The sequence below is a fragment of the Cucumis melo genome, chromosome 3, assembly GCF_025177605.1.
Source record: "Cucumis melo cultivar AY chromosome 3, USDA_Cmelo_AY_1.0, whole genome shotgun sequence".
NCBI lineage: Eukaryota > Viridiplantae > Streptophyta > Magnoliopsida > Cucurbitales > Cucurbitaceae > Cucumis > Cucumis melo.
Window position 1 is genome coordinate 14,243,741 of NC_066859.1, and position 72,089 is coordinate 14,315,829.

General features: G+C 34.2%; 1 long non-coding RNA gene across 1 annotated transcript; it reads left to right on the forward strand.

Annotated features, from left to right (window-relative positions):
• The first annotated feature begins 11,057 nt into the window (after window positions 1-11,057).
• Window positions 11,058-12,062, forward strand: LOC127148555 (uncharacterized). The gene is made up of 2 exons (XR_007819637.1): window positions 11,058-11,260; window positions 11,391-12,062. It is a non-coding gene; the product is annotated as an uncharacterized LOC127148555 (long non-coding RNA).
• Window positions 12,063-72,089: the final 60,027 nt, after the last annotated feature.

A 72,089-nucleotide genomic window follows, 5' to 3' on the forward strand; every position in this document is an offset into this window, starting at 1 on the left:
TCATTATTACGTAAGTACACACGTGTTCTAGAAACTATAAAACTTCCATCTAAGAAGAACTAAACATAATTAGTTGTTATGATTTTGATTTAAAGTAAATATGATATAAGCCAACTAATTACCTGAAGTGTCTCTTGTGGAAGATCCCACGCTAGAGGATCAACAATACTAAATTCATCCTCTGCCTCCTGGTTATCATCCAAGGAACCAACCATATTAAGCACTCACCTACAAAAAAAAATTAACAAAAAAAAAAAAATCAAGATATGCCCACATAAGATAGAAACTCAATTTCATCAAATTACTTAGCCATCATCTGAAATTGACTAATCAGATAGTTCATCAGATCTCGAGCTAATGTCAGGAGATGACAGTGTATCTTCTAATTCATCGTTTATGAATCCAGCATCGTCATCTTAGGACTGTAATTGTTGTTCCACGAGGGTAGGTTTAATGTGATTTCTACAGAATGTGGTATCATCAATTGATTCATTGACTTAAATTCCACTAACTTCTAACACATCAAGTTGGTCATTCCCAATATCATCAACTTCTGGCACATCCCACAAGCATTTATTTTGAGCTATTTGAACAACTTTATAGTTTATACCATATTTAAGGTCATTGAAGTAAAAAACTTGTTGCGTTTGATTGGCAAGAATAAAAAGACCATTGACATACCAATAATGAGATGTATTAATTGATGTGAACTCTAAATCTATGTGCGATCTTTTTTTTTTCTAGGGTCGGTGTCAAACCATCTACACTTAAACATCATAACACGTCTCCATCTTACATATTGAAAGTCTAACAACTCGTCTAAGACACCACAGAAATTATAGTGATCACCTTCACTTTCTCGAGGCATAAATATTCCACTATTTTGGGTTGTTCGACGTTATGTACTATGAAACCGTACCCCATTAACTATACACCCACTATAAGAGCACACCTTAGAATTAGGTCCAATTGCTAGTGAATAAATATCATCTGCCACATTTTCTCTTTGAACCTATATTATTACATTAGAAGATTATATATAAATATATACATAAAGATACGTGTGTGTGTGTTTAATTTGGATTTGAGAGAGAGTTGTATATACTACATACCTAAGATTTGAACCAATCAGGAAGTCGTTGTTTATACATTTGTTTAAGATCAAAAGAGTTTTGTGCTTCTTGAAAAATTTGTCTTAAATGTTTTCTACGATATGTTCTAGTTGTGGACAATTGTTCAATATATACCAGTGTGCAATTCTCTTCTCATCTATTGATAAAGTCCTTAAAGTTGATGCCCCTATCGGTCGTGTATTTTGTGTGAACACTTCAAATTCACCGCAAACATCATTATCTTGGATTCTATCATCATTTCGTTCATCTCGGTTGAATCTCATTTCAATTTTACATAGGTACATTGCACACAAATTAAGTGATTCATTCATTACAAATGCTTCGCAATAGAACCCTCAACACGTGCTTTGTTGTGTACATATTGCTTTAAGGTCCGTAAACTCCTTTCAATGGGGTACATCCAACTATAACTCACTGGACCAACCACTTTTAGTTCCTAAGGCAAGTAACTGATAAATGCACCATTCCATTAAAGAATGCTGGTGGAAATATTTTTTCCAATTTATAAAGTATGATTACAATACCTGCTTGTAACCTATCCAAGTCACTTATGCGTATTATTTTCGCACATAATAACAAAAGAACTTACATAACTCAACAATAGCAGTTACCATATCCTTTTGTAAGTATGCTCGAATGTCGATAGGAAGAAGTCTTTGAAGTAAAACATGAGAATCATGAGTTTTTAACCCCCATATTTCTCCATCTTTCTCATTCACACAACGAGATACATTTGATACAAATCCATTAGAAAATTTTATTGATTTCAAGAACTTACAGAACTCAACCCTTTCATGAGTCGTTAGTGTATACGCAGCATGTGGCTTTACAAACTTAGACCCTTCATGTCACAAATGTAAATCTTTATGTATCTTTAAATCTAGTAAATCTAATAGTGCATTGATGGTGTCTTTTGTTTTTCCATCAATACTTAACAATGTGTCTATCAAGTTGTCACGAACGCTTTTTTTTTTAATATGCATCACGTCCAATTTATGTCTCAACAACAATTGTGACCAATATAAAAGTTGGAAGAAGATGCTTTTTTTTGGTCCAATTTAGATCACGTTTCCTTTTCTTATCTTGTTTCATTGAATGTTTGTTAAGCAAGGGAAGATTTATTGTACTTAACTGTTCTAACATCTCTTCTCCATTCATTGTAATTGGAGAAGGTCTATGTTCAACCTTTCCATTGTGTTGCGTACTTCTACCCAACTGTGATTTTCAGGCAGATAACGTTGATGGCCTAAAGAAATCTTTCCTCTAATCCCAAACGATGATGTATCCTCCTTACAAATGGGACATGCTCAATAACCCTTAGCACTCCACCCAGATAAATCACCATATGTTGAAAAGTCATTAATAGTCCATAACAAACTTGCATGTAGTTGAAAGTACTCACCACTAACACTATCATAAGTACGAATACCATAATTTCACAATTCTTTCAACTTATCCACCAATGGTTGCAAGTAAATGTCAATTTCCTTTCCTAGAGATTTGGGACTTGGTATAAGCAAAAACATGAAGAAATTTGTTTCTTACATGCATTTCCATGATGACAAATTTGGAATTAACATAACAGGCCATATGGTGTAAGAACACTCAAGTTTGCAAATGGATTAAAACCATATGAAGCTAATCCTAAATGAACATTTCGTGAATCTGAAGCAAACTAAGGAAATTGACGATAAAAATGTTTCCATCCTTTTCTAGAAGCTAGATGTCGTAATGTATCATTTGTTACAACATGCTTTTCTTTGTGCCACCTCATTTCAGATGCAACATGCCTCGATACAAACAATTGTTTCAATCTTGGAATCAATGGAAAGTGACGTAAGACTTTATGTGGGATCTTCTTATCTTTTCCATCGTTAATTTTATACCGAGACTCATTGATTGGACATTGTTGATAGTTAGAAAATTTCCTCCAATATAATATGCAATCATACTTGCACGCATGAATTAGGTTATAGCCTAACCCTAAGTTACGTAACTTTTTATCAGCTTCGTAATATGAACTAGGTATAGATGCATCCGTTGGAAATGCGTTCTTTAACAGTTCAAGTAGCATATCAAATGACTTGTTACTCCAACCATTTAGAACTTGAATATGCATCAATCTTACTAAAAAGTTTAATGAAGAGTACTTTGTACGACCTAAGTACAATTGATTGCATGCTTTACCTAATAAATCCTCAAATAAATTCGAATTATCACTGTCATGGACATTAATGGGTATGTCACTCTCGATATCTTCTTCATTCAACTCTTATTCAAAACTTTGAACTTGTAAATTATTTAGAATATTCAACATCTCGTTTTCATTAGTTGGCATATCAGTAAACTCTTCAGGATTTAATCCTTAACCACATATTGAATGAGTTATTCGATGATTCCACTTATCGCCGACGATAACACAATTCACTGACATATACCACTTCTATCGACGAAATTTATGGGCGTCGACATGTTTATCGTCAGTAAAGGTAAAATTTCTTGTAGTGCAATAAGGTAACACCTAGCTCACTTGAGTTAGTGGGATTATCCAACAAAATGTTGGATTTTCCTACTAACTTTGGTCAAAGGGAAAAATGATCATTTACTTAAAAGTCAAACTTTGACTTTGACCTTTGACTTTTTCAAACCAAAAGTCAACATTTTAAATTTTTGTCATTTTATCCGTCTTGACTAATTTCTCTATTATGAGCATGAATTTGCATTTATTTTCTCAAAATTCAAATCACATTTGAATATAGCCTAGTCAAAGTTTGACTTTTTAGAGTCAAAAGTCAACCATTTGACTTTTTACAACTTTGACAATTTCCATCAATTTCGAGCTTCAAATATGAATCGACATTCATATTTTTAACATTCAAATCTCATTTAAACATAAAGCTCTATATCTAATCTAATAATCCACAAGTATATCACATATACTTGTCAATTTCTCTCTCCTCATTTATAGGTCCATTAGATCTCTTGCTAGCTCATGGGCCCCAACGATCCGAGATTAATTGGTTACACTCTTTTTAGATCGAGCTAATCAACATGTCACACCCCGTCCCATTGATGTACTTGCTTAGTATGCGAGACGCGACATGATTTGAACATTCTTGATGCGTTTAAACGCCAAAGACACTTAGTTTTGAGGTTCTTAAGCTTTGCTTAATCGCCTACTTTTTTCTTTCATAACTATAGTCATTATTTTAAGTGATAAAACAACTTAACAAAGTGGAATATGATAAACATTTACTTTTATTAATCTTGAAACAAGCGTTCTACAACTCTTTATATAAATTTCATAAGTACAACACTTAAGTTTAATCTAAATGCCTTGACAGTTTCTTCTTGCCTAGCAAGCTCTTTCACCTTTCCCCCACTTGGCCTTAGCACCTGGAACCTGGAAGGTAAAACTTTAAAACATAAGTCTAAAATACTCGATGTGGTTTTATGAAATCCTTTTCTCGAAATACCTTTTGTAAACATTATTTCATCAAACATCAAAATTGCATAAATTCACCTTTTTATATAAAAACACATAATTTCACATAACAAATCATATATGTTTAACATTTAACATAAACACACATTAGTCAATTATCATTTCTTTTGCCAAGAATCCCGAATCATTCTCCATACTAAGTCTCATTACTTTGCGTTTAGACTACTGTAACAATAACATCTGAGAATATTCTAATTCAATCTTGTTACTTAGGCTGCTAAAAACAATGAAGTCCTTTTCTATATTGGTCAACTTCATCCCAACATGTAGTCATTTTTTACATGGCTGCCTTTACTTCTTATGTGCACTTAAGAGTTAGCTCATTAGTAGGAAGATAACTAATGGTTTGAACATTCATTCATAAATATTAAAAGTCTCAATAAACATACTTTGAAACACTGCATAAGCTTTTGAAATAAATACCTTTTTAGAAATCATTTGAATTGAAATCATTAACTCAAATCAGTAAGAATTAAGGAAATCTTTTAACATAAACATTTTAAAGAGAACACTCACAATACTCAGTAACTTAAATTCGAAATGCTTATCTTCTTCCTCTTCTTGCGTAGACACTTGGGCATCACTTCAACCCTTAAGTTTTTTGTCAAATTTTGCAGAGTAACAATGCTCCAATATTTGGTTGAAGGCCCCTACTTATACTACTTCCTAAACAAGCTTAGTCCCCTTTAAACTCTTGTCAGCTCGTTAGCTCCTACTCTTAGTGGTGCACGTGTAGGATTAAGGTTTAACTCAATCATGCTTAACTTAAACTCTACACGTGGCCCATTAAGCAAACTTTAGGAAATTTCTGGGAAGTTTCCTTACTTCTTCTCGCCAAATATTTCTTCTCGCATAGAACCTTAACCACATAGTTACACTTAAACTTCAAAAGTCTTGTCGCTCAAACCTTCTCGGGGGCTAACCAACCTCTTCTCATGTAGTCTACCCAAAACACTTATTTCAGGACACTTAGTCAAATTTTACTTCTTATCTTAACTACGGGTCTTAACTACGAGTCTCACACAACATTTGTTAACTAATGAAGCATTTCACTAAAGTCTCATAGTTGCACTCCCCTCATTATAGGTATATTTGTATCCATCTGATATAACCATGATGAGTAAGTTAGTCCTTTACAGGTTGTTTTACCCCGAGACTACATGTTGCTCCTTAACTCTATCTGATCCACTTTTGAACAATTGGTTTAAGGTCCAATTTATAAACCAAATCCTTCTTGGGCCCATAAAAGGGTGGGGTCCTTTGTTCAAGACTTGAATTCAGTCCTTAAGGGAACAACTTATCTACTAACCTTAAAGCGGATAGGAGTGAATTTTGTCTTGCACCCTATATCTCTAACTATTTTCATGGTTTTACCCTTAAAATGAGAAGCTTATTAGGCCAGGGATAATGAGCTATCCTCACCTATGCAAATCTGAAGATAATCTCTTGTGAACAAGAGTTCATAGTTAGGTCAAGATTAAAATTAAGTTACCTAGGTCATCAACAATTGAAATAGTCTGTTTTAAATCGTAAATGACATCATAACATAAAATTGGTTATTTCATGGTTTTGTCTTATGTAAACTCTTTACATGGGATGTCCCTACTTTCATGTCTCTACATGAACGATTCAGGATCACATCATTTATACTAACTACAAAGCGGGCCGCATCCATAGTGTCCTCAGAATAAAGTGTCCAACCTTTGTTCATATACTATAGATCGTTCAGGGTATATACTCAAACTTGATCTATTTTTATGTATGCACATAAAATTCAAGTTTACTCAATATAGCCTTGAGACCTTAGTTTATTGGATTCAAGATTATAATATTTAATTTTACTAACAAAATCTCACTAAAAGCTCCATTGTGTACAATATGATTTTGAATTCCAAATTACGAGTTCTAGAACATAAATTCCAACACTAAGTTTGATTGTCAATGAAATATCTTTAAAAGTTTATTGAGGTGAACATTGAAATGTAGGGATGATGACGACGTGATATGCACAAGTACTGTACACATCTAATTATAATATAACTATAACGATCAACGTTGAGTGTTGCCTTTTGAGAATTGAGTTAATAATTCTTTTAGTTGCTTAGAGATCATTCCAATTTTACTTAGGAGACCAAACTGTAATAAAAATAAATGATCGTACTCCTAACAAAGCAAATAAAGTGATAAAGTAGGAGAAATTCAAACACAATATGTTATAGGGTATCAATTTCATCAATGGATCTAATAGACTCAATCATTTAGTTTTTGAACTAATTAACACAATACCTAGATTTTGACATGTTTACAGATGATATAGCAATTAATTTGCAAGGCGTAGTGCAAGAATACCCTATCACAAAGTAGTAATATAAGAGTATTCCATGTATTGTTTCACACGAAACTATTGTACCATTCAATTCTTTAAAAACAGTAATTTAAATGCAAACTATGGGTAGACTTGTAGAAACAGACGAATTTGAAGTGTGCTGGTTAATAATAGAGATAAACAATGGATGAAAGCATGGATTAAGGTCAAGTTTCAACCCACAAACAATCAACCTTATGTTATACGTGCAGTTACATCAGAATTCCATAAAAAATCTATGAAGAAAACAACTTCTATTTTTCATGGTTTTACAAGTTCTTTTTGAAATGATTATAAAAGAAATATTGTCTTGGATTGATTGATTCTTTTCTTAATAGATGTTAATATTTATATAAATACAATGAGATAAATATAGTAGAAAATAATGACAATTAATTTACAATTAAGGGCTTAAATTATGGAGAAGATTTGGGAGATTTTGATTTTCTTCCTAATATCCCCCTCAAATAAATGATTCAGATTGAGTCAGTAGTTTGTTGCGAAGATGAAAAAAATGTTGGAGACAGTAGTGGCTTTGTGAGTATACCAGCAAGTTGTTTGTCAGAAGAGATGTGATGAACAGAGATGTCTTTGCGAAGAACTTTTTCCTGAACAAAATGATAATTAATCTTAATGTGTTTTGTTCTTGCATGGAAAACAGAATTATGTGCTAGAGAGACAACAGAAGCATTATCACACCATAGCATTGGTGTGGTTTTGAGAGGAACATGAAGATCATAGAGAAGTTGTCATATCCAGTAAACATAGGTAGTAGTAGTGGCGTGAGAACGATATTCTACTTCTGTAGAAGAACGGGAGACTGTAGGTTGCTTCTTCGAAGACTAGAAGATTGGATTAGAGTCGAGGAAGGCAATGAATCCTGAGGTGGAGCGTCTACCACAAGTATCACCTGTCCAATTAGAGTCACAAAAGGTTTAAAGAGAGAACGAACCTTTGCGAAAATTTATTCCAAGGGTTGGAGTACCACATAAATAGTGGAGGATACGTTTGACTGCCGAGAAGTGAATGACAGTTGGTTTGTGCATGAATTGGTTGACACAATTTATGGAGAATGCAATATCAGGACAAGTAAATGTAGGATATTGTAAAGAATCAATTAGTTTGCGGTTTAAAGATGGATCTTTAAAAGGTGGTATAGTGGTGTAAAGGTTAAGAGAAGTAGACATTGGTGTGGTAAAGGATTTTGCAGAGATCATTCTTGATGTGTGAAGAAGATCATTGAGATATTTGGCTTGACTTACAAATATGCCATTAGGGGAGGAATGTATTTCAAGACCAAGAAAGTAATTTAAGGGACCAAGATTAGATATTTTGAATTCAAGTGCCATTGATTTTTGAGAAGAGAGATATAGGAAGAGTCGGGGCCAGTGACAATGATGTCATCTACATACAAGAGTAAGTAAGTGAGAGAAGATCCAAATGATAGAATGAATAAGGAAGGATCAGTGTTAGAGGCAACAAAACCTATTGTAAACAAATAAGAGGTAAAGTGTTCAAACCAAACATGAGAGGCTTGTTTGAGGCCATAAAGGCTCTTGTGTAGAAATACATGGTTTGGGCATGTTTTGTTTTAGAAACCAGTAGGTTGAGACATGTATACTATTTCTTGAAGAACGCCATGAAAAAAAGCATTTTTGACATCTAACTGTGTCAAGGACTAATTGTATTGAGCGACAAGAGCAAGAAGAATACGTATAGGAGGTTTCTTGATAACAGGATTAAAAGTTTCATCAAAATCAAAACCTTGTACCTGATGATAACCTTTAGCATCTAAGCGTGCTTTGTGACGAGCAACTGAGCCATCAGGATTATATTTTGTACGAAAAACCCATTTACAGCCAACAATATTCATGGATGGATATCGAGATACTAAGAATCAAGTACCTTATGCTTGAAGAGCATTGAATTTCTCATACATTGCATTTCGCCATTTAGGATACTTGGAGGCTTTAGTGTAGGACGTGGGAGTTGGAAGAGTTGTTGTGATATGGAAAGCCTTTGGTTTAAAAATTCCTAATTTGGCCTGAGTTTGTATGACATGAGTGTTACGAGGAGTAGGTAGAGCTGGTGTGTTGATGGTGGAAGCATCTATCTCATTTCAAGTATCAACAATAAAAAGTAAGCAAGTATTGTCAACAGTGGGAGGGTTAAGAGTGGGAGATTGTATTGAGACAATGTTTGAAGATTTATGATGTGGAAGGTTCAGTAAGGTGAGTAGTAAGCTGGGATAAAAAATGGATTGAGTTTTGGATGGAGAAGAAGGAGAGGATTAGGCAAAGGAAAAAATTGTTTCATGAATGATAACATGTCGTGAAATAATATTTTGTTTGGTTAATGGATTATAACAAATATAGCCTTTAAAATTGTGAGGATAGCCTAAAAATATTTGTTGTGTGGCTTTTGGTTCAAGTTTGTATTTGATGTAGGTTTTAGAAGATGATAACATGCACACCCAAAAACTTTTAAATGATGCAAATTAGAAGTATTACCAAAAAAAACTTTTCAAATGGTGACAAAACGTGAAGAGAGAGCGAGGGCATTCGATTAATAAGAAAAACAACAGTGGAAAAGGCATAAGGCCAAAATTCAAGAGGAGAAGAGGAATGAAAAATTAAAGACATTGTAGTTTCAACAATGGGACGATGTTTATGTTCTGCAATGTCATTTTGTTTAGGAGTATAAGGACATGATTTTTGGTGAGAAATACCTTTGATTTCAAAAAAGGATTGCAAAGAGTTGTTGCAGAATTCGCCACCACCATCAAATCGAAAAACTTTCATTTTTTGAGATAGTTGATTTTCAATAAAAGGAACAAATTCTTGAACAATAGAAGGAACATCTGATTTATAAGCAATAGGAAAGAGCCAAGTAAATTTGCTAAAATTGTCAATAAAGCTGACATAAAATTGACTTCCATGTGAAGAGATTATTGGTGAAGGCCCCCATACATCACTGTGAACAAGTGCAAGTGGTGTAAGAGAAGTAGATAAAGACATAGGAAAAGGTAAGTTTTTCATTTTGGCTTTTAGACAACTAGTGCAATTGCAAGTAGAAAGAGAAGAAGACATAGATAGACCAATGCGAGATAGAATTAAAATGAGAATCTTTGGAGCAAGATGACCCAAACGAAAATGCCATAATGATGAATTCTTCTGTTTTGCATGAAAATTTAAAATTTTTGAATGCATGGTAGATGTGGATAGAGTAGAAATACTAGGAATAGGGTAGAGACTGTTGATGCTTTCACCAGTATACAGAGTTCGATCGGTGACTTTGTCATGAATGAGGAATCAGCCAGCATAAAAAATGAAAATACAATTATTATCAAGACAAAATTTATGAACAGATAAGAGATTTGCAGCAAGTTGTAGAGAATGGAGTATTTTGGAAAGATTAAAGGTATGAGAAGGAGTTGAGAGTTTACAATTGCCAGTATTTTGAATATTTAAAGGTTGGACATTTCCTATGACAATTTTCTCACCATTATAATTGTTGGATAAGTTGAGATTTGCCAACTCATTCGTCATATGAACGTTACATCCATTGTCAGATAACAAACAATTATTAGTATTTTTAGAAGATTGAGAATTCATAGAGTTTACCGCCATTGTCGCAAATTGAGAAGGTGGATATCGACCTTGATAGGAGAAATTCATGTGTAGTAGTCAAGAGCACCATGTCCTTGTTTTTAGCATATTTGATAAAATATGTGTCCACCTCCATAATTATTTTCATGGCCAAAATTAGGCCCATTATTGAGAGCCAGCCCAATAAGCCCATGATGAGAGTTGTCCTTGTTATTGGTTGGAATGAAATTAAAGGCTTGGCAAGGTGAGCTGAAGAAATTATTATTGGACCATTGATGATGGAAAGAATTGTTGGGTTGTGAGATAAAATTTGTGCCACTTGAACTACACCATTCATAAATGGAATTAGATCCGTAAGTAGCACCCGACCTATTGCCCGAGGACCCACGAAAAACAAGAGTTATTTTGGGAGTAAAAAGTAGGGTTTTCAGTGTCACCATTTCTTCTTCCTCTTCCACGGTTTTCATGAGATGAAAGAAAGTGCTGTGTGACTGCCATGAAGGTAGGGATTGCTTCAATGCCGAATGATTTTGCAATGGTGGATTCTTTTGAGATGAGTAATGTGTAAAGTTCTTTAAGGAAAATGGTGCAACTTCGAGTTCTAATTGATGTGCGAAAGGCATTGAAAGCTGCAGAAAGACCATTTAAGGTATGAACTAAGATTTCATCTTCTTCTAGAGAAACAGAGGCGATGACAAGCTTATCAACAAAGACTTTTATTCGAAAAGTGTATTGCTCAATAGTTTCATACGAATTTTTCTTTATTGTGTAAAGTGCAGATCTGAGGTCTAGAATGTTAACTATGGTATTAGAAGAATATCTCTTTCCTAGAGAAAACTATAATGATTTGGAGGAGGTTGAGCCAACGACATGAACAAAGGAAGAGGGTGATAAAGTAGTGTTTATGAGGGTGATGAGGACTTGGTCACGGGAGAGCCATTGAAGATACTCAAGATTGATTTCAGGGGTAATTCTAACAGCCGTAGAAAATAAGAATTTTAAAGGACAAGGAAGGGAATCGTCAATGTGGTCGAAAAAAGAATGGGCTTTGAGGATGGAAGAAACTTGGTATTTTCATAGGACATAGTTTGTGGAGTCCAGACAAAGGGGTACGAGGTTGCAAATATTGGATAGTAAGAAGAGGGTGGAAGTAGGAACATGTTGATTTTGTGGTGATATCTCTGTGGAAATGGTAGGCGTTTTAGTGGAGATGGGTTCATTTTGAGAGCTGGAGGTGGCCATTGAAGAGGTATGAAAAATTTTAGTTTGAGAAAAGCTGTGATACCACAAAAAGATTGTAAAAGAAATTGTATTGAATTGCTTGATTCTTTTAATTGATAGATTTTAATATTTATACAAATACAATGAGATAAATATGGTAGAAAATAATGACAATTAATTACAATTAATTTACAATCAAGGGCTTAAATTATGGAAGGAGATTTGGGGAATTTTGATTTATTTCCTAATACTTTTAGAACACTAAGCAACTAGTCCTACACCTTTATTGCTTGCTAGATGAGTTCATGCATTCTCTTAATTTTTTTTGTCGCATATTGTTTTATAAAATTTGCTTATATCCTAACCTATACAACATAAGACTACACCAACTACATTGGGTTTTATGCTTTACATTCTGAAAGAGTAAACTAACATGCAATTGGATTAAATATCACCATAAATGCATCAATTTTGAAGATTAACATGTTTGAAAATATTTTAAAAAATAAAGTTTTAAAAATTCTTACATTTGAAGCTCTAATTCTTCTTGGTATGTTGTTAGTTGTATTAGATTTGCTGTGGACCTAGTTTAAATTTATAAAGATATTTATTCAGAAGAATATTTTTATCTAGAAGTTGTCCTGAGTTGAAGAATTTTCCTTTGGAGATATTATTAAATATTCATTTATTTAAATATCTTATGTGAGATATTATATTCCTAGCATCGTGAAAATATTAAAAAATAATATAGGTATATCCTATATTGCCTCTATCTTCGGGATAAACAAAGATTCTTAATGCTATATTTATATGTGAGACTCCTGATGAGGGACTTACGTATGATCTAAACCGTAGAAGCTTTTTGTGATCGAAAATACTTGTGTAGCAAGTAAGTATGTTCTACGAGTAAATATATGATTCTTGCGTGATATTTATCTGTGATGATCTTTGAAGAACATATATGGTGACCTTCCATAGAAAGATCAAATAACCCCTCTTTGAGAAATAATTTCACCACAACCATCTAGATGCTTGATGGAATATACCATTAATGGGGAGATTTCCACCAATAAATCCTTAATCATTTGATCGATGACATAAATGATTAAGGGGGAGATTTTATTCTGATGATCTTTGTATCATGATAGTTATAGGTTTATTTCAGTAAAATTATATCACTAGTAGTATAGAGTGAAGATGTGAATGTAGAAACTCTATACTCGATATCATAAGATTGTACTTATGGTTTACTACTCAAATAATGAAACCTCTCATATCGGGTCAAAGACTCCCAGACATAGATGCAGTATCATCGAATTGGGTTACCAAAGTCTGTATTCTTACTGTCTCTCTTTATCTGCTCATATTATTGTTCATACTGTTAACTAACTGAAGGTTCATCCTCTTCACTGTTGTTGATGTTCTTTTTATCAAATTATCATCCTAAACAAAACTAGGACCACGACTAACGATCTTTCCTACTATTCTCAAAGCTTAAAACTAGATGGTGGGATATCTAATTTGGGATTAATTTGAGAACTTTTGTCATAGAGAGAACTTAAGTTAGTGTGAAAACTCAGTAAAAACTCAAAGATATTAAGAAACCACAAATGAAATTAGTCTTCACTCATACATAGCTAATTCACATCCAAATTAGTAACACTTGTTAATTTGACACTTGACATCAAGATTCAAGTGGGATTTGTGGTTAGTTTGTGAGATATACAAAAAACTAAGTCCACGGTTAGTCATGTAATCCCACTAAAAGTGGTCTATAGAATTTTTCACATAATGAGTCAAAGGTAAACTATTTGAGCTTTTGTTGACTTTGGTTCATATTTGGCCAAAAGTCAAACATTTTGACTTTTTGAAAATTTTCCAAATTCCAATTTTGACATTCTTTTATTTAAATCAAATAAATTAAAAAATGATTTTAATTTAAATAATTAATTAAACAATCAAACTAAATTGATATCCACTAAGCCCAATTGATCAAATAGACTTATTTCGAATCCTTATTCAATTTTTTTTAATATTTAAATCTTATTTAAATATTATTTCTTTCATTACTATGTTGAATATAATTAACAACTTATTATCTGATCTTAATTCAAACAATTCAAACTTCTCAATAACAAAAGTTTAAAATTCTTGCGAGCTAGTAAGAGGACCTAATAGGCCTACAAATCATGAGAATAGCTGGCTAAGCTCTTTTAACCTACCAAACCAACATTCATTAAACAACGGGATTGTCCACTATAGCTCATAGCTGCACTCTTCTTATTGTAGATTTATTTATGGCCACTTGATATAAGCATCATTAGTAAGTAAATCCTTCATAGGTTGTTTGCAATTACAACTAAGTAAAAATACCATTTTACTAAAGTTACATCTTGTTCCTTAATATCACCTGATCATCTAATGAAAAATTGGTTTATAGTCCAACCATTAAACCGAATCCCTCTCGTGCCAACAAAAGGTCAGAGCCCATTGTTTAAGACCTGAAGCCAACACTTAAGGAAACGATCTCTCTACTATCCATATGTCCCCAACTATCTATTTGGTCTTACCCCTGAAATGGAAGGCTCGTTGATCCAGTGCTGTTGAGTTGCTTTGACTTATGCATATCTATGGGTACTTTTGAAGAAACATGAGTTCATAGTTAGCTCAATATTAAGATTAAGTTACATAAGTCATCATATTTGAAATAGTTAGATTTAATAGTAAACGATGTTCTAAAGTAAAAGTAGCTGATTTCATGGCCCGATCTTATATAATCTCATTGTATATGATGCCCCCTAGCATTTCTCTACATGAACGATTCAAAATCCCATTGTTTGTATGAAATATAAAGTGGGTCACATTTATAGTGTTCCCAAAATAAGTTGCCCGACCTTACTCTTATACTATAATCCATTTAGACTATAAACTCAAACTTGATCCACTTTTATGTCCCTACATAAAGTTCAAGTGTTCATACTATACTCAAGGAAACTTAGTTTATTAGATTTAGAATTATAAAGTGGATATCATATTCAATAACTCTTTATTGAACAATGTCTTAATAACAACTTTATTGAATAACAAAAAATGTTTAACATTTGCAAACAACGAGTTTTAGGAAATAAAACCCAACGTACTTCCACTTTGACTAAAACCCCGGTGGTGTTATATACAAATGTTAAGTTTAAGTGAGAAATTATGAATACAATAAACTAAGACATACATTAGATACACACCCAATATTTCTCCCACTTGTTTAGTTTACAAAGCTCGTAGTCCTAAATTCTCTAGGTGACCCTCAAACATTTTAGTCATGAGGATCATTGCAAATGTATCAGCAGGATTACCAGTCAAGGCTATTTGAGTGACTATCACATCTCCTTGATGTACTATCTGTTGAATGAAATGATATTTTCACTTAATATGGTTTCCATGTTTATGGCTTTTGGCTTATTTTGAATTTGTAATTGCATTACTTTTAACACAATAAATAGTAACAACATATGCATATTTGGAACAATGTCTACATCTGAGAAGAATTTCCTATGTCATACTGGTTCATTTGCAGCTACATATTCATTTTCCATGGTGGAGTCAACGATGCAACTTTATTTGATGCCTTTTTAGGCTATTACACCTTGATTCGATGTGAACAGTAATCCTGACGTAGATTTTTTTGAACCTTTATTATATTGGAAATCAAAATCAGTGTATTTTGTAAGGATAAGATTCCTAACTCTGTATACAAGCTTGCTTCAATCCATAAATGGATTTTTTTTTAACTTACAAACTTTTTGTTCTTGACCTTGTTAAATAAATCCTTTTGGTTAAGACAGGTAAATACTTTCGTCAAGATGGCCAATAAAAAAAGTAGTCTTGACATTTGATAAGTTGTAGAAATACAAGTTATTATGGTCTTTTAGGTAGAACAATGAAATTAAAACACACAATAATATGTCAAAATATGTAGTTTCTATTGCGAATTCATCAAGATAGAAGAATGTAAGTTACATAAGTCTCCATACCTGTTTGATTGTCTTTTTTAGTATATTATTGCAAAATTATGAAGAAAAGAGAAAGAAAGTGAATTGCAGAGGAGCGTGTGTTATGCGATAAGAATTTTTCCTGGGAACTAAATATCTCTAGGCGAGAAACCACATTAGCATGTGAAGAAGATTCACTAGTAGACAGGAATAGTAGATGGAGTTGATGTGACTTGACAAGGCTGCCGACGTACTGACAATCGGTGTCGACTAAATCAGACTAATGATGACAAAACTCCATTTGACGCTGACATGAATAAAAAGAATAGACGTTTCAAGTCCTAAATAGCCTATATAAACCCTCATTCTACATCAAGAAAAAGAGAGGCATGGGGGCCTAACGTTTGAATAGATCAACCCACGCTGACTTGAATGGGCCAGAACTTAGAGAGCTCCATTAGAGCCTGTGGAAAAGACTAGCTTTTTCACCTTCTGTAAAAGTCTCGATTTTCTTCTCTAGTTAATCCTGTAAGCGAGAATGTAGGGAGATTAGAGAAGAAGTCTACCAGTTTCTTTCACTTAACTTGTAATGTTTCCTCCTTCCTTGCTTTCCAGTTTTGTATTTCTTTGTAATGTATTATGTTCATATTATACAGTGACCGAAGACCTACATTCTTCAATACATTGCATATTTATCCTTTTTCAATCCATCATTCTTGTATTGTTCCTCTATCAAAATGTTATAAGTAGCTTAGGCTTGTGATAAGAAGTCTAGTTTATAAGGTTTATCGCGTTAGTTAAGCTACATTCCATCGCTTGGCCAGTGTCTATCGCCAACTACTCGTGAGAGCAAGTAGCAAGGACATAGCTAACAAACACAAGAGGGATTTTGAAGACAAACTTCACCTTGGCGACTTAACCTCCATCATTTATGTCCTGAAAGAAGAACAAGTGTGGGTGATATGATGCTGAGAGGTTGCGATCCTTAAAAGTAAGGTAATATAAGTTTTGCAAGTAACCACTTCTAGATAGATATTGCTTAACTAAGCTTCATAATTTGTATCCTGAGAGGCGAGCAAGTGTGGCATTCAAAGCACTGAGAGGTGCTCGTCCTAATTAGAAGTTAGTCAAGTAATTTCTGTCGCATCAAGGGTCTACGCATAACTTCATCACCGAATAATGCGTTGACATTCTTTCACTTTTTCTTAACTGCAAGTTAGTTTATTGTCCATCCTACCTCCCCTTTTATCACCTTTTACAGAATCTCTAGTGTGGACATTAGGTTTTGTGCTTAGACTCATTTACTTTATATTGTAATAGATAGATAATTTATACCGCCTAGATGAAGAAGTATGCTCTATAACTAAGATTTGTTATCAATTCCCTATGTTCGACCCTGGATTACCTAGAAAAGCTATTGTTTCACTTACACTTGGACAAGTGATAGGAAAACGTGTACTCAACGAGGATTTAGTGATTTAGTATTTACACGAGTATCGGACACATAGTGAGCATCTTGTATGTAGTGACCATGACTGGCCGCGTAGAGAGGTTTGTGATATGAATTCAACTTACATATCTCAATCGCACAAACCTATGTAATAAGACTATAAATAAAATTAGAGCACTAACTCTAAAAACCTAAATTCGAAAACCACCAACGTCCCTCTGCCATATTTCATTATTATAAAATGTAGCAATGAATAAAAGTATTCATATAAATGTCGTGGTGCAGGTGTATGTAAATGATTGCGTTGAGTTACTGTGATTATGTGATGAAATGTATGCGTTGATGATGGATATGAGTTACAAGCTTTTTTAATCTAATCCAAGTGCAAATTAGAATAGGTCCTAGAGAGTCTAGGGTCAAGCACATGAAAAATTTATTATTGACTATGAACCTAAATGTTACTTCCTTGTCAAAGAAATAGTGCTTAGAGATATGAGATGTATGATAATTATCCTAAATTTTACTGCCCGAGTGGTATGCGGTAGAGCAGGGCCAAGAAGTTTTTTCAAATATGTTAATGAACTTAGATGTCACTTATGCGTTCATGTACTAATCAAGGTAGGCATCCTTTTGGTACCAACATGCCATAAATACTTGACAGTGGCAAAGATAATATGAGTGAAAGAAATGTGTTGGTAAGGTCGTTAGAATCAAGCAATAATAGGTTCAAAAATAAAATGAAAGTTGCTGAGGGTAGGATGCTTACCAAAATTTACCATTGTTAATTTGTAAAACCCTTGCATATATGGTAGTGTATCGACAAGTTGGGATATCAAACCCAAGGGAACGGAAGAGAAGAATCGATCTAGAAACTCATTTGAAAGAAATGGTTAGAAACATTCAAGAAAGCATTAAGAGAAATTGCAAGGAAATTAAAAAATTTGTGTAAGAAAGAGGAAAGAGAATTTGTTTAAGATTTCCAATTCAAAGTCAAGATTATGAAAAGTTTCACTCAATTTATTAAGGAGAGGTAAGAGGATTGAGAATTTAGGGAATTCTTTATCATAGAAAAAATGAAAATTGCAACCAAATTAATCTAGATTCAAATAAAGATTGAGAAAATTAGAATGTCCTTAATCAAGTTAATTTTGAGAATTGCTTAAATCAAAATTAGATTGCTTTACAAATCAAGAATAAAAAAGTAATGCATAGGGGAAATTGCTTCAATTATGCATTAATTGTTTGAAAAGAAATTAGGGCAAGAAGTTCTATTCAAGAAATTTGACAAAAGAATAGTTTGGCTAATTATTATGCCAAGTAATTGATGCTTAGAATTTGGAATGAAAATCAATTAACAAGATATATTTGATTTCACAAAAATTGAGTCATGTTGCATGCTTATGGATTAGATCACAATTTTCATTCAAGAGAATTATTTGGCCATTGAGTACAAGTCGTAGAGAAATCAAGTAAATGAAGCAACCCCAATCAAGATTTGAATCAAGAATTAGGAAAGAAATTAATTCTTTATTTTTTTGAGATTTGTACATCACATACAAAAAAATTGATCAAGAATTAATATCAAGAAAATTGAAATTAAGAATTAATCAACATATCAAGATACTAATTATGGAAGAAAGAAAGAAAATTACATTGGATTCTTGTAAAAAAAGATGATCCCTCGAAAGAAATTCCCAACCCTAATCTCTTACCTCAATTGAAGTTTACCCCTCCATGAGAAATCAAGAACAATTCAAAATTATTTGGGTGAAAAGAGAGGAAAAATTCTGGACAAGATGAATTGGAGAGAGTTTTTGGTGTAATTTTTGGTTGAATTGGAGAAATGATGGTGGATTCCTGAGAAATTAGGGGGAATTAGGGTTTACGTAGAAAATAAATTAAATAACCTCTCACAAGGTTTGAACTCCCCACTTCAGGCTCGTGCACGCCCATTTTTGACCAAAATTTGGATAATTATTTACAAGATTGCCATTGAAAAAAAAAAAAAAAAAACCCTAGGAAAAAGATAACTTTCGACCGCCAATATTCCAAACCAGGACGTTGAAGACGTGCGTGAGGAGATGCCGACACGTGGCGTCAGATGATCGGCAGAGGAGGGAAGAACGTGCGTTTGCTAAAGTTCGAAATAGTTGGAATTAAATTTGCGTTGAGCGAGAGTCGAACTCGTGACGTGGGATTGGCGCGCGCTCTGGGTCAAAACGACTGCGTTTTCAGCTTTGAAATATCCAGAAAATAATACTGCGCGCCTGGGGTTTAAACTCGTGACCTGGGTGTTCTCTCACACGAAGAATTATTCAAATCTTTTGAACATTTACCAAATTACCTCCGAACTTCAAATGTTTTGTTCTACGTTGGGATTTTATTTTAGGTGATTTTTATTCAGTTGGGTTGGTAGCATAGTTTTCTTTTGTTTTTTTTGTACAAAATTATCCAAATAATGAATATATGTATGCTATGGATTGAGAATAGAATTTTTATTAAGGGGTCAAGAATTACCACAACAATACTCTATTTCTAGATGTAAATGACCTTGGAAATGCAATAGGCCACTCTTATTTCTAAATTAAAGCGTATATTCTTTTGATTGGGTCTTCGTTACTTACTCTTTTGAGCAGTTAACTATCCTTTCCTAAATTAAACTTTCGATTCATTTAAGTGTGGTGTTGCCGCATAGGCCAAACAAACTATGTACATTTTTGTTAATTCTTATGGATTGAATCTACCCTTGATCCCTATAGAAATTTAGCTACTCATGCAACTAATAAAGATGGAAGGCATAGATGAAGTGGGAAATGAATTGATCATATTGATGAGTGAATCTATTATAATATCACGTATCAATTAGAACCAGTGTGAACAATGAAATGTAAATGTAATCAATACAAGGAATTATAACTACGGATCCTAATTTCTTGATTGTAAGGATTGATCAATATCTGCAAAGCTCTGGACTTGGGGGAAGATTGAAAAATGGACTTCTGTGGCAATTTGGGCAGCATTTTTCTCCTCTGAATTTTTATGTCCTCATGTTCTTTATTAGAGGAATTTATAGGCACTCCCGCCCAACATGTAAATACCGTGTTCTTTGGTAGCTATTTTTACAGTTTGTGGGTCTCAACCCTGATCCAAAAATCATGTAACACATACAATCTCAACGACCTTAGAGTACTCTGAATGCCTTTAAAGTCCTTGCTAGGCGCGAGTTATTTCCTTCCTTAGCATCTCTTCAAAATATCATTTCTAATTATGCGTTAATAGTCCTTCACATTTTTTTGTGGTTTAAATGTTCATATTTTTAGTAAAATCTTGTAATGAAAAATACCCAGAGGTAGTAAGATCCAAGAATCAACATGTTGTAAACACAGAATAGAAAAATTACACAATTTCTAAGTATATTTTATGCATTTCCTAATATTTTTCTTTATTTATCTTGAGTAAAGAGGACTCTAACTTGTATTTCTACAAGTTTTCAATAGACTTTAAGGTAGAAACAAAAGAGAATGTCTCTTTATAATCTATCCCATCTCGTTGGGCAAAACTCTTTGTTATAAGTCTAGCTTTAAAGGTCCGTACCTTCTTAATTGCGTCTCATTTTCTCTTGTAGATCTACTTCAAACCAATAGGCTTTTCCTAATTTGGTTGATCTACAAGTTTCTAGGCAGAATTGAAGTACATTGACTTAATTTCGAGGTTCATGGCTTGATCCACTGATTTCTATAAACATCATTCATTGCCTATTTATTAGTCAATGGATCCTCAACGTCATTCATTGCTTGATTTCTATCAACATCATCCATTTCAAAATTCATGGATTTGATCCACTGATTTCTATGAACAACTTTGTTTTGGTTAAATCCAAGTAACAATTATGCTAATGAATAACCCTCCCACTACGTCGAGGCACTCTCAATTCTTGAGAAGGATGTGACCAATAAAAAATGCTAGCTCCCTTAACTACCTTAGTAGAAGTACTAGCTTTATTAACAACTTTTGTTGATTTATTTGTAGCTTCTTTAGAAATCTCTCATAATATTAGTTTACCGTGGTTGATGATATTTAATGTGATATTCCTCAAGAAATGTAGCATTTGTCGATATAAACACTTTATTCTCTTAAGGATCGTAAAATAAACCACCTTTTGTTTCTTTTGGATAGCCTACAAATATGCATAATTTTGAACGATGTTCTAGTTTCTTAGGATTTTGCATCGTACACGTGTTGGACAACCCCAGATTCTAAAGTGACTTAAATTTTCATAACTCATTGGGTGTTTCAAAAACACTTTTTAGAGGGTATGTTAGTTAAAATATAGACAACGGTTTCTAACGCATGTCTTAAAAAAGAATTAGGCAACTGTGCAAAACTCTGCAGGGATGAAAACCCTTTACAGCGGAAGAATTACAGAAACTCAATTTTAATTGGAAACTTAAAAATACCAATACATTGGCAAAAAATAGAAAAACAATTTTTATGGTTAAACATGCTTTGAAGAAAAATACAGAGAAGAAAAAGAAAACTTACGCTCGTTGACGAATCTGAATCTACCAATCACCAAATTTTGGGGCACCACCACTTGGAAACCTTCCTATTCTCTGATTGAGATGGTTTGTGGGAACCAAAATTGGAATAAGGGAACTTTTTTGAGAGAGAAAATTTGATGTGAGAGAAAATGAGAGAGCAATCTTCTTCGCAGAACTCATCCCTTTGATTGTTACGCAAAGTATTTCCACTTCTTCGGACGGAAGAAGTGGGAAGTTGGAGATAATAAATGGGAACGTGGGAAAACCACCCACGTTCCCTATTAACTTAATAATAATTATTAAATTAATATATATATATATATATATATATATATATATATTAAATAATGAATTAATTTAATAATTAATTAAATCATATTTAATTAATATTTTCATTTAAATCATATCTAAATGAATATCTCTCGCATAACCTATAGTTTTAATTTAATTAATTTAATTAAATCAAATTAAACTAAACTATTAATTAATTCTTCAACTAATTAATTTCTAAATTAAATATCTTATATTTAATTTAATCCATAATTTGAATCATATTCAAATATAAATTTCTCTCATAACCTATAGTTTTAATATGTATCATATACACATTAAATTTTAACTTATAGTTTTAATATGAATCTAATTCAAATTAAACTAATATTTGAAATTATTCAAATATTTTGTTCTCTCCTAATTTAATTTTGAATCATATCCAAAATTAAATTTATATAATAAAGTCTAATAAACTTTATATTATAATGTATCAATATACATTATATTAATTCCCAAAGTAAATTTGAACATTTCAAATTACAACCAATATAAATAAATCTCATTACTCTTTATGAGCTAGGAAGAAGACCTAATGGACCTACAGATCAGAAGCTACAACGATTTGAGATTAATTAGTTGAACTCATTAACTACATTAATCAATATTCGTTAACGGTGTGTACACTCCACTAAACACTCACAGCTAAACTCTTCTCACTGTAGATATATTTCTGTGTCCACAGGTATAGACCAATACCAGTAAGTTAGTCCTTCACAAGTGTTCGTAACACCAGCTGGGTCAAATTACCGTTTTATCCCTAGGTTACCTCTAGTCCTTAAATACCAGTGCTCCTCTAATGAACAACCTGTTTATGGTCCAACCACTAAACAAAAACTCATCACGTGCCATAGAGAGGATAGGGCCTTTTGTTCAAGTCTCGGAGACACCATTTAAGGGAACACTTATCTAGTTACCCTAAAGGTGGGAAGGAGTGAATTTCATCTTGTGTGATTATGTTCCCAGCTCCCTACTCGGTCTTGTCCCCAAAATGATAAGCATATTGAGTCGGCAATTTGGCCACTCTCACCCGTAAAAATCAAAGGACAATCCCTCGCAAACAGGAGTTCATAATACATTCAGGATTAAGACTAAGTCACCTAGGTCATCCTAATGAAATAGAAATCTAACTAGTTAACGGAGTTACATCTAGTGATTACTATTTCGTGGTCCAGTCTTATGCAAACTCATTGCATAGGATACCCTCACTCGCATGTCGCATACATGAACATATTGGATCAATGTGTTTGTATCAAATACAAAGTGAGCCGTATCCATAGTGTTAACAGGATAAGGTACCCAACCTTAACCCTATACTATAGACCCTTTAAGCTGATCTTGAACATTGATCCCCGTATGTCTCTACATACTGTTCAAGACTCATCAAACAGCTTAGGATGTTAGTTTATTGGATTTAGGTTATTAAGACAAAACTAATAATATAATCAATAACACTTATTGAAATTATAAAAATAAAACACTTTATTAATGGCAGTCAATTGATTATATTTACTATCTACGAGTTTTAGGACATAAAACCCAACAAACTCATCATTGAGCAAACCATGTCAAGCAAGGTTCAGTTTTTCTTTTCAATAAACTATTACACAGAGGTCTATTAGGTGTACTAAGTTGACACTGGATTCCATGTTCTATCAAATAGTCCTAGAATCTCAAGTCCATATACTCACTACCTCGATTTGATCTTAAGTTCTTAATTTTTTTATCTAATTGGTTCTCAACTCTAGCCTTATTGTCATGCCCAATCTTAAATGTCACTCTGTGCGACCAAGTGGAAATGGGACTGCCTAGACATTCTACGTGAACAACTCTACGAGGTCTTATGCAGAACAGTTAGTAAGAGGAATAAATACAACCAATTTAATATGAAATGAGAATTTTAATTGAAATAACAAGACTTCATTGATTTTCAATAACAAAATACATTTAACACTTAGTAAAAGTTTCCTTCAAAAGAGACTATATACAAACTCAAAATGCAATTTGACTTTTCTCGCCTAGCTTCTACATGCTATACATACAACTCCTTGTATATCTCCTAATACTTAAATAAAGATTCTCCAACAGCTTGACGAATTCCATAGATCTCCTTTCTAATATCACTACAAGAAATGAGGGATCTTCCAACGCACAAATTAACGGGAGATATATCAAAAAGCGTTGAGAAAAGATCTCCCGACGTATAAATGCCCGTCGAAATAGTAGTTGGCCGAAATTCATCGTGTTACGCCCTACTCCAAGTGCCACTCCATGCAACAATTTGGAGGACGTGCTGTCTAGATATTCGACGTACACCTCACGTGAGATAGCGTGCCAAACACTTAGTGAGGGAAACAACTCTTCCTTTCGTCTTTTGGTGAAGCTCTTTCTTATGAGCCTAAGAGACCTTCACATCTTTTGTAACAGAACACTTAAGAAATAACACAAAAAAATAACTTAAAACTCATTCTCTTTATTAACTTAGTGCTTACCGAAGTAAGGATTTACAATTTATAACTCAACTTTTACGTAAAATAAGCCAACTCTAATATCCTGACATCCTTCTTTTTCCACCAAGTTGCAGCCTTTCGCGCTGTGGTGGTTAAGCTTGTGATCCTGCCTTTTTTCCCTCTGTTGTCCACCATCGATCTCAAGGACATCCCCCTAGATCATCCTTTCTCTCCTTCACTACTTCATTTACTTTGTTAGGACAGATGATTAAAGGTATGAGGCTTCTTTTTTTTCTTCTTTACCTCGTTCACCCAACCACCTCGAGTTAGAAAGGCAATCTTTAAGGTTTCCTTTCCCTACCTCACCTCCTTGAAATTCTTATGTCTCTTTTCCTTTCTTAGTTGAGGTTTTGGTGTTAAGGAGCGACAACTTTACCAATTGACTCTTTAAACACGTGATGAGATGCCATGGCTAGCATGTCATATAAGACTATAGAGTAACTCTGCCTTCCCTCCTTAACTAGGCTATAATGCCTCAAAACCAATGATAACTTGTAGAAATACAAGTTATTATAACCTTTTAGATAGAATAATAAAGCCAAAACACATAGTAAAAGTGTCAAAATGCGTAACTTCTATTGTAAATTCATAAGTATTTGGAAATAGGTTGTACATAAGTCTCCAAACCTGTTTTACTGTGTTTTTAGTGTCTTAATGCAGGAACAAGAATAAAAGAACACTACAACAAGTCGGGCTACTCCCGACGCATGAAAATGTTGGAAAAGGTTTAAAATACCTCGGGAACTCATTTCTCGCCGCAAAAGGAGAGCCGAAAAGAGAGTTAAAAGAAATACATGGGGAGACCTATTCTAGACACGTTACCAACACGGCGTCGAAAGTGCATGTTTTTTGACGTCGTCATTTTTGACGTTATTCATGTGTCAGAAACACTCCATCCCCAACGTTTTCATTTTTGATGTTTTTGGTGCATCGAAAACAAACCATCTCTAATGCGACGTTTGAAACAAACCATCCCGACGCAATGTTGGAAACAAACCATCCACGACGCGATGTTGAAAGAAATGTTCCTGACGTTTTTTGGAGTGCGTTGGGAGAGATTCCCTATTTTCGATGTCTTTGGTGCATCAAAAAATTGTTTAAATATACATTTTTTTATTTATTTTTCTCTTGAAATGTTTTTTTATTCAATTGTAGTATTCGTTTTCGATTCTAGTAGGATTTATGCAAAATTAAATTATAGAAAATAAATAATAAATTAGTAAAAAATTATATAAAATATCAAATTCAAGTTCATATGTTTATGCAATACACCGACTAAAAAAATAGTAAATGTTCAAAAAAAAAAAAAAGAATACATAGAAATCAAAAAACGTTATGTATGTCCGCTAACAAGCCACGTATGCCATTCTACACTGACGAGACCTACAATAATACAAAAGTGCCTAAGTTTAGTACTTATGCATATCATCATTGAATAATGTAATTTCAATAACATAAGAATGAAAACATATATAGGTACCGCAAGGGATCGTGGTCCTTGCTATGCTCGACTCACTTCTTCTATGAGCTTCTGCATTTGTTCTACTTGTGAAGCTAACATCTCTGGTGTCCTTCTTTGTTCTTCAAATGCTTGTTTAACTTCATTAAGCTTGACCCATAATTGGAGCTCCACTGTGGATTGCAAACATGAGGTCGAGGCATTGCTAGCATTGGTTGTCTTGCGAGACTTGGGCTTGGATCCCCAACCAAGACCTTTTGATTAGCCCGATCGTCTACCCAAACCAGTCTCACATATCTCGTCCGAAGAGAGTGGCTGAGAACCTTTTAGGGTAGATTGGGACTAGAGTTCTAGAATATGATTTTGCAATAAATTTCGAAATTAAGTTAGTAAGACACAAATAAAAAGGACATAATTAATAAGGATACAAGTATTGCTTGAATAACTTACATGCGCATCCTCCACGACCTGCGATATGAACGTGCCAGCTTGAATATTTGTTTATCTGAATAACTCCACACGGTTAATCGACTCACCTCGTTGCTTAGCGAGGTCGTGTTGTCATTGTAGAAATGACTTAGACCCGTTGCCATGATTGTAAGACTGCTTTTGTCTAGTAGACTTGTTCGTCCGTGATTGCTCCTGCATGAAAACAATTGTTTATTTCTTATACATATAAAAGGTTGAATGAAATAACCATTACAAAATATAAAGGCTCACCTAAAATGCACGGCTCATGTAGTGGTAGTAGAGAAAGTGCCAATATGTGTGGTGGGTTGGCACGTACCTCTTCAGGGTCACTGTACTTTTTGAAGTATTTGTGACAGTCGCCCTAAAACTCCTTGAAATTAGTGAGCATTTGGTGGTCAACAAACCTATTCATTGCTTGATCGTTGAAATCAAGCATGAAAAAATGCTACACATTACAGAAAACCACACATTAGCTTGGTTCACTTAAGTATGTTTCAAATGAAAACAAAATTGTGTATTGTACGTACCTGTAGGTCGCCCTTGACGACCTTGATGTATTATCTTCTCATGTCCCCCACCTAAGATAGCGGACTGTAAATGTCTTCCTTACACACATGCTAATGGCTTGGCTGAACTGAACAACGTGTGGCGAAATGGACTTCTCCGCCTTGGGGCTATGGACATGGGAATCCAGACATTGGCGTGAACGTACCGCTCCAACTCTAGGAGTAGAGACTGCGCATGTCTCATAGGAGTCGGAGATGGTTGAGTAGTTTTTACTGAATAAATTAAAACAAGTTAATATGAGAAACGAGCTATAATAATTATGAGTTAACATACCAAGAGACTCACCTAAATTATCGCCTACCGAGGATGACCCTTCCGTAGTGTTATTTAGATCCTTGTCAAACTCGAGGAACATCATATCTATCTCCTCAAAATCGCTTGAGAATGACGACATAGTACTTGTGGACATTGAAAACAAACATTCATTAAGAAAATACGAATACATACTCAGGTCAAAAATATAAACTAATTAAATATGTGGGTATGTGGTTTGTCGTCGCTTGTTCTGCTTCGATGTGACAATTGTTCATCCCTATTGTCTATTAAGTCGTTAGTGACAAGATGAACAACCAATTTTTCAACGATTGTAGGATCAATGTCAGTCTATCCTCAATGTGTTCATCCACTCGATGGTCGACTATGATTTCTAGTACATTTAGTTGCTCATTTTCAACATCGTGTACTTTGGAAACGTTCCATATACGGTTATTTTAGACCACCTGGACAACTTTCCAATTACTACCATTTTTTGTGTCTTCTAGGTAAAATACTTGATATATCTGTTTCACAAGAATGATCGGTTCCCCGATGAACCAAAAACAGGATATGTTGATAGCTTTGTAGCCTAATTCTACATGTGTCCTTTGACTTTTATTGACATCAGTGTCATATCATCGACACTTAAATAGCCAAACACTTCTTCTCATCAGTGTCATATCACCAACACTTAAATAGCCAAACACCGACGTAGAAATTGTTGCATCACTTCCACTGGCATTGCTTTCATCGATTACAATCACTCCACTATTTTGTGTAATGTGTCCAAAATCATGTTTTGACGTGAGAAATCTCATCGCACCCACAATACATCTATTATAATACCGACTGTCAAGTGATGGTCCCATCGCAAGTGAAAAGAAATCGTGAGATAGATTTTTCAGTCTCACGCAATTATATAACCTGGAATCCATGTGACAATGATTATATACATTCACATTCAAATATGTTAGTGCATACATGTCAACTATTAAATGCGTGCACGCTATATACCTGATTTTGGAACCATTTAAGGAATCCCCGTTAATGTCTTTTGTACGAATAGTAGAGTTTTGAGCCTGTCGACGTATTAACCTCAAATATTTTTTGACGGGGATGATTATGAGTTTAATTTGTGTAATAAAAATGTTGTATAACAAATATTGAACAGGTATACCTAAGAAATACGAAGATAAGAAATGCTTACTTGCGGTACTCTGATATTTCATCTACATTGTTGATGATATACCAATGGAATAGACGTTTCTCTTCCTATGATAGTGTTCGAAGACTTGATGCACTTAATGGTCATACTTTTTGCTTAAAAATTTCGAAGTCACCAATCACCTTGTCATCGGAATGATATCATCATTTCGCTCATCTTTAGTCAATCGAGTCTCAATACCACTTGGATAATGCAAACAAAAGGTGCCCGATTCATTCATCACATATGCTTTTGCAATAGAACTCAGGACGTGCTTTGTTTCAAACATACAGTTTCAAAGTCTGTAGACTTTTTTTAAGGGCTCTTGCAAATATGACAATTATAGTATCATAAATTAGACCCATAGCACATCATTTTTACATTTGCAAAAATAGCAAAATTGAAGCCTAGCCCGCATTTTAAAATTACAAAATTACGAAGTTACCCTTCAGTCATTACTGATACATCAATATATACGGTTGATACACCAATATATACGATTGATACACTAATATATACGGCTGATACACCAATATATAGCGTTGATACACCAATATATACCGTCGATACACCTGATTTAATGTACTGCTTGTACACTTTTTTTTACTCCCTAATACTTCACCGATACATATTATTAGTTTAAAACACTTGATATGTTGTTGATACACTCAATCAATTAAATACACTTGAAGCACTAAGAATGATACACTTTATATATCGTTGATACACTTGTTATTGTTTCTTGATACACTCGATAGATTTAATACACTTAATCACTTGTTAAACTTTATTGATACATATTATTAGTTTGATACACTTGATATGTTGTTGATACAGTTGCTCAACTGTTAATATACTCAATCAATTAAATACACTTTGATGCACTAAAAATTATACACTTTATATATCATTGATACATGTTATATATCGTTGATACACTTGTTATTGTTTGTTGATATACTTGATAGATTTTATACACTTAATCACTTGCTAAACTTCGTTGATACATATTATTAGTTTGAAACACTTGATATGTTGTTGATACACTTGCTCAACTATTGATACACTTAATCAATTAAATACACTTGATGCGCTAAGAATGATACACTTTATATATCGTTGAAACACTTGTTTGTTTACTAATACATTTGATAGATGTAATACACTTAATCACTTGCAAAACTTCTTTGATACATATTATTAGTTTGAAACACTTGATATGTTGTTGATACATACTGTTGATACACTAAATTAATTAAATACACCTGATGCACTAAGCATGATACACTTTATGTATTGTCGATACAGTTGTTATTGTATGTTTACAATCTTAATAACATGTTGAACATCATTATCACCTATAGTCAACAAATTAAAACTGAAAGTTCAATACATGACTCAACCTGAATTTCAGTATGAATCAAGTTCACAAAAGAATCAAATGATGATATCGCTCCATCAACCAAAACACAATTTGTTTTGTAATCCACGTAGTAATGTTGCTCATCCCATTGACCACTTTGAAAAACAATTACTGCCAATTTAACCATAACTACAATGAACTGCAACAATTTTGGAAAAATAAAAAACACGTAGTAAGTATATCAATCAACTAATACATATAATATAAGTATATCATACCGTTGATATAAAAAACTGATACAAATTAAAGAAAAAACAGAACCGAATGTAACTAAATAAAACCAAACTGATCTACAAAGTTCCTTTCGATAAAAGATATTATAAACAAATAAAAGAGATGAGGAAGAATTAATCGTAGCCCTAATTTTAATAAATAATATATGAACAATTTACAGAAATAATATTAGAGCTTAAAAAAAGGGGAAGAAATACATACATAATTCTTGTTTTCCCTGAAGAAAAAATGATGAGAATAGAAGAAGAAGACGAGGAGAAGATGATAAAAAAAAAAAAAGAGAAGCCGCCGAAGAGGGAGAAATCTAAAAGAACGAAACTGAAGAGAGAAGAGAAGAATGGTGGAGAAGAACAGTGGAGAAGAGGTAGAAGAAGACGAGGAGAAGAGAAGTAGGTGAATTGGAGAAATGGTGAAGAAGAACGATAGAGAAGAGAAGAAGAAAACGAAAAATGAAGGAGAACAATAAAGAAAAATGAAAGAGGAAGAGAAAACCCTAAAGAAGGGAAATTTTGGAATAATAAAAAGAATAAAATAAGAAATATCAACCAAAATTAAAAAGTTGCTATATTTGCAAAATTGAAAATGTTAGTGCTAATATTGCTAAATTGGATTTTTATTATGCCACTCAATACAATTTCTCTTTTTTTAATAGGATACATCCAACTGTAAGAAACCAGAATAACAACCTTGATTTCATATGGTAAGTGAATGGGAAGGTGTACCATAACGCTAAAGAAGGTAGGTAGAAAAGTTATTTCCAACTTACAAAGTATGATTATGATATCTGCTTGCAATCTGTCCAAATCACTTACTCCTATTGTTTTAACATACAAGTCACGAAAAAACTACATAGTTTAGTAATAGAGATGTACACGTTTTTTGGTAAGAATGCTAGAATACCAATAGGTAGCAGTCGATGTAATAAAACATGACAATTGTGCGTTTTGAGACCTGATAGTTTTCCCTCTCTTTAATTTACACATCATGAAATATTAGAAAAAAATCCATCAGAAAACTTAATTCATTTCAGGAACTTGCAAAACTTAACTCGCTCTCTGCTAGTCAACGTGTAACTCGCGTGTGGCTTGACCAATTGGTTACCAACTTCTATAAGGTGTAAATCCTTTCTTATCTTTAGATCTTGTAGGTCTAACCAAGCATTTATGATATTCTTGGTTTTTCCTTTGATATTCAACAAGGTACCAACTAAATTATCGCAAACATTCTTCTCAATATGCATTATATCAAATTTGTGATGTAATAGTAGTCTTGACAAATAAGGAAGTTTGAAAAAAATACTTCCCTTTATCCAATTAAGAGCTCTCTTTCTTTTCTTATCTTTTACTGAAGGATGTTTACTCATAACTTTAAACTCCAATTGATCTAGTTGTTCCAATATTTTATGGCCATTCATCACCATTGGAGGAGCTTTACGTTCTACCTTTTCATCATGTAGCCTACTTCTATGCCACACGTGCTTCTCTGGAAGATAGCGTTGATGTCCTATGAAGAATATTCTACCTCGTATCCCGAATAACGATCTATCACCCATGCATATGAGACATGCCTAATATCCCTTCATAATCCACTCTGATAGGTCACCATACGCAGGGAAGTCATTAATTATCCACAACTAGGTTATATGTAGCTGAAAGAACTGATCAGTAAGAGAATCATACGTACGCACCTCAAAATTCCATAACTCTTTCAGTTCCTCAAATAATGGTCAGAGATACACATCGATTTTTCTACCAGGAGATCTAGGATCGGGTATGAGTAATGACATGAAGAAATTTGTCTCTTTCATGCATTTCCAAGGTGGTAAAGAATTAATATAACATGCCACATACTGTACGGGGTACTCATATGACCAAATGGATTAAACCCCCCTGAAGCTAACCCCAAACGCACGCTCCGTGGATCAAAAGCAAAATAAAGGAATTCACAATCAAAGTGCTTCTATCCATCTGCATCAGCTGGATGTCTCAAGACATCATCTGCTTCAACACATTTATCCCTAAGCCATCTCTTGTCAGCGAACTCTTCCTGCGAGACAAACAAACCCTGTAAGCTTGGTACCAACAAAAAGTGGTGCAATACCTTATGTATAATTTTTTTTCCTTTATTATGATTAACCGTGTACAGAGCCCCACCACATGTAGAACAATATTACAAATTGACAAACTTTTTCCAGTACAATACACAATCGTATTTTCACACATGAATAGTCTCAATCCCAAGCCCAAGTAACGAAGTTTTCGTTTGGTTTCAGAAAATGAACTAGGGACAATACTATTACACATTTGAAATGTTGATCGTAAGAGTTCTAACAACATGTTGAAGGACTTGTTACTCCAACTGTTGAGAACCTTAACGTGCATTAACTTAACCAAAAAATTAAAGGATGAAAATTATGAACAACTAGGGTACAAATCATTACGTGTTTCATTCAATAAATTCTGAAATATGTTTGTTGTATCTTATTCTATATCTACACCAATATTCCTCGACATTTCATCCTCCAAACGACATTTCTCTACTTCCTCTTCCTGTTCAATCAGAGCTTGTAAATCATTGAGCATACCAAACATATCATCTTATTCATGAAGCGGCTACTATTAGTTCCTTCATCAAATTTTTCTATACCTTTATTCAAGCTAAATGGCTGTCCATGATACACCTATTCTGTGTAGCAGGGAGATATTCCAATAGTAAGTAGATGTCGTTCCGCACCCTCTAATAAGTTCCAACTTGAGTTCATACATCTCTTGCATGGACGCCTTATTCGTCCGTAATCATCGACGTGAAACTTGACAACATTTAAAAACTGGGTCACTCCTTCTCTATACTCAATGGAAAATTTATTCCTAAGTTTCATCCAACCCTTATCCATCGTTAAAGCCTTTAAAACATAAATATGTTTGATTAGAAGTATATTCCTCCTCTCACACCCTAAACTTACTCAAATGAATAAGCAATAACAATCTCCTAAACTTTTCACTAAAGCTAACTTTAACTATAGAAGCTACCATAACTGTAGAATAACCACCACAACCTAATTAACCACAAACAACTTCAATCTTTACATACTACCTACCCCTTCCAATAACGCTACTTTACATGCTATCTTACCACATCTTCAAAACCTTAGAAATACTAACAAATCCAAAACTAAGTGGGCATAAAAAAGGCTACCGTAACTGTAGGATAGTCGTCCCAAATCAACAACAAATGATTTCAAAACTACTAAGAAATAAACAACTAAATTTGAACTAAAGGCTACCATAATTGCAAATCAACAACAAATTAAAACATTTTTAAAACAATAATAACCCTCGCCCCCCTCCACCCTCAAATTTTCAACCCTAACCCCTCAAATTTTCAATTCAAAGTCCCCCACCCCCTTTCTACACCCAATTAACCCCCTTCAAAATTTCAATTCAATCCCCCTTCAAAACTTCATCCTCAACCCCCCTCTAATTCTCAACCCATCCCCTTCACATATTCAATTAAACCTTCTCCTCCTTCAACTTTCTAATTTTCAACCCACACATTCAAATTTTCATTTCTCCAACTCAATTTCTCATATAATCACCCCTTCAAATTTTCAACCCACATTCAAAATTTCAACTTTAAAACCAAAATCTCCATGGAATTTGAAAGTAAAGGAAGAATCTCATTGAATTATGAAAAGAATTCTTTTGAATTGTTCTTGAGAAATAAAAATATGATTCTTGAATTGGAGTTGGTAGAATATTGTCTGCAAGACAAAAATTATTCCACCATTGAATAAACCATAAGGGAAAATTAATTTTGTAGGCCTTTTGACAAAAAGAAATAAACCATGAGTGGTTTCTATTTGGAAACCAAAATACTCTATACCAAGCTTTGATGTAATCTTGGTAAGAGTAGGATTGAGGAACGAAAGGTTTCGAAAGGGATTTTTTTTTGTAAAAATTCCTTGATTCCTATGAGTTGAATTAATTGCTTTGAAAATTTTAAATTTTGAATCAGCAATTTTTGAAGAATCTTTTTTGTTTGGAACATGAGTTATTTCTACAGACTTTGTGCTTACTAGAATAAACTTATAAAATTTTCTTGTTTTTCTGAGGTCTTTAGGAAGAAAATTAAATTCCTCTGGAAATGTTTTTGAAACTGTCTCTTCTAAAGTAAGACTTTGATATTCGGGTTCTATTATAGGATCATAAACAATGATAGGTTTTTTGAAAATAAGATTTGATCTCGAGTCTTGGCACAAACCGTTTATCGGGGGTGACAGCTTGAGAATAAGTTGTAGGAGGAGTAGAAGACTCCTTACTGAATGAAGGAGAGGTAGGAGGCCTCATTTGAACGATTCCACCAGAAGGACGGATAAGATTGGCCAAAGGCCTAGGTGGAGTTGATGACTCCGTGGGAGACCCAATTCGTATGCCGGACGATCTTAATTTGGATTAAGTTACTGTTGTAAACCCTAAATCCATTGCATATTGATCTGCACTCATAGGTGAGGGTGCAGAATTAGAAGAAGAAGATGGGCGATTGCCCTTTGAAGAGGTAGAGTTTGTTCTTCCTCTAGCACTTCCCTTTTTCGAACTCATTTTTCTTTCGAGAGAGAGTTTTTAGAAAGGAGAGAAATTTTTGGAGTTAGAAACTCCCTTAATAGATAAGTAACTAAAGGGTTTTGTTCTCATTTTATAAGCACAACTTGAAAATCAAAGTAAGACAGTATGACTTGCCATCTGGCAAAAATTTGTTTTGTGACAAGGTTTTTTTTACATATTTTTCTAACACAAATTTTGAGGCTCTGGAATCAGTTTTGATAATGAATTTTTTATTAATCAATTCACCTTGAAATTTTTGAACATAAAGAACTATTGCAAGTAATTACTTTTTGACTGTTGAGTAATTTTTTTGTGTGTCATTTTAAATTCGTGAATGAAATCAGATTATTGATTCGGTCTTATCTAGACATTTTAGGATTCCTCCATATTCGATATTAGAGGCATCAGTTTGAACGATAAGATTTTCTTTTGAATTAATTAAACTGAGGCAAGAGATTGATTTAACTAAAGACTTAGTTTTTTGAACAGTTTGGGTATGTTTGTCAAACCACGGTTTTTGATTTTTCTTTAGCCTTTAGTATAGTGGTTTGCAAATGGGCCTGATGTTTTGAATAAAATCAGATACATAATTTAAATAGCGGGTTTATCTAAGATTTGATCAGGAAAACTCAATTGATCTCTGAATGGGCTTAATTTTTCCCAGATGGATTTCAAGACCCAAAAATCTTATTTTTGTTTCAAATAATTTGACTTTTGGTAGAGAGACTACCAAACCATTTCTTTTTATAATATCTATAAAAATATTGATATGCTTAAAATGTTTTTCTATGCTTGGAGAAAAAACTAAAACATCATCAATATAAACAATTGTAAAATCTTCAAAATTATTAAAAATATCATTCATAATTTTTCGATATTCTTATGGTGCATTTTTTAGCCCAAAAGGCATTACATTGCATTCATATTGTCCGAACGGAACATTAAAAGTCGTTCTATATTTATCTTTTTCAGAAACTTGAATTTGCCAAAATTTGGATTTCATATCAAAATTTGAAAACATTTTTGCATTTGCTATTCTTTGAGTAAATCTTGTTTATTAGGAATTGGATATCTAATCCATTCCAAAACTTTGTTTAAAGGTTTGTAGTTGATTACTAACCTTGGAACTCCATGCTCCTTTTTGGCGGCGTTGTTGACCTAAAAGGCGGCACATGACCATGGACTTTTTGAATGTCTTATTAGATTTTTGTCTAATAAGTCTTGAATTTCTTTTTTCACTACTACAAAACTGTGGCTAGTTGACGCTTTTTAACTGTCAAGTATTGGTTTACTTAATGCTTTTTAATGTGTCAACTAATCCAGTGTCAAGAATAAGGAAGGTTTACTTGATAGTTTTTACGTGTCAAGTATAATTATACTTGACATTGAAAAAGCGTCAAGTATATACTTATACTTTACAGTTTTTATGCATCAACTAATCCAATGTCAAGAATAAGGGGTTTATTTTTTACAGTTTCGAAGTGTCAAGTATAATTATACTTGACATTTAAAACACGTCAATTATGAAATTATACTTGACAGTGTTTATTCGTCAAATAATCCTGTGTCAAGAATAATGGGGTTTTATTTTTGACATGTTTTATAAGTCAAGTGAAATTATACTTGATAGTTTATAAGTATCAAGTATATAAGGTTTGTTCAAATAAAAAATTATATATTTTGAAATATCCATATAATTTATCATTCACCTGTTTTGAAGTCAAACAATATTAAAATACACATCAATTAAAAATTTGAAATCAACTCAAAATTTCCATAAAAAAAATTGCATAGATATATCAATAAACCACATATATGAGTTGGTGATTACATAATTAATTACAACATATATATATGTGTGTGTGTGTGTGTGTGTGTGTGTGTGTGTGTGTGTGTGTGTGTGTGTGTGTGTGTGTGTGTGTGTGTGTAGCCCAAACTTCTAACCATAGCCTAAACTTTCCATCAATGTGTGGATATATAAACAAAATATATATGTAGCCTAAAGGTGTCGTTACCATATCAAAACTAGTTCACCTATATTCCACTATTAACAAAATATCAACAAAACTAGTTCACCTATATCCCACTATCAATAAAATATCAACAAAACTAGTTCACTTATATTCAGTATCAACAAAATAATAATAAAACTAGTTCACATATATCCAGTATCAGCAAAATTTGTCTATCTAACCCAAAAAGAACTTAGTTATGACCATTTCACATGTAGCCACAAAAAAAATCAGCAAGCTCCATTCGTACTTCGTCCAACTCGAGTTGACTGTATGAGGTCCTAGTATCAATTTGATATGAAACCCAAAATATTGAAGTTAATACTTTGATTACTTGAATTTAATTTATAAAATAATTCAAACAATAATTTAAACACAAGTTACCAAATCTGTGACTACTATGCTCCCATTGGTGATTATATCTCCCATGTATCTTATCACATAGTATCCACATTCAACTACTCCAAGTTGCAAAGGACACTGTAAATACATAGTACCCAATATAATGCATATTGCCAAGAAACCACACATAGTACCCAATATAATGCATATTGCCAAGAAACAACCACATAATATTCATATTGCCAAGAAACAATTACATAGTATCCAAAATAGTGCATATTGTGAAGAAACAATCACATACTACCCAATATAATGCATATTTCCAAGAAACAATCACATACTACCCAATATAATGCATATTTCCAAGAAACAACCACATAGTATTCATATTGCCAAGAAACAATTACATAGTATCCAAAATAGTGCATATTGTGAAGAAACAATCACATACTACCCAATATAATGCATATTTCCAAGAAACAATCACATACTACCCAATATAATGCATATTTCCAAGAAACAACCACATAGTATTCATATTGTCAAGAAACAATTACATAGTACCCAATATAGTGCATACTGTCAAGAAACATTCACATACTACCTAATATAATGCATATTGCCAAGAAATATGTGTACACTTACCTTCACTGTTTTCCATATTGGTTGTTTACGACTTGTTTGAATATTCTTCTAAGATCGAAAGATAGTAATAGTCCTAATACCAAGAAACAACTAGACGTTATAATGAAGTAAACTTTAAGATGGAAAACATCATATATGAAGAAAGCTTACTTACGTGTCAGTGACATATCTAATATCTACTCTTGATGTTGTTCGAAGTGAGTCAAGATAATAGACTATCTCATCGTATGCGTTAATAGCTAGAAGTGCCCAATGACCACTACATAGAAAGAATAAAGTAGATTGTTTTCATATAATTTAATTTCATACCCCTCCCCCCCACCACCACCACCACAAGATTCTCTTCACATAATTCATTGATTAGTATAGTAATTACTTACTCTGGATTGAATGGAGCAAGAACGAGTTGGTTTGGTTTTGAAGCCATTAATCTACTGCAAAGATTGCGAGCTCTAACTTCTTGGGTGTTGTGTCCAACAGATATAAGGGATGGATCAACGAAGATGTAATTTGAAAGTTCATCTTGTGAATGCCAATACCTAAGAAAGATAAAGAAATCAATAAACAAGTATTTATATAAAAAGATTGGAGTGGATGAATGAGTACTTACGCCATATATGCAACCAATGTCAAAGTCTTCACTTCTCGCATGTTACAAAAATCAATAATATCTTCTCGAAGAACACACGTCTTCCTACCGATACCAAACAATGAGAATGGTAGTTGGTAACGAATCCCTGAATCTTTGTTCGTTACCTTTTCAGCAAATCTGAGTATTATCTTCAAAGGTAGTGGCATCTTGATATTGGACTCACATACAACTTCTTTTTCATTACGAACCTAAGAAAGACATAAATCCAACATTAATAAACTTAATAAGACTTATAGAAACTCATGCATCAAGTTGTGCCAAAACATAACTAATTACCTCTATAGCATCCTCTTGTAGATCATTTAAAATAATCACATCTACATTCACCTCCTCTTTAACTACCTCATTTTCCACATTTTTTAACATTGAATATCGTATTCCAATCTTGGTTTGGAGCAAGATCCATGTGCAGACATCGGTGTAGACTGTGTTGATATGTGAATATTCTCTAATTCTTGAACTCTCAAACGAAGCTTTTCATTCTCTTCACTAAGCTTGTCAATTTCTTCATTTCATTTCTTTGAGTGTTTTGCTGTGTGAAAATAAGTACTTGGGGTGACAAACCCGCCAACTCCACGTGCACGTCCACTACTCTCTCGTGTACCCAAAGCTTGTGTCAAAACATCGTTCGGAGACGGCTCTTTATCAGCACAAGTTTTGGAGATCTCATCCTAAAAATGCACAAAAATATAATTTAATTTCATAAAACTTTAAAACTTTAAAGAATGTAAAATTGTAATGTGTCTTACTATACGATTCACAACTTCTTGGACATCTTCATTGTCGTATTGTCCCTTCTTATCTACACGAGCCTTCTTCCACATGCTAGCTCGGTCAAGCTCACTTTCTTTTGAAGGTATATTTTTCTACATTTCAACATATACATTCATTACATTGAGTAAGAAGCTTTTAAGACTAATGCAAACATAAACTATTTCTTACCAATTCCTCTCGAAGATTAGCATAACCTTTTCTTGAAAGTCTATGGTTATACTTATTCTTCTTTCGTCTCTCTTGTTGAAGTTTTCTTTTGTCCTACACAATATAACATTGTATTGAAGTTTTATAAAGTTTCTTAACAAATATTTAATACATAAAATATAAATAAATTCAATGATACCTCAAAATGTGGACATATCTAGATCTAACAAATTCTTCCCACTGTTTTTGGTCAATATAAGAATACTTGTATGGTGGTCGTTTCAAGAGTTCAGGTTCATTCTTGAAAGGCAAAATATACTTCTTCGTCAACCAATGCTTAAATTGACGGAATGCTGTTCCTGCAGTCTTAAGAATGCTCTTCCTAGATCTACTGTCGATTACAAATGTAGTCAGAGATTAAAGGTCAGTTAGTATCATATTGCCAATTTAAATAAACTTGTTCAAAAATTACTATAATTAAATTTACCTCAACTATGGTATATATCTTTTCCTTCAATTCTGCAGGCACATCTATCCATGTTGCATAGATAATGCGGATGTGGTAGTGTACACACCAGTCGATAAAGGAGTTAAGCTTCGCCCCATTTTCTCCAATGGATACGCCATCTTTGTTGTATTCAACCAATTTTCTCTCACCTTCTCTTCGAACACGTGTCACATCAAACATAATCGTTGGTCCCTACTTTCTTTGTTGTTTGGGTTTTTCTACATGTTCATCAACCACTTCAACAACTAATCCATCAATCTCTGCTCCGCCAACCTCCTTGTCTTGATCGTCTCTTACTATCGTTGGCTCCATGTGTAAAGAGAATATTCTGTCAAAGAAAGATGAAGATTATATTAGGCATACTAAGCATATACAAACCAAACATAGCATATACGTACATAATAAGTAGAAACCCACCCACAATGTGTTATTTAGGAATCCATGTGCCTTCACTGTCTGATCGTACATATGTTGACATATTCTCATCCAAATCGTTACCTGCATCGATATTTGGCATATCACTAAGTACTCCTTGACAATGTAACATGATATCTCCAAGTTCATCGTCATTTGATTGATCTTCACAATCTCTCTGTGGTGGAGTAAGCACAATTGACCATCTAGCATCACTTGGATCTTCAACGTAAAAAACTTGTCTTGCTTGGCTTCCTTGTGTTTTATTGCCGGGACCACAAACTTAGACACGGACGTATAGGTGAACGTAGAATCTGGATCTTTGAAATTGAATCTCTTGAATTCAACAATTATTAAACTCTTTTCCCCCGAAATGAAATTTGAAAACGAATTGAAAGGAATTTGAACTTTTATTGATGGCCCTGATACCAATTATAGTATATTAAGCATTTGGTTATAAGAAAGAAGTTGATAGACAGACGTCTTCTAAAGTAACAAAGAAGAAAATAGTTTCATAATGAACCTCAGCTAATGTACCATGTAGCAGCACAATATTAACAAGAGACAACAATATATAACAAGGTGATAATTAGCTAAGAGATCATTTAATAACATAACATATAAGCATAAGGTATCAACTACGTTAAAATATATAAATATTAGTTTGTAATTTTTCATTTTTCCAACATCAATATTGTACATGTTCTCAATCTCAACATTTAGACTAAAACACGGTTAGCTAGGAGAAAATTAGGCAAAACTTACTTTGACTCATAAATCACTTAGCCAACTTTACAACTATGAACTACAAATTTTTTCCCTTCGTAACCTGAGGTCCTAAGATGACTATCCTGATGTGAAAGCATATTTATTGGACTAAGACCTTTATCCTTGATGGTTAGTTTATCAAGTAAGTTACTTCCAATTGTAGAGAAACAACAGTCAGTGAAGTGTGTAGCTTGGTTGTGAAATATAACCAAATGCTCAATTTGGTTCAATTAACATTGTTAAGAAGTTAAGCACCAATTAAAGATGCAGACATTTATACCTTTAAATCTCCTTTCAAGATCCAATAAGTATCCATCCACTAGCTTGATATTAAGTCCTCTTGAATGAACCTAAGTTATGTAACAAAATACATGAATAATAGATTCATCCTACATATTAAAAATTGTTGGCAAGATTGAATGAAACAAACCAAGATTTTAGAATCAAGCAAACCTTTTCCCATAGGAATACTCAGTACCCTTTTCTTGTCCTACATTGAAACCATAGAAATTACATTTCTTTTAGGATAAGAATTTCATTGATTGAATAAAATATCTAAGGACATTCATAGTTACAAAAACGCCAATGTTAAGGGGGAGTACAAATGATATTTTTAATGAGTAGCGAAGAAAGAAAATTAGAAAAACCTTTTCCATAACACATCAATTAGGCCAACAAAAGTTGTAAGATTTGGTAAATGCCCAGATTCTAACATCTTATTGCAAAATGCTACAACATCACCTAATCTTTTGCGTTTTACAATCTCTGTATCAAGACACCAAAACTGAAGGCATTTGGAGGAACACCAAAACTGTGACTGCAAAAAAAAATAAAAAATCGTGGGGATAAGGGCGGCTTATCGTGGGTTGTGCGTGGAAAAGAACATCGATGGAGGTAGGGTCGGTGTTTGATGTTCGTGTGGTGGGAGCCGCGTTTGACGTTCAAGGAGGGAATTTCTCGCTCACCGATGCAGGAGAAGAAGCTGAAGATAATAGCAGCGTGAAAAATTCGAGGTGGTGTGGGGAGTACGTTTTGTCAAAAAGAAAAAGGGGAGAAGAGGGGTTTGTGAGGACCGCTGGCATCTGTGATGATGGGAACATACTGTGGCGGTCGGTGTAGATAGAGAGCAGTAGGATAGGAGGCATACGTGGAGATGATGGAGGCATAGGTGAGTGTTTCTAGAAAAGACGGGGGAGATGAAAGGGTTAGAAGGAAAGTTTTAATAAAATAAGTTTGTAACGACCCAACTCCTTATACTAAGTCGAATCCATTACTAAATGCAAACAACACAAATAAAGTTATAAAGTTTGGCTAAAACGAACAAGACCTCATAATTTTATTTATTTAAAAACCAAATCAAGAGTAATGTGCGAAACGTAAACAAATATTAAAATCCTAACTCGGGCCCTATCTAATTTTAAAGAAACGAAACAACAAATAAAGAATAATAAAAATTCAAACACTCAAGGTTTAAACTCGGATGTAAAGCAGAAGCAGAGATCTCTATGGCTCGCCACGATCACTTCTGGTCGCTCGCCAGCTTGCCCTTGCCCTTACCTCCGCCCCTACCTGAAAATGTGAAACAGAAAGAGTGAGTATAAAATACTCAATAAGGGACCCCTTACCTCCGCTAGGTGCCTGTTAACTTCCTATTAGAGTCCTGAAAATAGTACCCAATAACTGGCACGTTCCCGAACACGTGCAACATGTGCTCCCGTAGGAACAAAATCTAGTCTTCGGTGTTTCGAGGGAACACCTAGGACAAACTGGTCTGTAGCATACCCGAAGGAAACACTAGACAAATCGGGCTTCGAGGATCCCGTCGAATCACTCGAATCATATCTATATCCATGCCAGACTGGCGGTCCCATCGGACTATGCAGTCCTAAATAGGTGGTGATCTCGAAGGACACCCATGCAGGTACGACTCTAATAGGGTAAGCTAACATGCACCCTAAGCATAGCATACACATAACATAGCATCATTACGTCATCATGTCACATCCTCATGTCAAAACATAATATCATAGCAAACCACAACATCATGTCATCACACCAAATCACATGTCATTATGCAGTCTAGTCGTCAATGTGCATAACCAAGAATGTATTCAATCTCTTATTTCTACTCATAGAGCTAGTAGTAGAATCTCTTACCTGGAGATTTGCTCAACGAGTCCTAACTGTAAGAAAATGCGGTTTCCAAGCCGCGGGGTCCTAAATGGTTAGAAAACACCAGTCTTCATAACTTGAGCTTTAAATGACAAAGGACGCAAGAATTCAGTTAGAATACACACTCGAGGTCGTGGTTACAACGAGGTGGTCCTTAACTGGAGAAGTCTTTCACTCTACAAATCAATTGGTCCAAGCTGCCTTTTTAAGAGAAGTAAATCAGTTTAATCCAAATAATTTATTTAGGTTAAAAAATCTTAAGTCTTTGTTGGGTGTGCCAAAAACCTAATCAACTTACCAAAATAGGTACAAAGGACCGGAGCAGGCTGACGGCTCAAAGACAAGCGAATCGGCTCGGCTAGAAAGCAGGAATCGGCTCGGCTTGCGGCAGAAGGCGCGACTCGACATGGGCGCTCGCAGCTCACGCGGGCGTGCGACTCGGCTAGCGATGCAGGCGTGGCGCGCATGCGGCTCAACGCGAAGATGAGACGCGGGTCGGGTCATCCACACGCAATGAAGAAGACGCGGACGCTCGGGTCGAGTTTTGGGTCGAAGGCGCGACGCGATTGTTTGGGTCGAGAACACGGATCGGCTGCAGTCGCGGGTCGGTGTGTGTATCACTCGGAACTACTCGGCTGGGGTAGGCGACGCTGCTCGACTGTGCAACGGAAACAGCGGCAAGCGGTTGGGCGGCGCCGGATTCGCAAACCTCGACTCAAACGCGACGGTTGGCGCAGGGATGGAGGCGCTTGGGCGAACGACGGACCGACGGGGCTCCACGTGAGCGGCTTGGAGATCGGCTGAGATCCGTGCGTGACAGCTGGAGCTCGACGGTGCGGCGGGCTTCGATCGACGATGATGGCGGTGACGGCTAGGGTTTCCAAAAAAATATTAGGATTAGCTTCCTCTTTTTTTTGAAAAAGATGATGGGTTTTTATGGTGCACGGGTCCTTATGCCTTATTTAAACACCAAATAACCCGATACTAAATTCCCCTTTCCTTTTCCTTATTGAATTTCCAAACAACCCAACCTTCTCTCTCCTCCTCCAAATCTCACCAAATTTCCCTTTTTCTCTCATTTTAATTATTATTTTTTTTCTTTCTTTTCCCTATTAAATCACCACATCTCTCTCCTCAACCAACCAAACATCTAACAATATTTCTACCAATATTTTATCATCCAAATAAATAATTATATTCCTCAAAACTTAGTTAATCACAAAGTGAAAATATAATTAATCAAGTTCCTCAATTACATCCAAGGTTCCCATAATTACACTTAAGAAAATAAATTAAATTCCAAATTCTTGGGGCATTACAAACTTCCCTCCTTTGAAAAACTTTCATTCTCTCGAAAGTTCTAATCTTCGAACAGCTCGGGCTACTGGGCTCTCATGTCCTTTTCCCTCTCCCATGTGGCCTTTTCCACTCCGTGGTTTCGCCAAAGAACCTTGACCAGTGCATTCCTCGACTACGGAGCATCTTGACCTCTCTTGCCAAAATCTCAATAGGTTGCTCCTCATATCTTAAGTTCTCATTAATTTGCAATGGCTCGAAGTTAACTACATGCATCGGGTCTGCGACATACCTCCTCAGCATGGAGACATGGAATACATTATGCACTGCAGAAAAAGATGGGGGCAACACCAAGCGATAAGCTACAGAGCCAATCCGCTCCAGTATCTCAAACGGCCCTACAAAACGTGGACTTAGCTTCCCCTTCTTCTCGAACCTCAGAACACCCTTCATAGGTGCTACCTTCAGAAAGACCATGTCTTCCATATCAAACTCGAGATCCTTACGCTGTACGTCAGCATAACTCTTTTGTCTGCTCTGTGCTGTCAACAAACGAGCTCTGATCTTCTGTATGGCTGCATTGGTGGTCTGCACTAGTTCGAGACCTAGCAGTCGCTGTACGTCTATCTCCCCCCAACAGACAGGGGACTTGCAACACCTACCATACAGAGTTTCAAACGGCGCCATGCCAATGGTGGCCTGATAACTGTTGTTATAGGCGAACTCCATCAAGTGTAAATGGGTCCCAACTCCCTGAAAGCTCTAGTACACAAGCTCGCAACATGTCCTCTAAAATCTGGTTCAACCTCTCCATCTGACCGTCAGTCTGAGAATGAAAAGTTGTGCTGAAGTCTAACCTCGTACCCAACGCAAGCTAAAGTCCTTTTCAGAACTTCGATGTGAAACGAGCATCTCGGTCAGAAACGATGGATACAGGTACTCCATGCAGTCTCACTATTTGGTCATATATAACTGTCCCCACTTACTGGCAGTGTAAGTGGATTTCCCTGGAACAAAGTGGGCTAACTTCGTGAGTCTGTCAACAACAACCCAGATGACTTTATAGCCCTTTAGAGTTCTGGACAGTCCTGTAATGAAGTCCATCGACACGCTTTCCCATTTCCAACCTGGCACACTCAAGGGCTGCAACAATCCTGCTGGCCTCTGTCTAGGTGCCTTCACCTGCTGGCACACCAAACATCTACTGACGAAGTCTACCACTTCTCTCTTCATGTTCCTCCACCAATAAACACACCCCAAATCTTGGTACATCTTCGTACTACCAGGGTGCATAGTAAATGGAGAACTGTGAGCCTCAGTGAAAAGCTCTATCTTGACTGCACTGTCTTCCGACACACACAAACGTCCATCAAACGTAAGTCCGTCATAAGAGGATATGGAGAAATCCTCAGCTTACCCTGCCTCTACTAGTCGACGCTTCTCGACCAAACAAGGTCCTTTAGCTGAGCAACAATAATTCTCTGTCTCAAGGTCGGCTGTATTGACAACTGAGCCAACCGTGAGGTAACTTCCTCTATTAAGACTGCAATCTCCGCTCTCTCGAAATCTCTTAGTAAGGGGGCCTGCTTCGTGATAAGCGCTGCTGAATGCGCAACCTTCCTACTCAATGCGTCAGCTACTACGTTTGCCTTACCTGGGTGATACAAATTCTCGCAATCATAGTCTTTCACTAACTCAAGCCACATTCTCGCAGTCATACAAAATCTCGCAGGAATCGGCTCGACTTGCTGCAGAAGGCGCGGCTCAATAGGGGCGTTCGTGGCTCACGCTGACGTGCGGCTTGGCTAGCGATGCAGGTGCGGTGCGCGTGCGGCTCGACGTGGAGAGGAGACGCAGGTCGGGTCATCCACACGCAATTTATTTTAAAGTTTTTTATTAAAATAATTTTTAATAAGTTTATTAAAATAAATTTATTTTATTAAGTTTATTTTAATAAATTTATTTAATGAAAGTAATAGTTTTTATTTATAGGTTTTTATATTTTCTATACTTGAAATTTACAAAACATTTCTAAATAAAAATGTTAACTACCCTTGACGTTATTTCCAAGTCAAATAAATGTTAATGATACTTGATCTCAAAAAAACGTCAAGTAAACTTGTACTATACTTGACATTATAATACTGTTAAGTAAAATCTGCATTATACTTGATGCTAAAAAACTGTCAAGTAAAATCTCTATTATACTTGACGCGACATAAAACGTCAAGTACAAATTAACGTAAAATAACTCAAAAATTTTGTTTTCTTCAAACTATACCTGACGCGTATTTCGCGTCAGGTAAATGTCCGCTATACTTGACACGAATAAAACTTCAAGTAAACTCTCCCCTATACTTGACGCGAAAAAAACGTCAAGTAAAAGCTAACGTAAGATAGTTAAAAAATTTATGTGAAATCTCCGCTTTTTTTAGACTGTATTTGATTTTTTTTTTAAAAATGGTTAATACTTGACGTTTTTTTTAATAAAAATGTCAAGTATGTAAAAAGTAGCTAGTGTCAAGTAAAATAGATTTTGTAGTAGTGAGAATCGAACACAGGGAATTGATATCAAAGATTAGTTCTAGAATTCTCTCATTCAGGTGGTATAAAAGAATTATCTATACAATATGATAAAATTTATGTTTATCTATATATATTTATGTACGCTATAGATTCTGTAAAGGGGAATTAGATGAATGTGAAATGAAGATGCGAACTAACTTGTGTTAGGAATGGGGTGAAGGAATGTCTATATATTACTAGGTGATTAGGCCATGAAGGTCTTGATGCAATGTAACTTCATAACTAATCTATGATTAATGCGAGCTCCTCTCGAAGTCTTTAAACATTACACTTGTCCTCCTGTCAGGGTACAAATGACTTAACTTAGTTAGGCAAGATATATCTAGAAGATTTCACTTATAAAACGTATAGAGTTTCGCGTTTAAGGATAACAACCGCTCGAAGCGTCTAAGGAAGAACGTTGTTTCATTAATCACTTGCACCGCACAATTTATCCACTTTGTTAGTTTGAGAATTTCTATGATGTAGATATAATTTGATTAATTCACGTCTCATTCGTAAGCAGGCGTCACACTCTTTGTCTCATTGACATCTTACCCGTAGACTTAGCAACTGATCGAATGAAAGCTTTGATAGTGAGCCACAATCCGACACAAAACACCTTACAAAACTACATTCTCCTAGATACACCTAATAAAAAAGACAATTTAATAAGAAAGTGTAATCATAAGATTCATTTAAGTTTTCACAAGTTTCCTAAATCTGAAGTTTGAAATATTTCAACTGGATGAAAATTGATCTATCATATATAATATAACAAAATACAAATTACGCTATTTACGACTTAAATTTTAATTACATAGAGGGTTGATATTATTTTTACCCTTTTACTTTAAACAAAAAAATTATTTATTTCATCATCTATGATATAATTCACATAGTTTTCTCACTTTAGTTGTCACTTCAATTATATAGAAGATGGGTAAATAACGTCACATATTTCTTAAAATTTAACATTAATTTGTTACCAAATAATTTTGGTAGAAAAAATCTTTCAATGTTCTTTTAAAACAATTTTAAGATTGGAGGTTTAAAGTGAGATTTTCGATACCTTTAATCTAAAAGGTATTTTGTACAGTATTAGAGGAAAATGATAAAACTTTAAAGTTCATGCATATGTATTTTAGTTTTTTGACTACATACATTTATACACACAGACACACTTGATCCTAGTGATTGAAGAAATATCTTGCCACTGGTTCTAGAAAAGGGTGACTTAAACTATTCAACGTGTTAAGGCTATACTATCTTTCCTTAAAATGTTTACACAAGTGTTACGTAATATATTTATAGCTTCTAGAAATACTAAATCTATATCAGTTAGGATAGACGATTTCTGTTATTATTCTTATTAAGTTTCTTTTTATTTAAACCACAACTTATTTATTTATAGCATTATGCAACTGATATATATGTTTGACATAAGCATTATTTAAAGGCCCTAGAAAGAAAAGACGTGATCTTCTTAAATAACTCGAAGAAAAAGACAAAAGCATCATGTGTGAAGACAAAACTGCTGTGTTTGGAACATAACGAAAAGGCACAATTAAGCAGCCAAGAACTGTAAGTGTCAAAGTGTGTGTATGCAATGTTGGAAGCACATGCAGATGTCTTCAACTTTAACTTACATATAATAAACATTATTTGTTTGCTCTACTCTATTGAAAGCTACGATAACCTCTTGTTGGAGGTTACATATTGGGGTTAGGATTTTGTATTTTTTGAACATTCGTCTCAGTTGCCTCTCTCTTTGTGGCCCTCACCTATTTAATCAAATTTGTTTTCTATTTTTATTTATAGGGTTCTAGAAAAAAGATATCAAATTATACTTCTCAAATCTCAGGGTTAGAACTATATGATCTTTTAGATTACGAGGTAATATTTTAAATATACTTCTCAAATCTCAGGGTTAGAACTATATGATCTTTTAGATTATGAGGTAATATTTTAAATAAATATACTTCTCAAATCTCAGGGTTAGAACTATATGATCTTTTAGATTATGAGGTAATATTTTAAATATGAGGTAATATTTTAAATATACTTCTCAAATCTCAGGGTTAGAACTATATGATCTTTTAGATTATGAGGTAATATTTTAAATAAACATACTTCTCAAATCTCAGGGTTAGAACTATATGATCTTTTAGATTATGAGGTAATATTTTAAATAAACATACTTCTCAAATCTCAGGGTTAGAACTATATGATCTTTTAGATTATGAGGTAATATTTTAAATAAACATACTTCTCAAATCTCAGGGTTAGAACTATATGATCTTTTAGATTATGAGGTAATATTTTAAATATTTAATAACTAAGTTGTTGTTGTTGTTGTTGTTGTTGTTGTTGTTGTTGTTGTTGTTGTTGTTGTTGTTGTTGTTGTTGTTGTTGTTGTTGTTGTTGTTGTTGTTGTTGTTGTTGTTGTTGTTGTTGTTGTTGTTGTTGTTGTTGTTGTTGTTGTTGTTGTTGTTGTTGTTGTTGTTGTTGTTGTTGTTGTTGTTGTTGTTGTTGTTGTTGTTGTTGTTGTTGTTGTTGTTGTTGTTGTTGTTGTTGTTGTTGTTGTTGTTGTTGTTGTTGTTGTTGTTGTTGTTGTTGTTGTTGTTGTTGTTGTTGTTGTTGTTGTTGTTGTTGTTGTTGTTGTTGTTGTTGTTGTTGTTGTTGTTGTTGTTGTTGTTGTTGTTGTTGTTGTTGTTGTTGTTGTTGTTGTTGTTGTTGTTGTTGTTGTTGTTGTTGTTGTTGTTGTTGTTGTTGTTGTTGTTGTTGTTGTTGTTGTTGTTGTTGTTGTTGTTGTTGTTGTTGTTGTTGTTGTTGTTGTTGTTGTTGTTGTTGTTGTTGTTGTTGTTGTTGTTGTTGTTGTTGTTGTTGTTGTTGTTGTTGTTGTTGTTGTTGTTGTTGTTGTTGTTGTTGTTGTTGTTGTTGTTGTTGTTGTTGTTGTTGTTGTTGTTGTTGTTGTTGTTGTTGTTGTTGTTGTTGTTGTTGTTGTTGTTGTTGTTGTTGTTGTTGTTGTTGTTGTTGTTGTTGTTGTTGTTGTTGTTGTTGTTGTTGTTGTTGTTGTTGTTGTTGTTGTTGTTGTTGTTGTTGTTGTTGTTGTTGTTGTTGTTGTTGTTGTTGTTGTTGTTGTTGTTGTTGTTGTTGTTGTTGTTGTTGTTGTTGAAATCAAGGTCAAACTCTGACATTTTCAAGTCAAAAGTCAACATTTTGACTTTTTACCATTTTGTCCGTCTTGACTAATTTTGACTTCTTTAGCATGAATCTGGATTCATTTTTTTCGAAATTCAATTCTCATTTGAGTATAAAGTCGGACAAAGTTGAATTTTCAAAGTGAAAAGTCAAAGTGTCGACTTTTCACAATTTTGACCATTTCTATCAATTCCAAGCTTCCGAATATGAATCTATATTTATATTTTTAATATTTAAATCATATTTAAACATAAAGCTCTATCTTTAACTTATATCCAGCGACTATATCAAATATATTCATCGGTTTCTCTCTCTTTACGTAATTCGAACGATTCGAATTATTTCATCGTAATGGTCTATGTTGATTCCTTATGAGCTAGCAGAGAAACCTAATGGTTCTATAGATCATGGGCTCCAACAATTCAAGATTAATTGGGTAAACTCTTTAGACCAATCTAATAAACATTCATTAACTAATAGGTTATTCCACTAAAGTGATGGAAAATAAACGAGCACAACGGAAAAAAAATCGAAAAAAGTACCCTAATTGCACCTAATTAATATGCAATCCTAAACCAAAAAAGATTACCTTTTGACTACTTCTCTCACGAACTCGAACGAACCACCACTAGTAGTCATCTACTATCTTCTGGACTCAGAAGAGGGTTGTGGGACCCAATTGAAGAAGGAATAAAGATAGAGAATTGAGAGAGAGATGAAATTGAAAGGTGTGGATTTTCTTTTGGTGTGAGAGGTAAATATTTTTATTTTTAGTAAACGAGAAATTAGAAATTTTTTTAGCAAAAATTCCAAAAGTTTTTCTGATATTTTCAAAACTCTTTTATAAAGAAATTACATGCAAAATGCATGTAATTATTTCACCTTGGCTCAACATCTCACAAAACAGTTAATCTTAGTGGACTTGGTGTCATCATCATGAGCTTCCACTTAGTGCACTAAGAGTTAGTAGGATTATCCAATAAAATGTTGGATTTTTCCACTAACTTTAGTCAAGGGGAAGTTAGTGGAAAAATGGTCAAATTAGAAGTCAAACTTTGACTTTTCAAGTTAAAAGTCACCATTGAAAACTTAAAGTTTGACTTTTTACCATTTTGACCTACTTGACTAATTTTGACCTCCCAAGCATGAATCCGCATTTATTTTTCAAAGTTCAAACCACATTTGAATCTATAACTAGTCAAAGTTTGATTTTTTCAACATTTTGACTTTTTACAACTTTGACCAATTCAATTATTTTTTAGCTTTCGAGTATGAATCCGTATTCAAACTTTTTATATAATCATATTTAAGTATAAAATTCTATCTCTAAACCAACAACTATATCATATATACTTGTCGATTTCTCTCTCTTCACCTAATTTAAACAATTTGAGTCAATCCATCATACTGTTTTAAGTTTATTCCATGTGAGCTAGCAAGGGAACCTAATGGCCTATAGAACATGGGCTCTAATGATCCAAGATTAACTAACTAAACCCTTTTAGACCAAGCTAATCAACATTCGTTAACTAACGAGTCATTCTACTAAAGTCTTGTAGATATATTTGTGTCCATCTGATATAAACATGATCAATAAGTTAATCCTTCACAGGTTGTTCGTAACCTTTGCTGGGCTAAAATATCGTTTGACCCCTAAGACTACAGTCTCACTGATCCACTATTAAACAATTGGTTTTAGGTCCAACCTGTAAATCGAATTCCTTTCAGGCCAATGAGAGGGTGGGGTCCCTTGTTTAAGACTTGAATTCTGTTCTTAAGGGAATAACCTATCAACTAACTCTAAAGCAAGTACAAGTGAATTCTATATTGCATCCTATGTCCCCAGCTATTTACCTAGTCTTACCCCTTAAAGTTGGAGGATAATCTCGTGTGTACAAGAGTTGATAGTTAGCTTAGGATTAAGATTAAGTTACTTAAGTCATTAATAATCGAAACAATCAATTTTAAAGAGTAAACGATGTCATAACATAAAAGTGACTATTTGATGGTTTAGTCTTATGTAAACTCCTTACATAGGATGCTTCCACTTTCATGTCTTTATATGAACGATTTAGGATCATATCGTTTATACTAACTATAAAGCGGGTTACATCCATAGTATCCTTAAATAAGGCGTCCAACCTTTATTCATATACTACAAACCATTTTAGGCTATATACTCGAACCATATCCACATTTATGTCTTTACATAAAATTCAAGTTTACTGAGACTAGTCTTGAGACCTAGTTTATTGGATTTAAAATCATAGTATTCGATTTCTCAATAACGATTTTATTGAATAAAATATGATTACAAACTACGAGTTTTACTTATTGGGCATGTGCCCTAGTTTATTGTATTCATATGTTTATTGTATGCATATGTATCATTCTCTCTTATGATTGAATTCAACGTTGTTTCATCCCACTAGGAGTTTTAGGACATAAATTCCAACAAACTCCCACTTGTCTTAATTATACTGAAATGTTTAGAACAACCGAAACTCATAAGAAAGGACAAAAAGTTTCTTTTAAGGCCTATTTATGGCACTTAAAACTTGGTCACATAAATCTCAATAGGATTGGGAGATTGGTTAAGAGTGGACTTCAATGTTAGTTAGAAGATAACTCTTTACCTCCTTGTGAATCTTGTCTTGAAGGAAAAATGATCAAGAGTTAAAGGACCTTTAGATCTCGTACATTCGGACCTCTGTGGACTAATTAATGCCAACATTCGAGGTGGGTATGATTATTTCAACAGTTTTATGGATGATTATTCAAAATTTGGTCATATTTACCTAATACATCATAAGTCTGATTCTCTTGAAAAGTTCAAAAAATATAAGGCTGAAGTTGAGAATGAATTAGGTAAAACAATAAAGATACTTTGATCAGATCAAGGAGGAAAATATATGAACTTGTGATTCCTAAGACTATTTGATAGAACATGAAATCCAATCACAACTCTCTACACTAAGTACGCCTCAACAGAACGGTGTATCAGAAAGAAGAAACAAAACCTAGTTAAACATGGTTCGCTCTATGATGAGCTGTGCTCAATTGCCAGATTTCTTTTAGGGATATGCTTTAGAGACAACTGTTTATATTTTGAATAATGTTTCCATTAAAAGTGTTTCATAAACACCTTATGAGCTATGGAAAGGGTAGAAAAGAACTTTACATCATTTTAGAATTTGGGGATGTCCGACACACGTGTTGGTATAAAACCCTAAGATATTGGAACATCGTTTAAAATTATGCTTATTCATAGATGATCCAAAGGAATCAAGAGATGGTCAGTTTTACGATCCTTAAGAAAATTAAGTGTTTGTATCGACAAATGCCACAGTTTTAGACGAAGACCATATTAGGGATCATCAACCTTGCAGTAAACTATTAAATGAGATTTCCAAAAGTGCTATAGATAAACCTAGTGCACTCACTGTTAGAATTTTTCAAATGAAGAAAAGAATTTCTAAGAACATATTTGAAATTTTAGTGATTATTTCTTTGAGTTTATGAAACGTATGATTTTGAATGTGCTTTCCATTCACATACATAACAGGTTTTTACTTACGAAAAAGGAAGTGTTTCTTAAATAACTCCAAGTTGAGAAAGATGTTATGATAATATACTCTCCGAATACTGTGTGGCCTTTATGCTAAATAGTAAGATTTGATGATGTATTTTGAGTAAAGTCCACTTCTACCTAAAAAATATGATTCTTTATCCTTGTTGTGTGATATGGGATAAGATGTTATGTTCTTACTATGTGATCTGGAGTAGAATACCTTATTGATGTTGTGCTATCTTGAATAGGATGCCTCATACTTGCTGTGTGATCTGGAATGAGACACCTCATACTTGCTGTGTGATCTTGTATGAGATGTCCTTTGCTTGCAATGTGATATAGCTTTGGAAGATGCATCACGCATAAAGGAATTAACGAAACTTGCTATATGCATTGAGTTTACTCCACATAACTGCAACTTGGCAAAAAAAGTGTGCTTAACACTTGAGCCATGATAGAGGGTACAAAGACTTAATTCAACTGATGGAATAATCTTGTGGATTGACTATGTGGCATGTAAAAAGACTTGTGACACGAGATAACTCATGACCAAAGAGTAATTACGTTGCAAATTGTATATTGTTACACTGCGCTCAGTGAATAATCCAAATTTACTAGATGAAAGACCTCACTCACTTGACGATTTTGTCTAACCTTTTAAATGTTTGTCTTATCCCTTTCTCCCTCCTCCTTCAAATAGCAAAGGACATCCAGCGCCTGACTTGCAATCTTGATCACCTATTGTGTCTCCTCAATCACATCATTTTGGTAGTGACCATTATCACTCTCATATCATGTAGAAGCTAGGCAAGAAGTGTCAAGTCGTAGCTTTAAGTACACTATGTTTCTTTTGAAAGATTTGTGTATTGAAAATGATATGTACCCTTGTCAATTGTTTATCAATGAATGTTTCCTATTTTATCCATGTTCGAATGTCACTTTTAAAATTTTGATTTAAGAAGTTGTTTTGCTCACTAGGCTTTAAGTGTGTTATCTCGCGAGAAGATATGCATTAAGTGACTAGGCAGTATGCCTCCACTTGGTCACATAAAGTGACATTTGGGGCAGCGCGTGACATTGGTGGTTTTAATGAAGAAGCAATGTCACTAGGCTCATCATGATCATCTGGATAAAACAAAAATTTGTAGTCTTATGGTTCGTCATTCCAATTCCATGATGCTTCTTCATCAAACATAACATCTCTACTTATGATTCCACTTGGTCACATAAAGTGACATTTGGGGCAGTGCATGACATTGGTGGTTTTGATGAAGAAGCAATGTCACTAGGCTCATCATGATCATCTGGATAAAACAAAAATTTGTAGTCTTATGGTTCGTCATTCCAATTCCATGATGCTTCTTCATCAAACACAACATCTTTATTTATGATCGTCTTCGTTGTAACAAGATTATAAAGCTTGTAGCCTTTTGAGCTTGCATCATAGCCAAAAAACATGTTTCTCACTTTTATAATCAAGCTTACTACGCCTTTGATCAAGTACATGCACATAAGCCATACATCCAAATATTCTAAAATGACCAATTGATGGTTTTCTTTCTACTCATACTTGTTGAGGAGTTTTGTTCCACAAGCTTCTAGTAAGGGAATGATTTGACAAGTATACTGCACATTCAACAACTTGTGCTGTAAATCTTTTGAACATGCCAAATACTTATGATTTCTCTTTGACAAAATAAACTCATGTTTTTCGGCTGAAATCATCAATAAATAATAAGAAATAATTATTCTTACCGAAAAAACTTGGTTTGATCGATCCAAAAAGATTAGTGTGAATTAACTCTAATTCGTCTCCTTGCTCTCAAAGATGACTCTTATGAAAAACTCTTCCTTGATTGTTTTCCGTAAAGACAACCTTTACAAAATTGATCTGGATGTTCAACATATGGCAACCCTTTCACCATGTCCTTTCTGGCTAATAGTCTCAAGCCATCAAAGTTTAAATGCCTTAATATCAAGTGCAAAATCCAATTTGAATCTTTCAAACATGTCTTTAAAGATTTAGTAACAATAGTTTAAATGTTTAATAAAGAAATTCTGGTTTTTGTCATTTGCACTTTAGCAATCATATTGCCATGATTATCTCTTATCAAAAGACTATAATCCTTCGTCAAAATATTATAGCCTTTCTCTAAGAGTTGTCCCAAACTCAAATGTTGTTCTTCGTATCAGGCACATAATATATATTAGAGATAAACTCATGCTTCCCACTCTTCAAATTGATCAAAATTTTACCTTTTCCTTTAACTGAAATTTTTGTGGCATCACCAAATACTATTTCGCCATCAATAGATTCATCAAGCTCTACAAACATCGATTTACTTCCACACATGTGATTGCTTACACCACTATCGAGATACTATACATTGTTTACACATGTTTCCACATCTTTGCATGCTGAAGCAATGATGAATTACCACTTTCTTCATCTTTCTCAGCATAATTTGCATTTTCTTCAACTCTATTTTTGCATTTCCAAGAATAATGGTCGAATATATGACAATTATAACATTCAACCTGCCTTTTGTCATACCTCATGTCATTAGTTGATCTTTCTCCATTTGATCTCTAATAATGTTATCTTCTATGACCTCTTGATGCATTTGAGTTTGAATACTCTCATTAATTTTTTTACCGTAGTTTTCTCGACCTTGACCTCTAAAATCACCTCGTCCTCAACCTCGTTTACCTTTTTCTAGGTTGTCTTCCTTGTCTTTTAATTTCAACGTTGACTGAAAATGTTGCCCAATCGTCTGCTTGTTCTTCTTAAGAAGCTTCTCTTGGTCTTGTAAAGAACTCATAAGTTGATTAATGAACATTATTTTTTCAATAGTTATGACAATGAAATTGAATTTTTCATCCAATGAGCGAAGTATTTTTTCTACTACTTGCTCATCACTTATTGTCTCACCATATCTTTTCATTTCATTTACTACTGCTTGCAATCTTAAAGTTGTCCATCACTTATTGTCTCACATTATCTTTTCATTTCATTTACTACTGTTAGCAATCTTAAAGTATAATCTGATACTTATTCAGATTCCTTCATGTGGAGTAGTTGCTCCAAAACTTTTCTCAAAATTTGAATCATCAATGGCTTGATGAATGATTGTGAGAGCCTTTTGATCTTTTTTCCTTCTACTTTGTAAAGTTTTTCATTCAGCTTGATTCAAAGTCACATCACTTTTTGGTTTTTCATAACCATTATCAGCAATGTCTCACACATCTTGTGAATCAAGTAGAGCTTTCATTTGAATACACCAACTGCTATAGTTTTCTTTCATATGTCGAGGAACTTGGAAGGGAACTAAATTGTTGTTAAAAACAATTTTTTTATACTCCAAACTCAAGCTCTGATACCACATTGTTGGATGTGTGTGATGAATATTACGACCATGCTTGTCCAAGGCATTATTTTCCCATTGCTGCATGGTCGAACATCCTCAAACCACCTTATCTTTATATTTTGTACTTAGTTTAGCCTATTGCTTTTATTTTATTGTTATCGACCTAGGAAGTGATATTTCGACATTTTCATATTCAAGCCTGTTAGAGTTAAAAATGTTAAAAATGTAATGTAGGAGAGATATAGTAGTTTAATCCTCAACCAAGCCTTGTTGTAGCATTTGCAATCTACGCTTTATTGGCAATTGATAGTCTTTAATACTTTCTTTAACGATGTTTTCAATGCTTTTCTTTCTCTCTCAATCTTTATAAAACCAATTTCTCTCAAAACATGAAGGGAAGCTACATCGTACCGCGAGTTTGTCCGTGACTTTCAGATTTCATACAACTGACTTGTTCACTGAGTTAGAACAAGTGACATACAATTGATAACTTGTAGAAATACAAGTTATTATGGCCTTTTAGATAGAATAATGAAGTTAAAATGCGTAGTTTATCTTGTAAATTTATAAATATTTGGAAATGTGTTGTACATAAGCCTTCATACCCGTTTTATCGCATTTTTGGCATCTTAACGCATAATTAGAAACAAAAGAAAAAACTAATGAATCATAGAGGATCTCTTACTCCTACGTGAGAAGATCCTGTCTAGAAAGTATAACATCTTAACGAGGAGCTACGTCATCAAACGAGGAAGGTTCACTAGAGGACAAGAATAGTAGTTAAAGTTGATATGACTTGATAAAAGCTGCAATCGGTGCTGACATGATTAGAAGAATAGAAGTTTCCCATCGAAAGTTGCCTCCATGAAGTCTCCTTCTACATCAAGAAAAGGAGGTTTGAATGGACTCAAGGTGTCTGGATGACCCATAACCTAGAGAAGGGCGAAAAGGAGTAGCATTTCTGTTGTCAGTAAAAGTAGTTTTTTTTTATTCGGTCAATCTGTAAGTGAGAGCTTGGAGTATGAGTAGAGAAAATGTCACTTTCCATTTTCCCTAACTTGTAATGTTTATTTCTACACTTTCCATTTTTGTATTTCTTTGCAATGTATTTGTTCATATTATATAGTGGCTTAAGACCTACATTCTTTAATATATTGCATGCTTATACCTTTCCAATCTATCATTTATTTATTGTTCATCTATCAATGTATTTTCTGTAGTTTGATCGTGTGATAAGTTCTTGATAAGAAGTTGAACTTATAACTCTTATCGCATTAGTTGAGCTATAGTCATCACTTGGCCAGTGCTTATCGCCAAGTAGGTGAGATGGCTTGTAGCAAGGATATGACTAATACGCGCAAGGACGAGTTTGGAGACAAACTTCACCTTGGCGAGATAACTTCCATTATTTGTATCTCGAAAGGAAAACAAGTGTGGGTATGAGGGGTCGAGAGGTTATCATCCTTAAAAGAGAAGTTCTATAAGTTTTATAAGTAAAACCTTTTAGATATATCTCGTGTAACCAGCTTAGTCGTTTGCATCTTGAGAAACAAGCAAGTGTGGCGTTTAAGATACCAAGTATGCTTGCGTTAATCATAAGCTAGTTATTTGAGACATATTGCATCATGGCTCTCGTATACTCAAAACACGTAGTAACGCGGAGAATTTCTACATTTTCTATTATACATGTTAGTTTGCAATTCCATCTCGCCTCCATATTTATCCTCTTTTACAGATTATTTAGTGTAGATAAGTAGTATAGTTAAGCTTATAATTCATCATACTATATAGAATTTTTTTATATTGCTTGAACAAAGAATGAACCCTATAACTATGTTTTGATATCAATTCCTTGTGTTCGACCCTAGATTACCCAAGAAACCTATTGTTTCGCTTATACTTGGGCAGGTAATAGAAAAACTTTTACTCAACGAGGATTTAGTAGTTATATGAGAATGCGAGACATAGAGAGCATACTGCATGGCATGACCATGTCTTACCGTAGAGCATAGGATATACAACACTTAACACTACACTAGACTCTAAGTCCCAACTCATACATATATAAATCATATCAATGAAAATCGCGTGTTTCATATTTCAAAAGTTGCAATTGTGACAAGTAGTATTAGAGCTTTGTTAACTCCTTGGTTAAGCATGGGCCAATTATTTCGGCAATTAAACAACTGTCCAAGTCGCAGTATGAGTTACTAGCTCGACTGACTGAGATTGAAGAGTAAGTGAAGCAGACTATATTGACACATATGAACACTATGCGATGGTACAAGGAAAGAGGGTGGATTTTGAGCCTAAAGCAATTAATGCATTATATAGGTTGGAAGACAACGTAATCGGACATGTAATCTTTAAGAAACCTAAAGAACACGACTTGCAAGAAGCTTTGAAAAAAATTACTTGGTCGGGGACCAAGTAGGACAAAACACCAATAAAAAAGTATTAACTTTTTCTGCATAACTCGAACAAGGGGGCAAGTGTTTGGTTTGTGTTCATCAAGAAGAATATAATGCTAAATCACCATGACAACACAATTTCAATGGAGAGGATTATGCTTCTATATTGCATCATGAAGGAGATCCTAGTAAATGTAGGCAAGATCATTTGCGAGCATCTAACAGTATGGGTTAGGCATCCACGCGAAGCAAAACCTTTCCCACGACTCATTGAGCTGCTTTGCATCAAGGCATGTCCAAGACCAAACAAGAAGGTCAAAAAGAGGTTAAGAAAAAAAGGAGGAAGAAGAAGAAGTCCCACTAAAACGCAAAAGACAAGGCGAGGAGGAGGCCTTAAAATCAAAGTATTTTAGAACCTTCAATGTCAAGGATTATGAGGAAACCTTACCTCGTGCACCACCAAAATGTTCTAGCAAGAAGAAGTACACCGATCCCCTCTCACACATTAAATCTAAACTCTTCAAGGCCACAACCTCTCAAACTCCCAGCAAGTCCAAAATGACAACAACATCTTGAGTCTCCCCACAAACCTAAAAGTCAAAACCTACAAAATCCAAATCGCCACCACCCATCGTATTTTTTTACCACCACTTCCTTACCAAGGCACGAAACTGACAAAGATCATGCCCTTGTTTTATTTGATTCAAATGGAACCTCCTTCTCGCGTCAAGATAAAACTCCTCAACCTCTTGACGTAATCCTTATCAATCAAGCCAAACTACCAAAGCCTAAAACTTTAAATCTGGATGTCTTCCATGAATACTCCTTCTCTAACCCAACAACATTCATGGATAACGGGACTCAAGAGTTTGAGAAAGGAGGAAATAGAAAGAAAGTCATGGAAGAGGCTATTGATGACCCACTCTAAAGGAAAAAGGAAATACTCTCTAAGGACGCTAGTGAGAAAAGCCTCCCCTCATAACCCAAATAAACTTCAGAAGCCTTAACGTAAAAGACAAGTTGAAAGTGGCGGTGAGAGAAGAAGAAGAAGTTGATGAGGACTATATCTTCAAGTTCATTGGTAATTTCATCTGCAAACCATTGGAGAGAGGATTTGAAAACATAATCTAGTGCCATTTTGTTGATTTGAGTTAAAAGAATTGGTCCAGTTATTGGATGTTGCTCGATTTTGTTTTAACACTCAAACTTGCTCGTCCACAAGGAAGAGTCCCTTTGAAATTGTAAGTGGAAGACAACCCTTACTGCCTCATATTGTTAACCATCCTTATGTAGGAAAAAATCCACAAGCTCACAACTTTAAGAAATAATTGAGGTAGACTACAAATATCGCTCAAAACGTATGAAAAAGTGGGCTGATAAGAAGCGGTATCCTCTCTAGTTTTGTATAGGAGATCAAGTCCTCATAAAGCTGAAAGCGGAGAAACTTCGATTTAGAGGACATGAAGATTAATGCCTCATCAGAAAATATGAGGGGCCATTGGAAGACCTCAAGAACATAGGAAATGCATCATATAAAGTGGCATTGCATGCATGGATGAAAATCCATCTAGTAGTTCATGTGAGCAAATTCAAACCCTACCATCAAAACCTCGATGACAAGTAGTGCAACGACTGTGTCAATCAGAAGTAGAAAGAATATAGAGAAGTTGAAGAGATCCTTGTTAATAGGGCAAAGAAAGGTAGAAGGCCAACGAGGAGAATTCACGAATTCCTCGTGAAGTGGAAGAACCTTCTCGTGGAAGAAACAAGTTTGAAACATGTTGAAGACCTTGAAGCATAAAAGTAGAAGATCAAAGAGTTTCAGCTTCCCTAGTTGACAGGGACATCAATTGTTTTAATTGGGCGAGAATGTGACAACCATGCTTGTCCAAGGCGTTGACGACGAAGGCTGACCGCGGACGAAGACGACCGATAGTGAAGATTGAGCGGCGGCCAAGGTGAATGGAGATGCGATGGTGGGCGGCAGTAAGGAAAGTTGGACGGTGCTAGGGTTGAAGGAAGGAAGAAGATAATGCACGTTTTGAACGAGGAAACTATTTAATTTTAATACTATTATTAATATTATTATTATTATACATAGACATGTATATAATTAACCAAAATTCCTTAGGTTTCTCAAATTTAATTAAACCAATAACACACCACTTAATTCAATTTTTAACGACACCAAAATTTGAAATCCTCTAATTAATTAAATATTCATCTAACAAATATTTAATTAACTCAAATTTTCACAAAGTTAAATAATTCTCATTAAATTCAATAACTCCCAATAAATGAAAGGGAAATTTTCATAAATATAACAAACCGGCAAAATATTTCTAGCCCGTGTAAGAAAACGAAAAAGTCCATGAAGGTGATTATTTTCTTTAAATATTCTAGATTTGCCTTTCCTTTTTATCGTCTTTCTTCTCTTCCTCTTTTTTTTTTTTTCTAAATTGTTATTTGAGTTCAAGATCGTTTACCACATATAAAATATCTATTTTTTATAACTTGTACTTAGTTGTTCAAGATCGTGTACTAAATATAGAAGATCATGAAAGAAAAACGTTGTTTAGATTTGGCTACCTAAATCTAAACGATCATCTATAAAAAAGAGTCAAATCTAAACGTTCGTGTACCAAAAATCTTTAAAAAATCGTTTAGATTTAGGTAGCAAAATCTAAACGATCGTATACAAAAAATAAACGATCGTGTAGTCAAATTTAAATGATCGTGTACCAAATAATCTTGAAAAGAATTGTTTAGCCAAATCTAAACAATTGTGCAACCAATTTAAATAATTGTGTAGCCAAATCTAAATGATCTTATACCAAAGAATCTTGAAAAACAAAATCGTTTAGATTTTGTTACCCAAATCTAAATGATCAAATCTAAACGATCGAGTACCAGATATAAACAATCGTGTAATCAAATTAAACGATCGTGTACCAAAAATCATAAAAATATTCGTTCAGATTTGGGTATCCAAATCTAAACGATCCAATCTAAATAATCGTGTACCAAACAATAGTCAAATCTAAACAATCGTATAGTAAATATATTACGCACGTTGTTGACGAGGATTTTTTGGCATTCTCCAATTATGGACCTGTGAGATTTTTCTGTTTTTGAAATTGTTTTATTCAGCATAAATATTTTTCTGTTTTGTTATATTTTTTCAAAAGACCCTTAAATTAAATCTAATTAAAAACAATAAGATAATTAACTTCAAGATTTTGGGGGCATCACATGAATTATTCAAGTACTTGAAACTTTGATTTGAGATGATATAGTCACCGAACTTTAATATTGTGTATATAACAAGTTAGTGTTCATACTTTTGTACTTACAAATGTAGTTCCTACGTTCTTAAACTTGTTACCTATTTCATGTCCGTGTGAAAATATTATCATAATTAATTTGACTATATAGCGATTTAAGGGTGCATTTACATAGACTTTCTAATTGTTTATAAATACTTTTTTGTCACTTATAAACACTTTTTCAATACTTATAGAAAGTCAATCCAAATATGTTCTTGTAATTTATAAATAAACTTGGCTCTTAATCAATTAATTTAATTATATATGTAAGAAATGTAGTTAAATCATAAAAAAAAAAAGTTCTCATAAGGACTAAAATAATTACAAATTGTAAAGTGAAAAACAAAAGTGATGCTTATTAAAATTTCGGTTTCAGGATTGGGTTATTATAAATTTAAAATTACACCAACAAAATTATTATCCAGCTTAGGAACTAAATTGTCTTAAAGTTTAATTTTATTACATTAAAAGCAATTTTTTTAAATGACTATTCACACGAGATTTCTGGAGAAATTTGATTTGTGGAGTTAAACTTATGTTGATGTTGTACTTGTGTTGATTTGATGTGATGTGGTTCGATCTCTAAAATTTGATCTTCTAATTCTCTCTCGGCTGGATGCTTACGCTTGATTTGAGAAAGTGGAGTATGTGACGTTCTTGAAGTTGGTATCTTCAAAAGAGCTTCAATCTTTGAGGGCGGTCAACTTTAGGAATTGGGGAGTCTTCTAGCTCTTAGGAGAATTCTTTCTAGGCCTTTTAGAGTAAAAAAATTATCACCTTTACAAAAGAAGATAACTCCTCTATTTATGAAGTACTCTAGTGGGCTTTTATGGATTTGGGCTTAGCTGGTCTATAGACCAGACCCATGGGCTCAATCATATGAGTTTGAGTCATATTTAACCTTTGGGCTAAATTACGCTTATTTTTGGCTCAATTGAATTATAGTTCAAGTAAATAATATTTAATTGAACCAAAATAATTAATTTGATCTATGTGACATCATCAGAATTGGCCAATTTATATCTTTAATTTTAGTTTGGAACACATACCAATTTTTAATTAATCCCAAATTAAATTAACTTTAGTAAATGATGTGACAATTTGTGATTGGTTGCCAAATTTCTTATTAAACTAATGCCTCTCTTCGAGATTTATAGAAGTATATGGGAGGGTGAATCTCAAAAAAGATAAATTTGAAGTCAAAATACGAGCACTTTTTTTTTTTTTTTGCTCATTTTGACATATCAAATTAACCAAACTATCAATTTAGTACATGAGTTTGATTTAAATTTGAAATAAGGGTAGGAATATGGTCAATTCTTAATTTTGGAAAAGTTCAAGGTTTTATCCTTAACTTAATTTGATTTGAGGATAAAAATTTTAATTTAATTTTTTGGATAAATTTTGGAACCAAATTTTAATTTGAGATAAGGACAAGGTTTTTACCATACCCTAATTTATCTTGAGAATGTACAAGAATTTGGAATGACCAATTTTGATTTTAAAATTGCCAATTTTAATTTTGTGATAAACAAGAGATCTCAATCTTGGGATAAAGCTAAAATAAAATAACATAAGATAATTAAAATTTTATTTTATTTTATTATTTAAAAAATATTTAAAATAATTCAAAACTCTATTAGGAATTGGATTTGTTGACCTTATAAATAGACCTATACCTTGATCATTTTTTCCTCATCAAACAGACCAAAGGTATGAGAGAAAAAAATCTTATTTTCTCCCCTTTTTTCTTCTTTTTTAACTTTTTTCTAAACTTTTCTAAGAACTAGAGTTGTAGCGCCTTTCTTTACTTTCGAACATGTTTTCAAACGGTGAGATTTTTTGTTCTCTCTTTTTATTTATTCTTCTTATTTTTTATTTTTCACAATTGTTTGTAGGGGTGACTCTGCCTTTAGCGATTTAACTTCTACTAGGGGACAATCGGGCATTCGCCGTCAGATCCACCTTCTAACTAAGTACGATCACGCATTTTCGTTTTGCTTCGTCGTTAGTGAACCAACTTCTATTAGGGGACAATTGGGCATTTGTCATTAAATCCCCTCCCTCGTAGGAACAATCGGACATCTTTCTTCTACTTTGCTGACAGTGATCCAACTTCTATTAGGGGATGATCGGGCATTTGCCATAAGATCCACCTTCTTAGTAGGAACAATCAGGCATCTTCGTTCTGCTTCGCCATCAGTGATCCAACTTCTATTTGGGGATCATCAGGCATTTGCCGTCAGATCCACCTCCTTAGTAGAATGATCGGGCATCTTAGTTCTGTTTCATCGTCAGCGATCCAACTTCTACTAGAAGACAATCATACATTTATCGTCGATCCGCTGTCCTAATAGAAACGATCGGGCATCTTCGTTCTACTTCGCCGTCAGCGATCCTTCTACTAGGGGTGATCGGGCTTCTGTCGTCAAATCCACCGCCTTAATAGGAACGATTGGGCATCTTTGTTCCACTTCGCTGTCAGCGATCCAACTTCTACTAGGTGACGATCAGATATTTGTCATCAGATCCACCACATTAGAAGGAATGATCGAGCATCTTCATTCTACTTTGTTGTCATTCTAAAGAGGCGAAACTACACCATGTTTGTCTTGGAGAGATGGAGGCAGAGCTGCATCATCATCGTCTTCTTAGAAAGGTAGAGGTAAAGCTGCACTATCGTCTTCTTATTGGAGAAGCAGAGGCGGAGCTGCACCGTCGTTGTCTTTTTGGAGAGGTAAAGGCAGAACTAAACCGTCATCTTCTTCTTAGAAACGTAGAGGCAGAGCTACATTGTCATCTTCTTCTTTGAGAGGTAGAGGTGGGCCCTGCACCATCATCCTTTTCTTAAAAAGACAAAGGTAAAGGTTCACCATCATCATCTTCTTGGGAGAAACTTGAACATGGAACCAACAAAGAAACTCTTGAATTAGGACATGGAAAAGCAACAGTGCAATGCTCAAAGTTTGAGATGAAAAAGCATTGATAAAGTCTCCAACTCTACATTTGAATGAGTCTTGATGAAATCTTTGAACTTGAATTTCAAGAAACATTAACAAAGCCTCAGAATTTGATTATGAGGAACTTCTAGACTTGTGTTAATTTGAATTTCAACTTGAATTTCAAGAAACATTAATGAAACCTCATAAATTTGATTATAAGGAACTTTTAAACTTGACGAGGGAGTGTGGAACTTTAGAGGAGTGATGTCCTTTATAAGCATCTAACTTTGCAGCATCTTGCTCCCAGCAAGGCATCTTCAACTTTTAGCTGAAATTCTTCAAGGAGAATGAACACCATCAATTGGTAGTGTCATGCTTTATGTGATCATGGCACTACTTTTGTTTTCCATTCTTCTCAGCTGAGTTTTTTTTTTACTGGACTGAACTTAAAGTTTCCCTTCAGCTGCCTATGTACCCTTTATAATATACGGATCAAGTCATAACGTAGTTCAACTTTTTTTTTCTTTTCCATTCACCTTTTAAGTTCTTGTGGACTAGGAGCACCATGTAGTTTAGGCTCTTGTGGTAAGGAGCTTTGTATATTTAGCAGCTCATATTTTCATCAAGGACTTGTTTCCTCCTTTGTTTGTAGGATTGGTGAATATAATAAGTCTTGGCTTCACCGTCAAGCAACCTTCTATATTTATGTCAACATACAACTTCTTCTTCATGAGTGATGGGACACAACTATAAATCTTACCGTCATTGTTTTATCCATCAAATGGTTTTGCCTCCAATATTTTCATCTCTCTTTCAAGTTGATCGCTTGTCGTCTTTAGACGATCAAAAATAGATGTTGAAGGTCGATCTTTCTTCAACGTGGAGATACTTAGTCTTTTGAAAGCTGAAGTTCGAGTGGAAGTAAACAGTAAGCATTGATTTTCTTCTTCTTTTATGGCCATACTCAATCTTTGAAAGAATGAAGATTGAGTAGTTGAAGGCTTGATATGATCAAAGACAGAAGTCCTTTGCTTAATTCCATTTTTATTGTCGACTTCTTTAGAAGATGGATAATTGTTGTCGAGTTCTACTATGCTGACAATATGACATGCAATGACTTCTAATACTTCATCTGAATGATCATTAAGTAAGTTTTTTGGGATGAATTCTGTCAAAGTTATCGACCATCGAGGTCGAAGAAAGTCCTCGTCTTTTTCTTTGATAGGTCTAGGCTTCCACATCTTTTTTTTTTTTTTTTGCCTTCTTTTTATGGGAGATGCTTCCTTTTGAATGCTTTTGATGGAAGTGTGACTTCATTTGAATGGACTTTGTTTGTCTGCCTTTTTGATGAGCCATGACTATCCATTCTTTACTATCACCTTCAACAAGCTCTTCGTTTTTTTGAAAGTCCGTCGTCATGTTCTTTTGTTGGAATCAAACAAGTATAGGTTCCAAAGTCCCAAACTGAATCAATTTTTTTCTTTAATCATAAAGTTGTGTTAATGGCGGAACACTTGAAGTCATCTCAACTACAACATGGATTCATTTGAGCTATTTCATCAATGTCCAGCTTGATCTTATTTTCACGAGCCAACTTTAAAATCAACTCCTTCAATACGAAATACATTTTGACAAGGTGACTAATGATCCGATGGTACTTACAGTAGTTAGGATCATCTACTTTTCTTGCTTGTTTCGGTCATTTGCATTCTAGTAGTTGAATAGGTTGCTTCTCTAGCAGCTTCTTTAACATGTTTGCAATATCAGAGTCAGGAAATTGATAAACTTTTTCTTATCTTTCTCTAAGAATTGAGCATCGCTTTTCGTCGCCATCATGCTTTCTTTCAATTTTTGTTTCTAACCTTTTAGAGAAAGATTTCCAAGAAGTCGCATCAATAACCATAGACTCATTTATGACACTATTTGCAATCTTTTTAGTGTCATTGATTTCATTCTTGTCATTCCTCATTTTTTGGGACCAAGAAATCTTTTGCTCCCATATTGGGAATACTCAATTCCATATCGTGAGTGCGAGTCACCAACTCTTCTAACATACAGGGTTTTATTCCCTACAAAATATAGAGAAATTTCCAGTGGATACCTTGGTTGAACATCTCCACTACGGATAGTTCTATGAGCTTGTCTTTATAATTTAGCATGCTGACGACACACCGAGTGCTATAGAAGCAATTAAGGAACTCATTTTCCAGCTATTCCCAACTGACAATGACTTTCGACTCCAGATCGGTATACCACTTGAAAGCATTTCTTTTCAAGCTTCGAACAAACAGCCTGACATGTTGGTCTCCTCTTAACTTGTATTCTTGCATGTTTCGACGAAGTGGATGATGTGCTATTTTAGGTTGTCATTTTCATCAAATTGATGGTATTTTAAATGTTCGTACCCAAACGACATTCTCAAATTGTCGATTCTTTTGGTGTATGGCTTAGAGTACATGAAAGAAGTTTGTGGTGGTTCTCTATACTAAGCTCTAATGGAATTTGCGATCACATCCTGTAGCTACTGAACTGAGAGCGAAGCAACAAAAGCTGATTGTTGTTACAGTTTGTTTTCTTGCACCACATTCTTCTCTTTGTTACTTGTTTTGGTAATAGGAGTTTGACTCGACTCAGCAGTTTCACGAGTCTGCATCTACTCTTTCAAAGCTGCAATTTCATGGTCTCGTTCCTCAATAACCTTCATTAAGAGATTAATTTTCCTCTCCATTTTCGCCATGGCGGCCTCGACTGTGACTTCAGCCATCATGACAGACACTACTTCAAGGTGTGATTATTTCTTTACTAGATCAAAGCAAGAGTAGAGTCTTCAAACAAGGGATTCTCTTTTATGATGATGCCACCTTTAGGAGATTTCATCAATTGTTCAAGAATGCTCTACGCGATGACAGAACCTTGATCCTGCTTTTGGATGATCCCCTTAGAACGATTGCGGGTGACAGGTCCTACGTAAGTGTCGCTTGCAATAGAAGATTTGGATGTAGCCCTTCTTTGATGCCATTGCTTTGCTTATAGGTTTGGATAACGAGAGAGAGAGAGAGATGAGAAGTAGAGATGTCCCACTGGATATGCCAATTTGTTCACATGAGACTTTCGAAGAAATTTTATTCATGGAGTTGAACTTATGTTGATGTTGTATTTATGTTGATTTGATGCGATGTGGTTTGATCTCTAGAATTTAATCCTTTGATTCTCTCTCGGTTGAATGCTTACGCTTGATTTGAGGAAGCGGAGCACATGATGTTTTTTAAGTTGAAGTCTTGGAAGAAAGCTTGTATCTTTAAAGGAACTTCAATCTTCGAGGGTGGTCGGCTTTAGGAGTTAGGGAGTCTTCTGGCTCTCGTGAGAATTCTCTCTAGACCTTCTGGAGTCAAAACTTTTCAACCCTTACAAATGAAGAGAACTTATCTATTTATAGTGTTCTTTAGTTAGCTTTTATAAACTTAGGTCTAGCTAGTCCATGGACCAGACCCATGGGCTCAACCACATGAGTTTGTGTCATGTTTAATTGTTGGGCTAAATTAAGCTTATTTTTTAGTTTAATTAAGTAAATGATTTTTAATTGAACAAAAATTAATAATTTGATCCAACGGTGATAATAAAGACATGTGGCATCATTAGAATTGGCATACCAATTTTTACTTAATCCCAAATTCAATTATTTTAGTAAATGACGTGTCAGTTTGTGATTGATTCTAAAATTTCTTATTCAACAATGACATTAGTTTTAGAAAAATTATATGAAATCATAAAATTGTTGAAAATATTTACAAAATCTAGAATTTTTAAATGAAATTGATAGACAGCGATAGAAGTCTATCAATTTTTACCAGTATTTATCATTTATAGAATCTGTAATTTTTCTATATTTTGTAAAAATTTAAATTCATTTTGCTATATATTTGAAAATGAAACTTTGCTTTATAGTTGAAACTTTTTTTAAGAAAATGATTTATTTTCTTAGAAACAATTACATGCAGAATTGATGGATGAGATTTATGCAAAGTTCATGTATATAAAGAAAGAAATATAAATAAATAAAAGTAGCTAATTGTTCTTCAATGTAAAAAGAATTATATCTATGTATACCAATTATTGTGTTATTTACACAAATATATATCTAAATTCAAAATATATCCTCTTTGAACAAAATTATGAGGATAATTCTAGATTTTTATTTTTTCACAACGAAGAAAACTATAGATTAAAATGAAATTAGAAACCATTATATATATATATATATCTATATCTATATATATATATATATATTACACGATATTTATGATAAAAGAGTTGTTTTAATAAATATATAACCAAATTATCAGTTATCAAAAGCTTATCTCAATTAACACCTATATATATTGATAATAAAAAAGTTTTAGGTTAAAATCCTTTGCTCTAACTTCTACTCCAATGAAAAATAAGCAATCAAACTACCAATATTAACCAAAAAGAAAACTTGTTGTCTACCTGAGCATATAAATTAAAGGTTTGTGTTCCTCTTTTGTAAGATATATCTTCAAATGTAACAAAAACTAACCATATGTATAACAGAATAAAAAGAAGAAAGTTTACTCTAAACCTAAGCAAACTAAAGTCTTCACATGCAACTAATAACATGTGCTTTCCATGATCGAAATGTTATAGATTCTATTTAGTTTTCCTTGTCTAGATACAAAGTATCTATCTTCAATGATAGAAAGTTAAATTTTCTAATTCTGCATCGCACTAATTTGGTCGAACTCTTCGAAAAAAAATATATTTATATATAAAAATGTATCTATATTTTATATCTTTCAAGAGTGGATGTAAGCAAATTACCGAACCATTATAACTCAAGTTGTTCATCTTTCTCCATCTTCTCTCAAGATCCATCTCATTTTCTCTCATTTTCCATTCTTCAATCTGCATGTCTAAGGAAGAAGAGAAATGAAAGTTGTGCAGTAAACTCAAAGAAAACAGTACAAAAGAGGGGAATTGTAACACATGTCTTCCGCTATAAAATCTTTAAAGCTACTTTTCTTTATAACTGATATCAGAGGCATCAAAAGGTAAGAAAGAAAATGATTACTATGAAGTATGAAATTGATAAGTTTGATGGGAATGGAGACTTTACCATGTGGACAAAAATAATCACTTCAATCTTGGGTACACACAAGGCCTTGAAAGTTTTAAAGGACCCCAATGTAACGCCCCGAACTTTCGAAGTAAATTTTATCATTTTGTGGGGATACGATTTTCTTTAAATTTAATGTTTTGTAAATTGCTATAATAATAATATGATATTAATTATATTATTATTATTATTATTATAATTTATTATTGTTATTATTACTATTATTTAATAATAATAATAATAATATTATTCTTCTTATTATTATTATTATTATTTATTATCATCATTATTTAATATTAATATTATTATTATTTATTAATATTATTATTAATATTAATATTTAATATATATATAATAAGATTTTTTTTTAAACAACCCTAGCCGCGCGCGCGTTCTCCCCCCCCCCCTCATCCACTTCGTCTTCTTCTTCCTCGCGCCGCCGCTGCCCATTTCCAGTGCTTTCTCCCTCTCCGTCCTTCACCCGACGACTGCTGCCGGCCGTCTTCGCCTCTTCTCCTCTGTCGCGTCTCCGTCTCCGTCGTCGAGGTTTGTCAGCGTCAACGTTTCGTTTACCGCGGCCCCCAACCATTTCTGATCTCCTCTCGGGCTCACGACGCCAGCAACCGGCGTGCGCCCCTCCTTCGGTCGTCCGCCGCGTTGAAGCAGGGCCGGTCGTCGAACGCCTTCAAGCTGTGAATCATCCCGGTCGTCGAACGCCGAAATCCGTCGCTCGTGGTTGCTCCGGTTTCAAGCCAACCCGACCCGAATCGCGAATCCAAGCCGACCCGAACCGGAGACCGAGCCGAGCCGCGCCACAAGCCGTGCCACGACCCGAATTAAGCCGAAGACTGAGCCAAGTCGCGAGCTGAGTCAAGCCGAAGACCGAGCCGAGCCGAGGGTGAGCCGAGCCGAGCCGAGCCACCTAAGCCATATTTTTCTCCCTCCACTTCGGGTCACGGTGAGTCTTCGATAAGG